The sequence below is a fragment of the Camellia sinensis genome, chromosome 14 (assembly GCF_055761805.1).
Source record: "Camellia sinensis isolate YWXY chromosome 14, ASM5576180v1, whole genome shotgun sequence".
Lineage (NCBI taxonomy): Eukaryota > Viridiplantae > Streptophyta > Magnoliopsida > Ericales > Theaceae > Camellia > Camellia sinensis.
In genome coordinates, this window is record NC_138974.1 from 73,442,589 (window position 1) to 73,514,677 (window position 72,089).

Below are 72,089 nucleotides of genomic sequence, written 5' to 3' on the forward strand. Positions count from 1 at the left end.
GTTGAGTGTTAAATTGTTTGTCCTACTCTACTAACTTACTAACATCCTATTATGTGGATTGCGTGTAGTAGTTCATCAATTCAATGCACTGACCTCAAACATGACTAAACCTACTTGTGTAGCTTATTTAAATTTGCAGTTTGCCACATTTTGTAGCTGCCTGTGGATGGCAATAGTGTCTTTTGATCACAAAAAAAGTATAGCAGACACATTTCTGAGAAGGGTGCCAGAAGTGTTAGGGCCTCTATTTGCACACCACATCTTCTCTCCGTTCATGCTATTTTTTTTTATAATTAATTAATTACAATTGTGTCCATTACATTGTGTTTGCTTGAAGATTTGAGAAAGGATTTGGAAAGGTAAAGAAAAAAAAGTATGTGAAACTAGGTAAAATATAAGTATATTTTATTCATATTTTACTTACATTTTCTTTTTCTCTTTTCAAATCACTTCTCAAATCTCCCAATCAAACACAGTGTTAAGCAAATTAATATTAATAACAAATGGCAAACCTTCCCTCCAAAGCCCATCACAGCCAGCCACCGCGACCTCTACTGCAAAACCTTAGTTGTGGCCATCACCACCAATTGTAGCCGTTGTTGCCCCAGCATCCCCCACTACAATGACACAGCCCCCCTCCCCCACTCTTGTAGTACCCCTCCCACCCTTTCCTTACTCCCTTAGCATCCCTTTCCGCCATCCTTCCATCACCTTAAAAACCCTAGTTGCCACCTTACCACCTTGATACCCTAGATATAAGAAGAATGAGGAATAGGAGGTAGGGGTACTGAAAAAGGTAGACATACAGAGTATGTGTGAAAACTGAGAGAACGTAGGATATACAATTAGAAGGCCCCAAGGACATGTTTGATTAGATGGATTAAAGTATGGGATTGAGATTATTAATTTGTGGGTTCAATTATTCTATGTTTGTTTTAACATTTTGGTTTAGGATTATTAATCTAATGGATAATTAATTCAACAAATTTGTAGGATTATTAGTAATGGAGTAAGGGTGGGATTATTAATCCAATTAATAATTTATCGTATTAATCCCGTTGGATAATGAATACCACACTAATTTGATAAGATTATTAGTATCTCACTATTAATCATGTGAATCAAACATGATCCAAAAGTACATGACTCAACAAAAATGATAAATTTGCTAGGTATATTTCATAGAGGCAATATCCTATCCTAATGGTAAAGTGTTTGTTGATGAATACTAATGCCATACTTTTTAAATTTAACTCTTTATTTGTAGTGTTTGAGATTTTCCTTTTAATGCGAGTCTACCTTTTTAAGGTTCCTCATCAGGAATAAAATAAAATAAAATAATCTTTGATAAAGGCATCACATGCAACATTGCCCACAAGTTGTATAATAAAGATATAAGTCTCTTGTCATGGCAATCGATTATTGCAGCAGCAGCAACAAAAAAAAAAATTTGTCGGTCAAAGGTAATAATGTGAAGGAAAATAAAAGAAAGAATGATTTTGATGAAAGCCACTAATGCATTGTCAATTGTATAGTTGGAAGCACTATATTTTGCTTTGCCAAAGCTACTTTTTACACTTGCAATAGCCATGTCCTTGGAATTTTAGTACATCGTACCTGCTTGGTGGGAAAAAAAAAAACAAAAAAACAAAAAACAAAACTAGCCTGGTTTGTTTTGTGTTTTGAAATATTGTTTCAAAAATAATTTTTTAGAAAAAATTTAAAATTTTATTTAATTATATATTTTAAAAATAGTTTTAGAATTTGAGATGATTTGATTTTTTTTGTAGTTAAATGGATGGGTATAAAAGAAAAAGTAATTGAGAATGAGATAGGGGAAAGAAAAGTAATTGATTAATACATAGTAGAGTGAAAAATGATTTAAAAATTTTTTTAAAAAAAATTTAATCAAACATATTTTTGAAATTTTTTCTCCAAACATATGGTTTGAGAGACAAACCAAAATATGTCTTGTTTTTTTTATTTTTTTGTATTAAAAGAAAAGAAAAAGTATGTGATGCCAGATTTGATCATTCAAAAAATTTTTAGTGAGAGTATGTATGGTGGAGATTTTGTATAGTATGACAACCATGTATAGAATAAATATAAATCATAAGATAATAATTTTAAATAATTTTTGAGTAATTAAATTTAAGTTTGTAGTATTATTTTATTATTATTATTATTATTATTATTATTTGAACATAGAATTGCTATTAAATAAATGATAAGGTCAAACGTATATTCGTCATTCATTAAAAAATATGAAAATAAGGACCCACTCAACTCTTTTTTTGTTCATAAAAAAAATAATTATTATTTTATGAACTTTTCAAATCCATCAATTATTGTAAACTTCACAAAAATTGAAAAGGTTTATGTGTTTGGATGAAAGCTCCGAAAGGGTTAAAAGTGTAATCTACTAGTTGATGTTGAAACTGTACCAAATACATTTAGCACTTATCAAAATTCTTTAGACCCTCTATTTTTTTGGACCCCAATCCTAAATCTTAAATTTTAATAATGTTTTTTTAGACACTCCACTTATTATCAAATCTACCCATATTCATAATATTTTCACAATGAAATGCACACCCACCTAAGTTTTCATCCCTCTCCTTCCCTGACTCACTCAATTTTCAGAGTTTGGAGCCTTGGTCCAGTATAGAATTCTTGGACCCCAATCCTCCATCTCTCTTGTCGCCGTCTCGGCCGTCAACGGAGCATTCCGACAACTCTCATCTTTTCTGAACGCTCTCCGTATTGCCGAATCAATAACCTCTCTCATCCTCTCATCATCATCTTCTTCGTTGCTTTTTGTATCTTCGTCATCGCTGAGATCGATCGAAGATATTCTAATTTCTACGGGATTTACATAACCGTTTGCAAGATAAGAAAAAACAGAATCATCGTCTGAATCGCCATCAGAATTCTGAATGTAGCCCAAAACAATTTGTTCACCACTGTTTAGCCGAAAAAATGTATTTTGTTTAGAACTGTTTTGTCGAACAATAATGATCCTATCAGCACTGTATGTCCGAACAAAATTTGTTCATCACTATGTAACTTGTATCCATTCCAATTCACAACTTAAAACAACATGAATTAAATCCATTTAAAACATATAACTTAAATCCATTCCAATTCACTGTTTTCCATTCTAAGTTAGTTTAACAAAGAAAATTACATAACTGACTATCTGCATTAATGTTCGGAACCTATGTATTGAACGAAAGGATTATGTTCAATACTGTATTACCGAACATAATTCTAACAGTCAGCAACCAGTACCGAACAGCTCGAACGAAACAAGAACCACCGAAAACGACCGAGAATGTTAATACAAGACAGATAAATGACCGAGAATGTTATCCTCGTCCTCCATTGCTCTACACAGTGAAATAAGTGACGAAGTATACGTTATACTTGAAGCAAAACTTTCAAATTCAATAGCATTGATGATGGTGATAAAGATGACACATTCAGGATTTAAGATGATTATGAAAAATAATAGATTTATGGTTTATGTTAGTTAGTTATGAAAAGTAATAGGTTTATGGTTTACAAACATGGAATACGTATAGTTGGAGTTGGAGTTGGAGTTGGAGTTGGAGTTGGAGGTGGGGGTGGGGGTGGGGGTGGGGGTCCAATATTATAGAGTATTAGTTCTTATTGATAGGTGGGTGTTCCATTTAATAATGTCTTTTAATGTAATTTTACTTTAGAGTATAATTGTAATTAAAAAAAATTATAAAATAGGGGGTCCAAAGAATTTTGGCAGGTGCTAATAGCAGCACTCTACATTTATGGAGTAATTCTATTTGCACGTACTATTTACACTCTGTGAACATTTTTCTTAATACACGCACTTGATGAATTTATTTATCTTTTGTTTTATTCATTCCACATACAAAATGTTTCAAATATGTCCATAATATATAATGCGTACAAAAATTTCAACACATTATATACACACACCACATAAAACATAAACTTCCACCACACTCCTAAACCTAAGTCAAAACCTAAACCGTACCCAACACACGACATTTTTTCAGCACACTAACAATTTTCTGACCATATACACTAAGGTACGCCAAAAAAAAAAAAAAAAAAAAAAAAAAAAAAATTAAATCAATAATTTTTTGTATTATTTTACTATTATTCTTCAAAAACTAATACTCTGCTTAGTTTTAAGTTTTCAAAAATGTTTTTGTTAATTTTAAAATATTTTTATTTTTATTTTTGTGTGTGTGTGTGTGTGTTTTTGGTAAACTTTTTACATATTTAATCAGCCTTTTACTTTTTAGAATCACTTAATTTAGATATATTTAAAAAATAAATTATTGGCAAAAATCTTTAAAAAAATAATAAATAGAAAAAAAATATGTGTTGAATTTTTATATTTTTGTATGCTTTTTGAGTGTATCTAAATTAAATGAATCCAAAAATAATGGTTAGAATATTAAAAATGTTCACTAAAACAAAAGAATACATATTGAAATTTCCAAAAATAATTTTTCAAAACTCAAAACCAAATTGAGTGTAAGTTATTTGTTATATTATTTTCATTATTCATTTCATATTGACTTGCAATAAGATGGAAATAAATTGGTACTGGTTATCGAAATAGATTAAACAAATTTGACAATCAACAATTGAATCAAACAATAGTTTTTGATTATGTACTTCCGAACCAAATATAAATTTTCGACATATAACTATTTTTTAAGTTGGTTTTCAAATATACGAAATGTTTTCAAAAGTTAATTTCCATATAGGTGCAACATTTTCAAAACTGATTTTTAGAATGATAAATAAGACAGTGAAAAAAAAATACTTCCGAACCAAAAAACTCACTTATTCGTTGCCTAATTTTTTATTAACAATCATTTTTTTTCTACATCAAAACATTCATTGTTTTGTAAATCCTTCATCATACAAATTAATAATAACGGTGAGATGTATTCGAATAATGTTATAAGCAACGGATAGGGAGTGAAAATTTGAGCAATATCGGTCAAATCTATAAGAAACAATGAAGGAATAATAAAATGAACAATGATCAATGGAGGGAGTGAGGAAGAAACAAAAAATTAAAGTGTAAGTCTGATATGTGTATTTTTTGAAACGAAAATGTATACTAAGAATTTCCATATAAAAGATGTGTAGTAAGAAAATTATTTTTAAGGATTGATGTGTGTATTGATATCCATATTGGTCATTTTGTTTAGTGGTAAAATCATAAGAAAAAATTAATTCATTAAGTGTGTGCACAGAGAGTAAATGATGTGTGGAAATAGAATTACCCACATTTATGCAAATGCTCAAAATAAAATTTTAAAAAATAATTCTTAAATATTGTACTAAACATACCCTTTATTGATATTTGAAATATTCTAATCAATCATCATGCTATGGTTATTCAAAGGGCATACCATAAGTAAGATATGGATATTATAATTTAAATTAGTATTGATTACGAACTAATATGATATTTAGTTATGAGTCAATTTAGTAAAGACATTCGGTCTAAAAGTTTAAATTATAATTTTATTTGGCTAAAAATTTAGGCAGAGAAACAATTTGTTCAAAAAGATAAATTCAAGTAAAATCACCAAAATATCCTCTATGTATATTGATACACACGAACACAATCAATAAAAATCGAAAGAAACTCTCTCTCTCTCTCCCTCTCTCTCTCCCTCTCTCTCTTTCCCTCTCTCTCCTCTCCAATCTTGCTACCCACCGCCTCACCTTGCTGTTGCTGCCAACAACCTTAGTAACACGACTGTTGCTCTCCATCGCTAGCATGGCTAAACAGCTATCGCGGAGATCTAGAAGACCCTTTGTCATCGTCAACTCTAACACCTTTGGTTCAATCTCATTGCAAACCACAGATTCGTCGATGAGCTAAACTCTAGAGGCGCTGTCATCTTTGATCTCCTCCGCCGATCTCCATCTCTGTTGACTAGATTTGCTCTGCCGACCAGATCTGCTTCGCCGAAAGATTTGAGGTCTTTCTTGCTTCTTCACATTTCTCTAATTTATTATTATTATTTTCTTTTTAATCACATGTGTATACTTATCATTAACACTTGTTATTTCAAGTCTTCTACACAAGAATTACTAGAGTGACTTCCCTAGGGTTTCACAACCGGTGGACAACGTGAACATCACCGAACGAGAGGTCTACAACTCACCAGATTTGATATATATAGAGAGGAGGGTTGAATCTGAGGGTGCTATTTGCCAGATCTATTCCGACGTCTCACAGCAACGCCGCCGTAGGAGGTGATGGGTTTGGTGTAAACTCAACTCGGTCAAACGAGTTTTCGCTCAAAGAAACTAGTTCTTATTCTTGCCTTGGAAACAAAGACAAAATGGGCTCAACCTATGTTCTCGTCGAGCAAATGCAATATATATATGTTAGATTTTGACATGGTGGTCGTCCATAGTGATCTTTGGATTTTTGTGTGTATGTGTGTGTGTTTTTGGGATCTCTAATCAATACATCTATTTGTCTGTGTGTGCGGTTGTTGATTTGTGTGAGATATTTGTGTTATTTGATTTATTTTTGTGTGTGTGTATGTGTGTGTATCCTTATTATTGTGCTTTTGGTTGATTGCAATAAATTTAAAAAAAAAAAAAAGAAAATATTTTAATAGATAGAAAAAGATATATAGAGTAGGTTCAACAGATAAAAAAGAAGTATGGAAAATTTTAATTTAGTTCACTTTTTGTATTTTTAAAAAGAGACAGATAGAGTAGGTTCAACTAGGGTTGGGCATAAGGTTATCCGACCTGCCCTACCCGACCCTACCCGCACACGTATGGGCATTTTCGCAAATACAATAGGGTAGGTGCAGTTTGGAATATTTCAAATTTTTGGTTTGCGAGCAGGTTGCAGGTTTGACCCGCACCCACCACAACTGCCCTAAATTTTATTTATTTTTTTTGGAAAAAACCTAGACCGTTCATGTATTCCATCTTTTATGTAGATATTTTTGCCGAAGCAAAACTAATTGAGAAACCCTAATCTCTCAAATCAAAACATCTGAGAGCCCTGCTCTTTTCTCATTTCACTTTCTTATCACACTCTCTCTCGTTTTTCATCTGCGCAACACTGAGAGCACCAATCGACCTTCGCAATCGACTCTCTCTCTTCTTCAACTCTCAGGTAAGGACTCTCGCTCTCTCTCTCTCTCTCTCTCTCTCTCTCTCTCTGTGCATCCTTATCATTAGATCTACAGATCCACGAGTTGACTACTCTACGTAAAGCCGATCAGAGGGAGCCGATGAAATTAGGGTTTAGGCGATGCTCATCGTCGCCAGTGAGAGTCAAGGAAATGTTCACATGGTGGTGAAATGTTCCGTTGCTTTTTGATTTATTTGCAGCTTCATTTTTTTTTTTTTTTGGTTCTTCGGGTTTGAAACGGATAGATCTGTGTGGTGTTTGTGATAGTGTTTGAACAAATCTGCTGGTGTTAACATTTGATTTATTTTTATTTTTTTTCTTTGGGTTCCTTGGGTTTGAAGATATGTGTCATATTTTTTTTAATGGTGCTGTTGTTGTTGATGAAACAGATAAAGTTTTTATTGTTGTTTTTGTATTGAACAGATAAGGATAAAAGAGAAGAAAGTTTTGAATAGAGAAAAAAAAATAGAACATATACGGTTTGGTTTGGATTGCGACAGATAGGTATTGGTGTATGTTTGTATATCTGTAAGTATATGGATGTATGAGACAGATCTGGAAAAAAAATTGATGTTGATGATGATGATTGAAATAGATGTACGGGATTTTAAATGATTTGTTTGTGTTAGGAATTGATTTTGTTGTGTTTTTAATTTTATAAGTTTTAATTCATTAAGTATTAATGTTTGAGTATTTTAGAAAATTGGAAGAAAATGACCCAAAATAAATATTTATAAAATGGAAAAAAAATTAAAAAATTAATTTTTAAAGGAAAAAATCCAAACTGCAAACCGCCCGCAATCGCTCACACATCCGTAAACCCTATCCGCACAAACTGCAAACCGCACTGTAAGCGGTTGCAGTTTGACTTTTTCCCAAACCGCATAGGTGCGGACGGGTCAAAATCGAACCACAAAAGCACAAATCCGATCCGCGAACACCCCTAGGTTCAACAAATAAAAAAGAAGTTTAGAATCGATTTTTGTATTTTTTAAACAGAAAGAGAAAGAACCCACAAACAGAATTCAAATAAAAAATTAAACAGATAATAAAATTTAAACAGATATTTGAACAGATAAGGGGAGAATTTTGAATAGATAGTTTAAAAAAATTAACAAATAGTTAAAAAAATTGAACAGATAAATAAAATTTTGAACAGATAGATAAAAAAAAATTAATCAAATAGAAAAAAAATTTGAATAGATAGATAAAAATTTTGAATAGATAGAAATAATTTGATCAGATAGTTAAAAAAAAGTCAAAGATGAAAAAAGTCAATAGATAAATTAAGAGATAAAATTAAAAATAAAATATCCTTCAAAACACGTAAAATGAACTCTCACCAAACTATTTCACAAAGATTGAACCTCTCACTAATAAAAAAAAGAATAATGCTTGGGACCCCCTTTTGGGTGTCACCCCCTTTTGCCACGTGGCGGGTGGTGATTGGAGGAGCAGGAAAAAAAAGAAAAAGAAAAAGAAAATGTAACCAATAAAAGAGAGAGGGGGTCAAAGGGGGTGGGGGAAAAAGGGGGGATGAATCATTATTGTAAAAAAAAATACACTAAACCTAATCTCTTAGACACCCTCTAAAAAATTAGATTTATTACTAATTTTCTCTTTTAGTAATAATCTTACAAATTGTTGAATAATTGTTGTGTTAGGACATATTGTGATAATTGATTATGTGACAAAGTGATATTAGTTATAAACTATTAGGTGATTTTAGTTAGACCAAAATGATGTTTGACTGTATCCAAAATGCAACTATGTGTAATGGCTTGAATTCAATTTTTTTAATTTCAAGAATAGGAAAGTGATAGTGCATATAATTTAGGAGAAATCACTACTGAGCTATACTCTCATAAAATTATTACAAATTCAGTATTGATATGTAATTTTTTTTTAGAACTTACATTGAATTAAAATTTCTCTTATAATTTACACAATTTTTAGGGCCTATATAACCCCAGGAACTATTAATAAAGGTAAATTAAAATTTTATCCTCAATTTTTATTCAATTTTGACCTTTCATCTTTGCAAACAATTAAATTCTTGAATTACAGAAAATAAATAAATTATATATATATATATATATATAAATAAATAAAAAGGTTTAAAGGGACTGAACTCCATTGAGCATGAGAGCTAAATAACTTATCTCAAACACCACCAAAAAAAAAAAAAAAACCTTATCTCCATTTTCATTGGAAGGATGTAAATTCATTGGAGAGGGAACTTACACGACAATCGAACAGTCATTTTCCAATTATAAATGAAAGGCAACAGTTGAATCTGATGTTACTGTTCATCGTCTCTTCTTGGTACCATCAAATGACTCTCAACTAACCCTCTCTCTCTCTCTGTCTCTCTCAACTGGCACTTGCCGGTTTCTGTCTCCATGTATACCATTGCCTTATTCCACAGGAAAGACAATCCGATAATAAACCGATCTAATTATTTTCAATTTGAAAAAATATATATAAAATAAAAAAAATCAAATTATATAAAATTTTAACTTAATAAATAAATAAATAAATCGGATTGAATTATCAGATCGGATATACAAAATTATCGAATTCATATTTGGATAATCTCTAATTGGATATGGGCTAAACAGATTCAAATCGGATTCAAATTTATCTTAATTAGGTCGAATTCAGATTTTAACAAATTCAATCCGAAACGAATCCACTTACAGATCTAGTACACAGCTTTACCTAACTTGTCCAACATGTTTCATGGTCCTCCGTCCCAGCTCATACAAAATGATTTAAAATTTTAGATAAAGGTTTAAAATTCAAGCCCGCTCATGAATAAATTCTGTCTGGCTATCCCACCAACCCTACTTAAATTATCCTGTTTAAAAAAAAAAATTAATATTATTTAAAAAAAACCAACACGTTTAAATTCAATTTTAAGTTATTAAAATCAATCGGTATGTTTAGTTTTAATTTTTTGAATTCAATGTTTTAGAAATTGAGTCTTTTGTTTTGTATTTTTTTTGTTTTTAATGAATATTTTTAAAATTTCAAGCATTTTAAACTTTTTTAAATACACCTTATTTAGATGTATATAAATACTAAAATATTTGTAAAAAATATTTTTAAAAATTAATATATATACAAAAATATGAAAAATGTACTAAATTTTCATTTTTTTAATTATATTTTTGGTGTTTAGTGAATTTTTTAAATATTTCTCACAAAAATTATACTTTTTAAGTGTATTTATGGTAGGCGTGTCTAAAAATTAAAAAAAAATGCATAAAATATTAAAAAAATCAATGAAAACAAAAAAATACTGAAAATGAAAAAATAGAATTTTCTAAAAAGTGAATTCCGAAAACTAAAATCAAACAGAGTAAATATTGTTTCATTTTAAAAAAAAAAACATTTGATAGCCCAATTATTGTTGTAAATTGTATTTTTTTACACAAAATACAATTTGTTAAAATTGAATTTGACAATGACGGGTAATGTCTTCCAAAATCTCAACTTTTTATATATAATATTGTCATTGTCATAATTTATTAATTTGGTGAATTTATATTTTAATTTGATTGTTTTAATAGTATTAATTAATTTGATCATATGAATTATTAGAAAAGAAAAAATAAAAAAATATATAGTCCGGTTCAGTTTGATTTTGACCCGTAAATTTGGGCTTACGGGTGGAACATGGTTTTAATTTTTTTAAATAAGCCCGGCTCATCCTAACCTGATGACTGGTTAAAATCTAAAAAACCCATTAATATATGGAACGTGGACACAGTAGCTGTGGGTTGGGGAAGCCCAGCCAATTCTATTGATGACCCTTACTCATATATGTAACTATAACTAAAAAAAAAAAATTGCATAACTTTATACTTTCTAAGTTATATATATATATATATATATAAAGTCATAACCAACATCACATGAGGTGTACACAAAAATCTCATAAATCATAACTAAAGAAGAAAATTCATCATAATTTAAAAAAATAATAATAATTAAAAATGAACATTATACACACTTTCAAAAGATGTATATAATAGAATTTCCTTTCTTTTCTTCAACTAGCTACACACTACACAGTCCAACATAGGACTGTAAAAAATGACATTTTTTCTTTGTATTGAAAGAAAGTTCTTGATAACACTTTGTTTAGTTTCAAAAAAGTGAGAACACTTTTTAAAAATTTTACTTTTTTTTTTATTTTTCGTGTTATTTTTTTTTATTCAAAAATTTTAATATTTAAAAAATAATAATTTTTAAATGTACCTAACCTAAATTTACTTAAAATGTATAATATTTATAAAAAAATTAAAAATTCATCAAATATTAAAATACAAAAATATATAAAAATTTAGTACATTTTCATATTCCTGTGTATTTATTAAATTTTAAAAATATGTTTTACAAATATTTTAATTTTTTGGTGCATCTAGAAAGTAAAAATTTTACTTCAAATATTTTTTAAAAATTCACTAAAAATAATATATATATATATATATATATATATATATATATGAAAAATAAAAAACTCAATTTTTAAAAAATTAATCAAAACCAAACAAGGTGATTGGGTGTAAAAAATTTAATAATCTAACGTGTATATATATATAGGAGTTGGTTTTATGTAACTAATCAATTTTTAGGCATTAATTTATTTTTATAAAGGAAAATGTTAAAAAAAAATTTTAGAGCTGTTATTAGTGTTGAGAAAACATGTAAAAAGTATATTACAATATATTAAAATTTGCAAAAATATTATAAAATATATAAAGAGTATATTAAAATAATAAATATTTTAATATTTTTTAATGTTTATTGACAACTCTTAAGACGTTTATTAGCAACACCCGTTTGTATCTAGGCAAATGCTAAACATGTTGTAAAATGTAACTCATATTTCAATGAATATACTTACATTTGTTGCACTTAAATAAACGAGTTTTTGCATAGAAGTAGAATTAATTTATTAACATTTTTCCATATTTTCAAGACATTTTTTTATATAATTTCTAATATTAAATAATACATAAGAAGCACTAGTTAGTATTTATCTTTATTTTATACTAATTTTTACGTATACGTTTTAACGAATTAAACCCTAATTATAACATAGCTTAACATAATAAATACTACCTTATTTAAATATATAATATTTTTATGTTTTTAGTACTTCTAAGAGCAACGATTGAGACTAGAAAAATTTTACTCTCACAACCCCGTATCATCTTACGTGAGAAAGAGAGGGAAAAAATAAATAAATAAAAATACACATAAATTAATCGCAGACATTTAAAAGTCATCACTCATGAAAGTCCCCAAATTAGGTCCCAAGCTTTTAAGATGCTATTAAACATTTGGGTTGCTCTTTTTCTTTGCTGCAATAATGTCTCAAAGGTGACTTTGTCATACATCTCTCCTCAAACAAGGTCTCTTTTTAACACACTTCGCCCTTCTAGTTAGTTCCTTTCTCCTCATTCTCTCTCTCCCCGCTCTCTTCTTCTCTCTCATATGATTGAATGGGATGAGGCAAAGGACGTATTAGACCTCACTAGGGTTTTGAAACACATGGTGGGTCCAAGATCTTTTGGATTTTTATGACCATTTTCATGTTTTTTTTAAGAATAAATTATAGATATATTTATAAAATTAACTTAAACAGTAATGTTACAGACTCTCAGTGACCCTTTTAGTGTCACGCGTCGGCCTGGAGTTGGCTGAAAATCAACAAAAAAAAAATTATTTTTTGGACCAATAGGAAGGGACCCCCAGCACCCCCACTTGGGGGTCCGAAGCTTTATTCTAATTTAAAATACAAATTATTTCATATTATTTGAAATCTTTTAAATATTTCTTTATCAGAATTTTTCATTTAACATAATTAATTAAAAAATAAAATTACTAACTGCTCTCTTATACAATAATAAAATTATTTGAATTAATAATTAAAACAAATTCATGACATCATTAAAAATTATCAATTAATTTGATTTTTAATAAATGAGACTATTTATTAGAAAATTATAACCTTGGTGAGATGTAATTTTCAAAATTATAGGAATAATTCATATTTTAAATAAATTTCAAGTAACGTATTTATAATTTACCCCACTTTTTTTTAATATTATTATTCATGGGAAATGCTAATCACAATGGTTGCTACTATTGATATTAAAATATATATAAATTAAATAAAGATACATGGAATTTTATAAAAATATGTAAAATATGTATTAGAATTCAAACTTATATTGGTGTTTGTTATAATTTATATGAGCTGTTTATAGCTAATTTTATTTGGGAGTTTGTATTAAACTATTTGATAGCTTAAATAAGTTGGAAAAAAAATTAATTATCTAAAAATTGTGAAAGAAATACTTTTGACTTCTACTATCTAGTTGCTAACTTGTAACATAAAATAAAATGTGCCAAATAAGCCAGATATTAGATCTTGGATTTGGTCTAATGATCTTGTAACCACACCCTAAGGTGTGGTAAAAAAAATGTTGAGGTTTGAATTGATAGAGCAGCAACTTTTTATTACTGCAAAAATAGCACTAAAATTATCTACAAATAGGGGACATTAAAAACTTGTGCCCACAAAATATTTCACCCTTTTATAATGAGAAATATTATATGTCATTAATTTTTTAAAATTATTTTATATCACTTTTATATGAATACTTCTCTTGTTTGGAAACAATTAATAAAAATAAATAATATTTTATCATATAAAGAATGGAAAATTGCTGATATATAATAATTTTCTTTTGTAATTTTGAGTCTCATTTTCCACTAATATGTTATTGGCAAATTGCAAATTGGTATGGTAATCATAAATTAATTACACTAGAAATAAGAACTTTTTTTATACAACTTTAATACATAGAAAGAACTTACACCTTGCACAAAGCTAAATTTACACTAGAGACTTGCACTACTATCAAAATGTAATTATTACTCAACAAGTTTTACAAAATAAACGATTCAGATTATAAAAATAAGTACATAATGCACTTCAAAATAAGGCACAACAGTCACTGGTGTGCCTTTGGCACAACAGTCACCTCAATTCCATTTATTTCTCGCTACACTTAAATATATTTTTCCCATATGTTAATCTCCTTTATTTATTCATAATGGAAATGGACCCCACCACCTGTTACAAATCTCATTGCGATTTGGCATTTTGTTAGGTTTTGGGTGCTGGCAAAGATGAACAACTTGGTGGTGGGTGGGGGCTCATTTTTAGATTAGATGTTTTGCTCTGTTGCAAAAACTTTTAAATAAAAAACACATTAAATGTGTGGCACTGAATCAGACACCCAATTGGTAGGGAAGTTTTTGGTGTTCCACACATCACATGTTTGTCTCTGCAGACTTTGTCTGTGTTCAAGCAATGTGGGCGAGAGAGATAGAGAAAACTTTTTAAAGGCTCAAACCAAACCAACCAATGATGCAAGCTGTTGGGAGGTAAAGAGAAAAGTGTGCCAGTGATCTCTTTTAAGGAGACCAAAAAGAATAACCCTAACAGGACAAGTTATGATAAAAAAAAAAGAAAAAAAAAAAAGAGAAAGTGGTAATACACTTGTCATGTTTCTATTGCTTACTAACAATCATAATTGTTATATGAAAATTTTTCATTCCGCATAAAATGAGGACAAAATACCCATTTTATTTCTAATCTTATGTGATTAAAATTGAGTACCACACCTCCTCTTAGAGGTCAAAATTGAATGCCTCAAATCGATTCACTATAAAATAGATGGTTTTAATGGTCTAAGGAGATGAAAACGAATGAAATTTTTTTAATCTGTTTAAGTTCAGATAGATAACGAATGAAATGCTATTTGATCCAATCCAATCCGCGAATATCCTACCTCCCCTCGGTAGAGAGGGTATTCCTAATCTCATGGGACTCATGGTCATTTCTTCAAACAAACATGTTTTTGTGAGACCAATTGAATTTGGTAATCCAATTTCAAGGTCTAAAAATTTGAAAAGGATTTGTAAATGAAAAAAAAAATTAAAAAAAAATTAATGAAACATAAATTAAATTTTATTTACCTTTTCTTTTCCTTTTTCCGTTTCTTCCCCAAATCCCTCCTAATATCATTGACATAAACAAAGTCCTAGAATATATGAATATAAATCAAGCTTGGGTGACGTAGTGATGATGCAAGACAAATTACTAACACTTATCTGCACATGCAACCCCACAGGCATTCAAATGTAGAGGTGATAGAGAGATATATTCAAGACATAGACTTACCTTGGACCCAGCTCTGATACCAGTGGCACATCAAACTACCCCTTGCCAACTGCTGGAGATAAGTTTGTGGCCATGGCAATATATCCAATTGCTTCTTGCATTTCATTTCATGCACAATATGAACACAAACTACCATGATACTTCTAACTCATTAATCATCTTTAAATACCATGATTTAATCACACACAAAATGGGCACATACTATCATATGCTTCTTTGGATTGGATCATTTAATCATTAACCAGGGAATATTTGAAAACAATAGGGTTGTGCATGGACTACATATTTAATCTGTGAACTTGTGACGACAAAATTATTGAAGTACCAGTCAAAAAATTTCTTCTCTTATTTTTCATCTTTTTCCTCAACAAATATATGATCCAAATGCAACCAAGTGAAACCTTTTTTTTTTTTTTTTTTTTTTTGTCAATTTAATCACACTATAAAATACGAATTTAAATGGTTCCGAACACTCAAGCTGTCCAAATTGACAGACAAATTATTTCAAATTTTATCTGTTCATATTGTTGACCTCTTCCTGATTAGTATCTCTCTCTTTAATTGGGAGCAAACCGCTCAACATCAGGAGAATAATCTGCCTGTCCAATCATATATATCACAAAACGCTCACCATCTTGATGATAATCTCTGCCCTCTGCAATCAACCATTTGTGGCAAATCTGGATCACACCTTCCTTCTGCAAAACAATACAAACAATAAGGAACAAAATATAAAACATCCATATGATGCATAAAAATGTAAAAATCATAATACCAAAAAAATACCATAAACAAAATCATACCTGCTGGTTTCTGGCAACCTCTGTTTCTGAGGTTTTGATCCTTCACCAATGTCCAAACAGCAGAGTCAGAACAATCCAGTGTCAGTTCCATCTTTCTCATGCAAGGCCTTTGATTTCCACCTGATCGCTATGTTTCTCCGATTACACCGCTGATTGCCAAAGCAAACTAGTAAATTAACGATGCATCAAATCCCATATGTCCTGTTGTATAGATCGCCTGAACCGGGCATCTGAAACTTCGAATCCTCATAACCATTATAGACTTTGTTATATCCGAGTCTCTCATTTCTTAAGAGCTCTGCCATACCCATATCGTTTCCGCTCTGAACTTCATTCCAAGCATCCCACTGACCATTTGACATCAGTGCAGTTCTAGGCTGTTGAAGAGCGAGTTGTGAAAAAGGGGATAGATTGTTGGGTAATGATTGCTCCATAATCCTTGAAGAAATTCTATAAGCATCATTAAGCTGAGCAAAACCAACCCCCATGTCGGCATATCTCTGGTTCTGTAGAGGAGAAAGAGATCTTTGCATCAACAACTGAAGTCTAGCCTCATTTTCGAAGGCACTTAACTGTGAAGAGAAGTTTGATCTCATGTCTAAGCTCGCAGCATTATTAAGCCCACCAGGAAGTCTACCCTTGCCAACTGCCAAAATTGCAGGATCCATGAACTCAATATCCGCAGGATTACCAATATTTCCAGCTGGCAGTGCCTGATATTGATTTCTATGCGAGGAAGCATCAAGCAAAGGATTCCCTGCAAAATGGGGGTAATAAGAAGTATATCCAAATTCAAAAATCTCTCTACACCCACAAATCTTGTTAGAAAATGAAGAAGGTAATGGTAGTAAACAACTAACAAGACATGGCATCAAAAGATGGTTCCATTCTCTCATGACAAGCAAAGCCTGGCGGTGGTGCTCTGTTGGGCATTGAAAATCCGGGAGGTGGAACTTGAGCTCTTGCGACTATAACAAGACATTGGAGAGGACAGAGATCAGTTAGTGTTTGAGCAAAAACCTGGTAAGTAGCAGAAAAGGAAGCACATGCAGAAAACAATCAAATAAACAAAGATACTGAAAGAGAAGTGACAGGCTAACTAAAATAATCTACATAAATCTTGCATCTAAGAAGAGCTCTGGTAGAATATGAGCAAAGAGGCTGGTTTTTGGTTTTCAAGGACAGAGACAAATTAATTGTAATCACACATGTGCATAGATTAACCAATGCTTGCAAGAAACAACTGAATGTGACCAAATGTTCATCCCAACTACACAAGGATCAGAAGGTGCCATAAGGATCCAAAAATAAAACGAAAACGACAAATAAACAAAAAATGTAAAAGAAAGCAGCGGCAGGAGAGAGAAAAAATCAGTAGCAAATATAGGCTGCTTAGTGTAAATATCAGAAATGGAAAAATAAGAATAATGCACACAAACACAACACAAAAATTGGAAGATGCCCAAACCAATTAAGCCTCCCAATCAACTAGAATCGGCTACTTAAAAAGATTTTCATCATTGAACTCAATCATGGGCTATATGCTTAGTTAAATTGGAAAATGCCAATCAAAGAATATATTATTTTAACCAGTATCTGTGAAGTGCACATGCACATACAATATACACAAAATGGGGGGAGGGAAAATAATCCCCAGGCCTTGCCCTTTAAACACAAGACAAAGCCCACATGAATGCTGCATAACAAATTACTCCCTAAAAAGAAAAACCAGATGAACATGATGTAAAACAAACATGGATACGAATGCATAAATGAAGTATGAGAATGAGTTGTTTAGTGGCCATCACAAGTTTACGAGCTCTAAGAGTAACATACCAAAAAAATAATACACAAAATTATAATCATTAACTCACCTGAAAGATTATTAGAGGATAAATGAGAATAGCTGCCAGCGAAATTATCAGATTCCTCAATGTTAAATGTAGAGAAACCATTACAATCACCAAGCCTATCAAAATTAAAATCTCTGTTTTCAGCAAAATCAAGTCTTGAAGGACGGTCCTTCAGCATTTGCCCTATATTACTCAAAGATGGTTCGACACCAGATAATTGATTTGTAGACTCCTGTCTTGCAAAAGAGAACCTGGATTGACTGCTATTTTGTCCTTTCCAGGAACTTGATGATTTATGAGATCCCTGCCGCCTATCAGTTTCACCCAACAACTTAGCCATATTCTGAGGTGAAGTCAATGACTCATCCCATGCATCAAAGTCCACTGACAGCATATTTGATATTATGCTGCTCTCTCCCACATTTGTAGCAACATTTTGGTCATCATTAATTGCTTCACCTTCATATCTCCCTACATGCATTCTTTTCACTTCACTTGGAAGTAAATAAGAATATTCACCTGTCCTGTCTGAATCAACAGAACTACTGATTCTATCCTCAGGGTATCTATTAGGTACCCTTGAAACACCAAACTGATGCAGTGCCGCGACTTTGTCAACTTTATTATCTAAAATTTGAGAATTTCGGTTGAAATTGGATGAACCATAGGGCCCATTCTGCTGAGAAGAATACACGCTAGAATGGCTAGAAAGATGAAAGGAATTAGATGGATTAGAGCAGTAGCTTGTGCGAGTAACAATTTCTGGATCCTTGAGTCTCTGATCTTCAAAATATCGCAAATCCTCTTCCACTTCAGAAATTGCAACTTGTGAATCTTTGTTTGCTACTTGAGTTTGGGAATCTGATTTCCAACCAGACTGTTCTCTTGGAAGAAAATCTGATCTCAGATCTGATTGTTCTCTTGTAATAAAACTATCATCAGTAGATGCCACAGATTTCCTGAGGGCAATTGACATCAAAGGTTCTCTAAATTGTGACCCCTGATTTCGAGGTGAATAAACCAAGATATTATCAGAAAGTGAACTATTAGGCCTGGCATCCCTAGAATGTTCATCCCCAAGACGTCCATCAATGTTCAATGACGCCATATCAGAACAAAAATTTTGAAAATTTTCATTAGCAGTAACATTCAGGTCTTTATCTGAACCATAAGACTGCCCAGAAAGGTCAAAAGCACTTGTAATATTAGGTGCAACACTGATGAATCTATCTTTGTCCTCCAATAATGGCGGAGAATGTAACTGACCATTCATTGATGTAACAGGAAGTCCTGAAGGGGCAGGAGCCTCAGAAGCAGTTGTTTGACGATCTGTCCCTTCATACTGTCTACCAGGTTCCAGAGGCTCCTGTTTACCTTTATGTATATTTGTTTGGCCCTCTTCATTGGAAATAAGTTCCTTTCCAATATCACCATGCAATAAAGAAACCTGAGTTGTGCCTGAAACTGCCGTTGAAAATGGCAATGAACCACTACATGTTTCAGGTTTCTGGTTTGAAGGTCCATTTGAACATGCTAAACTTGCAGATGGCGGCTGGATATTAGAGGTGCGTGTTCCCCTGGTATAAAAATAAATAAATACATAATTTAAGGACTTTTATCATAAACTAATAAAAGTTGCGCTAGTCAGTAATTGGCAAACCATGAGGCTGCTGCTGGAAGAACAACAGATTGACCAGAGCTACTATTTGGCGGAGAACCTCTAATACTGCTTGCCAAATTCTGCCAGTCAGATGCAGCCAAGAAAAATCAGAATGAAAGCGAATGCATCGTAACAATCACCATTAACAACACATTTGTGCAAAAACATCCACAACTAAAATGTAAGTGGCAAAATGCATCACAATTGTTCAACTTTATAGTTGAATATTCAGAATGCTCTCAATAACTTGCACAATGAAATTAATAATCCCTAAAAGCAAAACTCCTCTAGCTTCACATAATAAAACACGGGCCTAGCCAAAGGGAAATGCAATCATTTAAACACTATTCCAGGTGAATTGTTAATTCTCTTTCAAAAAAAAAAAAAAAAGCCCAAAGAAAAAAAATTGTAAACACTGAAAATCTTACATTTGAAGCACTTTTACTAATAGGTTTTCCAGAGGAAATGGAGCTGTTAATGTAGTACTCATCTGCTGCTGGTGGTAACACATTCCCTGAACGCCGTTGCATATTATTCGTAGCACCAGTAATTTGTTGGACTCTACTCCTTTAAAATCACTATGCAAGTTAATTAGCTATCCAAGAAACTGCCATAAAACATTTGACACAAGCAAAGCAAAGCATTCTTTCCTTCTGGGTATACACAAACATCTAACCATTTCAATTAAGATAAACTAAAACACAGAATTTAAAAAAGGACAAGGTAGGACGAAATCTTTTAAGTTTCTATAACAAGACTTTATTTTCATATCTACAAAGAAGTTCAATAGCTCCTCATCAAACATTTCTAGGTCTATGAACAATAATGTAAGAAATAATGTATAGAGAAAGAGAGAGAATAAATTGTATGTATTATTATTGATTGATATATTGATTTCTATTACAATGATTCATGATTCCTATATATAGAAGAGGGTGAGTGTGTAGTAGGTAAGGAGTAGGTGAAGTGGAGGTGGTAGTGGTGTAGTGGGTTAGGTTTAGTGGAGTAGGTGAGGTGGTAGTGGTGTAGTGGGTTAGGTTTAGTGGAGTAGGTGAGGTGGTAGTGGTGTAGTGGGTTAGGTTTAGTGGAGTAGGTTTAAGTGGGTGAAGTAGGTGGAGAGTAGGTGGATTTTAACAGCCCCCCGCAAACTCAAGGGGGATAGGAACTAACCAACTTGAGTTTGGAGAGAGTAACAAAACAAGAAAATACATAAAAATAAAAGAGGATAAGAGACACTGTATGGTCGTGTCAGACCATTGGTGAAGACACTGGATGGTGGTGTCATAGCATTGTAGAGGACACTGTATGGGGGTGTCATAACCATGTAGAGGACACTGTATGGTGGTGTCATAACGGTGTAGAGGACACTGGATGGCGGTGTCAGACCGATGTAGAAGACAGTTTATGGGGTCATGTCGGACCGTTGTAGCAGACAATGTGGTGACAGTTGTTGTGACAGTTTACGGAGTCTTGCTGGACCCTTGTAGAAACTAACCGGAATCAATGTCGGGACAGTTTACAGAGTCTTGTCGGACCCATAAAGGAGCTAACCAGAATCAATGTCGGGACAGTTTACAGAGTCTTGTCGGACCCTTGAAGGAGCTAACCGGAATCAATGTCGGCACAGTTTACAGAGTCTTGTCGGACCCATAAAGGAGCTAACCGGAATCAATGTCGGGACAGTTTATAGGGTCATGTCGGACCGTCGTAAAAGTTGCACCCTCAAAAGGTGTGCCCAATCTTTCAAAAGGCGTGCCATCAAAAGGCGTGCCCAATTCATCAAAAGGCGTGCCATCAAAAGACGTGCCATCAAAAGGCGCGCCCATATTGTCGGCGAGCGTCGAGCGGCGCATGATGCGTGTGTCTGCCGCTTCGTCAGGGTCTTTATAAATCGAAGCGGAGGCTGAGGTTGGGAAGCATAACAAACCAGTCTGAAACCTCTGAACCTTTGCAGTCTGAAACACTCTGTAACCAACCCTTCTCTGAAACACTCAGCAACCCATAACATGGCCTCTTCTTCCCGTCCAGCTAACCAGAACATGGCCTCCTCTTCCCGTGGGCTACTTACGCTCTTTCCAGAACTGAATGAGTCCACAAGAGAAATAACTGGTGCGGTGGCCAGTGAACCTCAACCAAACACCTCTGGTTTTGCTCCGTTGAACTTTCCGATGCGGTCGGTGGAGCAAAAAATGGCAGTGCAGTCGGATGTGGAGGCCAATCAGTATACCTTGAAGTCATGTGTGGAAACCATGACTGCGGTTACAAATTTGTCGAACCGGCTGCAGAGTAGGACAAATGAGGTGCAGCAGTTAAACGCCCAACTGGCTCTGCTCCAACGCATGTATAAGGATGCGCGAGCAGAGATAAGTGTGCTAAAGGCGGAAAACAAGGAGCTGAAGCGGAAGGCCAGTTTTATGTTCCGATTTGGAGGGCCGCCATATGCTGCAGTGGAGGAGCAGGGAGTAGTGATCATGCCCAGTGGAGTGGGAAACACGGAGGCAACACCGGCAAGGGCCGCCCAAGACGGTGGCAAGAAGAAAAGACCGGCGGAATAGGCGAGAAGAAAAATCCCACTGTTCCGATTTGTGTTGGTTGTGTTTTGTTTTGTTTTGTGTTTTTTTATTTTTATTTTTTTTTATTTTTTATTTTTTTATGGTGTAAAATGCTGATCGGGGTTGATCCCCGGCATGAAGAAATGACAAGTTTGTAAAATGTTGTTTTTTTTTTTTTTTGTTTTTTTGTTTTTTTTTTTTTTGTTTTGGGAGTGTTTTGTTGAAAAAATAAAAATAAAATGAAAGAAAACAAGGGAGAAAGAAAATAGATAAAAAATATTTATAGATGGATTATATGAAAAACATCAGTGCGATTGTTTCAAAATAAAGTGGGGTATTTAAAAAAGAGGAAAAGTGACTTGGAAAAAATAAATAAAAATAAGTGATTTTTGAAATCAAATGGAGGAGAGAGAGGGACAAACCCATGTGATGAAGTGGAGAGAGAGTCGGTGAGTGGGGTGCAAAAGGTGAAGGAGAAATGATGGATTGAAAATGGTTTGGGTCAAAAGTGGACACTGTTAGTGGGGAACATGAGTGCATTGATTATTTGATATAATAATAATAATAATAAAAAATAAAAAGTTAGAACAGTTGGAGAGAATGAGTGGAGTATGGTAAGGGTTTCATCCAAAGCCAAAATTCCTGCAGCGAATCACTTCGCAAATCCTAGCATGAGCTTTTTCTCTTTCCAGGCTTATTCATGAATTTCCTGGTGATTTCAAGAGCCTCTGGTGGCATTGTGGCAGAGAACACCCCAACCTGGATTTTGGGTGGCAGCAACTGAGAACACCCCAACCTGGATTTTGGGTGGCAGCAACTGGAAAATATCATAGATCTGATTTTTAAAAACCTCGTGACCGCATTTCATCAGCTTCATCCAAGACAAACATTTTGATGTAAACAGGGCGAAGTGATTGTCTCCGCAACATGTCAAACACACGACCAGGAGTACCAAGAACAACATGAACCCCACTGGAGAGAATGCGCTGATCTTCGCGCACACTAGTCCCTCCAACACAAGCATGAACCTTCACACTTTGCTGGGCAAGTTCAAGAGTGGGTGGAAGAACCAAAGCTTGGCACTCAACCAAGCTATAATCTAGCTGCTGCAGAATTCCAGAGCAGAATGTTGCAGTGTTTCCAGTTCCAGACTGTCTCGTCATATGAGGTGAAGAATTCTTCTCCATCAGCCTCACACATGACTACAGTTGCACAAATCTTTGTTGATTTTATCAGCGGAATAGGTTGAGGCCCGGCGGGCAGCTAAGGTGAGGTTGCCGCCCGCCGGGGAAGCGAAAATACTAGGTTTTAAACCAGCTCTGATACCATGTAAGAAATAATGTATAGAGAAAGAGAGAGAATAAATTGTATGTATTATTATTGATTGATATATTGATTTCTATTACAATGATTCATGATTCCTATATATAGAAGAGGGTGAGTGTGTAGTAGGTAAGGAGTAGGTGAAGTGGAGGTGGTAGTGGTGTAGTGGGTTAGGTTTAGTGGAGTAGGTGAGGTGGTAGTGGTGTAGTGGGTTAGGTTTAGTGGAGTAGGTGAGGTGGTAGTGGTGTAGTGGGTTAGGTTTAGTGGAGTAGGTTTAAGTGGGTGAAGTAGGTGGAGAGTAGGTGGATTTTAACAAATAAAATCTTCATACAATTTCGACAGTGTTCATAATATATCAGGACTTTAAAACAGTAGCAGTACCGAACATGGTATAAGTTTCCAAACTTCAACATTTGTGTGCACTTCAAAAACTCCTTACATTTACAAAAAAAAAAATAAAAAAAAATAAAAATAATAATAATAATAATAATTAAATTAAATTAAATTATAAAAAAATAAAATAAATAAAAAATATAAAAACTAAACATTTTACAAAAATAAATAAATGAAGTAATGACAATTTTATAGGATTTCAAATGTTGGTTTAGTCCCCTTTGCAATTTGAATTAAATCCAGCCCAAAAGACAAAAGTGAAACAGAAACCATGGTAGAGGGAAAGGAAGTTGTTTTGATTAGCTTGGAAACAGAAATATTTCAGAGAAACAAGGGAAATGAGGGAAAAAAATTGAAAATGTCTGGAAACAAAAAATGAAACATATATAAATGTCAATAGTTTCTCAATAATTAAATAATTGAGCAGGTCATTTGAATCTTATAAACAAAACGTTTAAAGGCTTAGTTCGAAAAAGGTTTTCTCCCTTTTAAAAAAAATATTTTTAAAACATGCAAAATTCTTCTCTCATGACTGATTTATCTTCTCTCTATCTCCCGTCCTTTCTAGTTTCTCAGATTCTCTACTAAATTTCATATTTTTTTTATTCTCAATTTTTTTTTTTTCTTTTGACAAAAAGGGGCAAATAGAAATATGTGCATGGTTAAATATTCTTAATAGGTGTCGACACAACTCATTGTTTAGGTATGTTTCATAATGTGTTTTGGTAAAGTTTCAGTAAAAGCATTGGAATTTCAATATTCCACTGATGTTTCGTTTCAATCTCCTAGGAAATGGAAATGTTTTGACCATTCAATGGGAAAGAAATAAAATTTTGTTCCTTGGCAGAGGGAAGAAAAATAAGAAAGCCCAATAATTCTATGCATAAAGATATTTCACATCAATTCAAAGCCATTTCAAAATCAAGATTTTCAACTTTCATAACATCTTGAACAGCATATCCCAACTATTCAAAGTAGCTAGAAAAAATTCAACACTCAATTCAGCAATCACAATCCCACTTATTCCGAGGCCCCGTTTGCTTCCAGAGATAGAATGAAGGGGATTGATTGTTTCCAGAGATAGAATAGAGAGAATTGATAGTGAGGGGATTAGTAAAATTGTGTTTATTGTGATGATAGTTGTTAGTGTCGGGATTGTTGAATTATTTTTATATACAATAATAAAATAAATAAAATTATGATTTTTACTGTTCAAAAAATACAAAAACATTAAACATTAATGTTAAAAAAAATGCCCAACAAGTAAAAAAAAAAATCACTTGACCGGTTGACCGGCCGGACGACCGATAACACCCTAAGCCGAACGGACTAATTTCTAATACCACTTCCTAGCCCAGACTCCTAATCCGTTGCCCAAGGCCTATCCTAAGCCGAAGGGACTACGAATCCGGAGTTCAATAACCAAAACAAACATAAGCTAATTTTACTGGTCATCACTAACAGTCCGGAGTGGACTGCTAGTGCAGAAAACAAACGGGGGGCCTGAAACTGTGACAAAAGGGAACAATGTTTCAACTTCAAAGACAAAAAACAAGAAATAGACATTTTATTCATTCCAACGCAAGCCTTTCAATATTTATAGAACTTTAAGCATTCCTCTAAAGAAAAGTTGAATATGAAGTTTTGAAAAAAAAAATGATTACACTTTTAAATTGTGGTCTCATTTAGGCCTGTGAATGAACAGTGGATCAAGGGTGATCCCAATCCAAACCAAAAAGTAAAACCACCGACACAATAATCCAACAGATCAGAAAATACTTAATCTGAACACAGAACTGTCAGTTATCAGACAACTAAGCTGATCTGACCTGACCTGACCTGACCTGACCTGACTCAATACAATTAAAACTGTTGGAAAGGGCTCAAAATGAAATAGAATATTTCTGCTATACAACTTCTTGATGGGCTAAGTGGAACAAAACAAGTTCACATAGAACTTTTTTTTTTTTTGTTTGAAATTCATACAAAGCTTTGATTCTTATTCCAATCAAAAAACCCTTTTTCCCAGTAAGTGAAGCCTTAGGGTTTTTGCCAGCAAAAGCATGGTTTCAACTTTTTTAAAAAATATGTTTAACATCACCATTATTTTCATATCTTGACAGCAGAAGATAAGCAAAATTGAAAATAGGGAATGGGTTGCGCAGATGCTTAGGGTGAACCGGACTAGGAAAGGAGATGAGATGAGTTTGGTGAGAGAGAGAAATGCAAAAATATGCATGCCCACGTGCATGAGAGAGAGAGAGAGAAGCTAAAAAACCAGGGGAAACCCTATAAAACAGGGGCAGGCAGAGCTCAATAGGAAATGGTAGAGAAAAAAACCCAAAATATTTTACATCGACAAAGAAGCCACAAAATAAAACCACAGCTTATTAGATCAGATTCGGATCAGAATCCGGTTCACTGGCAGGCTTGGTTTCAGGTTCGTATTCCTTCATTTTAATCCAAGACTTCCAAGGACTGGTATCTTTGCACCAACAATGATATTTTTAGTCAAATCAAATCATTAACAGATCAGATCAACTAACTCTGTACCTGATCTGTCAAGAATTGAACCTACAAGATTCCGATTGTAATCAGTTTATCAAGTTTGAACCACAAATACAGCTTATTGAATCAGATTCAGATCAAAATCCAGTCAATTGGCAGGCCTGGTCTCAGGTTCACATTCCTCTACATTTTAAGTTTTAACCCAAGACTTCAAAGGACTGGTAGTTGCCTCACCACTGCTAACAATGATTATAATTGTAGTCATAGCAGTAGCTGAATATGGTGCTTAAAAAAGGATGAAACAAATAAAAACCCTGGTCAGTATGTTCTTAGCTTGCTTTTAATATTGGCAACATCTTGCAAAATATCATGAGATGTAAGTTTCGGACTGAGGGGATGTTATCATTATCCTAATATTTTGCCCTAAAATATCTTGACTAATAATATTGTATCCATCCATTATATCTGGTAAATGCATTAGATTCAGTGAGATAATGTCAAACTAAATGGGCAACTGACTTTCCTAGGGTTAAAACCAGAGGGGCAGAAGAAATAAGGGAAAATGTGGGCTTTTCAATCACTGACTATTGTCCAAAACCCAGTACACCAGCAACATAAGTTTTCCGGTTGGATGGCCCAAAATCGCAGGAAAGAATGATATTAAAAACTCGGGTTCTTAAAGTAAAAACCTGAAGAAAAACAATCACAATTTTCTATGTTTAGTCAAAAAATTGTTCCCGAACAGTTCCAACACTACAATTCCAGTGTTAATTCACAAACATTCATGCATGACCTCACAATATTGAGCCATAGGGCCACATTTTAACTAAAGAAAAGGGAAATGAGAAAATAGTTGGACGAATCACAATATGAAGATACCTTGTGTATGCTGATATTATTTCATCTTTAGTGAAACTATCCTCTTGTGAACCAACCTCATGCAAATACAGACAATCAGGATTGCTGCAAGGCTGCACCAACAAGAGCTCAATACTCAATTAAACCAGATTACCTAAAATCAATTTTACCAAATGGTATATCCCATAGACCAATTTCTAATCAATAACTGAGGAGAACATACCACATTTCTCAGCCATGCATGACAATACTTTGTGGTTCCAAAACATGCCCTACAACATGAAATCCAAACACCTAAATAAAAGAAATACAGAATTAAACATTACTCTTGAATGTAAGCTGCACCAACCTCAAAGATCTACCATCCAAGAAAAACCCATGTACCGATTGAATACATCGAACTGCTTCCTCCTCCTTTGAGTAAGTAATATATCTAGGACAAATATGGAAGGCAGAACAGAACGATCATTAAGTCATAAAAACAAAAATATGTAAACAAGACAGAACCAACAACATGATGCCATGACTACTGCAGATAAAACACAAATGGAGAAACTGCACCTTCAGAATACTATTAATATGATTACAGCACATATTATCAAGTACCCATGAATTTTTCTATTTTCCATGTGCATATTATTGACTAACAGAATTCTGAACTGAACAACCAATGTTTGCAAGAACCATTTTTGAAGTAATTTGTAACTTAAAACAAATGTCACGTCCTTACGGATTAAATACTTACACACTACAAGTATTGTTTGCAAAATGTTGAATAGTACCAGCTGCTGTCCGAGATATAGACACCTTCAACACTTTTCCATACTGACCAAAATACTCTCTGTGCTGGAGAAGCTGCTTATAAAATGTTAAAGCCATTAATGTGCAGATCAGCACCCCTCAGTTATGAAGAATGAGGTGGTGAGAAAGGAGAAATGATGCATGTGTGTGTGTCACACACACACACACACAAGGTACACACCTCTTCATCTGCTAGATTTAGAGGTAACCCCACAATGTAGACGAGATTCCGTTGAATCACTCGCACGCTACTGAGTTGCTTTCTTCCTTCAGATGTCTTACTTTTTGCCTTCTGTGACTTCATTTTTCTCTCTATATTCATCTCAGCCACCAACCTGCCAGGTTGATCATGATGACCAGATGAAAATCTTAAAACTAAGATAATAATAACTTCACGAATGAGTCAGATATATGTTACAGAAGAGTTCATTGTTGACAAAATATTTTTCCAGATGTTAACCTTCCACAGTTTGCTGCCATCCCTACGATCTTTTCCTTGTTATAAGGGGTACGGCATGCGGGACATCGCCCTTCTGTCTCATCCTTCTCAGCCATGTTCATTATGTGATGCCAGCACCAAATGCAGATCTGCAAAAATGCTTACACAGTTTACTTTCAATAATTAGAACAAGATACCATCAACTATCACAACGGTTGGTAAAAAAAAGCATGCTTGTTATAGGACCTTTCATATATTTCTTCTATAGAGAAGCCGCATTAACTTCTGTCTATAAACACTTACCATATTAGGTACAATGACAACTTAGAGATTCATACTTCACTTTGGATTTAGTAGAACCAACAAAGATATATTGTCGCAGAAAGTGAGATAAACATTACCAGATTTATAACTTTAAGAATTTTCTTCTTTCATTTTGGTTTTGAACCTGGTAGATTAAAACATTCAACAAAGTTTAAAGAGGATGCTTTCCTCATTTCATGCCTATCCCATGCCAATAAATGTGGTGGTGAGGTTATTTGACGATTCAACAACCATATATACATGCGGTGATAACATACCAAGGACAATAAACATGACCAGTCTGGCAACTGTCTCCCAAAAACTACATTCTACAGTTTACAGAAGGTAGAATTCCGGAAATGAAACTAGTTAAGGAATGCTTTTAACTCGAATTCTCAAACACAAGTGGTTTGTCAAGCCCCCCTTCATCAAAGTTTACAGAGAAGGCCGTTCAGCCAAGGTACCTCTCTCTCTACGCACTCTGCTCCAGTCCTCTAATCAACATATAACACGTGCATAAAGGCATGCAACAATTGCATTTTACTAATAACTTCTTTTTAAGTACATAATAGCTCCTTAGGTGTAAATTTTGAGCTAGTTCCCACAAACCCAACAATATTGGAAATAAAATAGCTACCTTTCGTGACCTTTCCAATGGTGCTTTGTCAGGTGGTAAGTAAATGTGTTCACTAAAATCATCAAATTTAATGACCAAGCATGTATGAGTTAAAGGATTTGACAACCAGGACAAAAAGCATAAAAAAAATTAGACTAGAAGAATATGAAAAGAAAAAAAAATAAAAAATCAATCTGATGACTAGGATTACCAGCATTGGAAGTACACAAGCAAATGTCAAAACATACAAATAGGAAATTTTTGTCATTTTCCCTTTTCCTCTTTATTTTTTTAAAAATTATGGATATATTGTTTCATCTATGCATCTATCTTGATATTTGATTATTGTTGCCATATCTTTGTGGATTATTTGTTGTTTTGACAGTGCCATAGTTTGTGTCATTAAACATTGTAAGCTTTTGAGCAGCATTACGTGCGTTTTGTCAGCTATTTAGCATTTTGGCTGCTAGGTTCCCTTCTCTAATTTGTTTATTTGTATACGCCAGTGATCTCTCTAATCTGTTGCTTCACGTGAAATTTTCTTTTGAGCAGCCTTATGTGAGTTTTGTCAACTATTTAGCATTTTGGCTGCTAGGTTCCCTTCTCTAATTTGTTTGTTTGTATACGTCAGTGATCTCTCTAATCTGTTGCTTCAGGTGAAATTTTCTTTCATCTTTGTACTCCTTAATTTTTAAAAAAAAAATAAAAAGGAAAAGGGAAAATGACACAAACTATGGCGCTGTCAAAAAATAATAATGATCCACAAAGATATGGCAACAATAATCAAATATCAAGACAGACACAGATGAAACAATATATCCATAAAATACGGCAGTATTAACCAAACATTAAGGACATCACCAATAATTGTGAGGTTGTGTAAATGCAAAACAGTAGCTGGCGAGCTAGGAAGCACAGCCATGGGACAAAAGATGTGTGTCCATGAAGTGTCCCTATTGTGTCCAACAAAAAATAATAATTAAAAAAATTGACACACTTCATGGCGTGTCAGACAAGTGAATAAGCATGTCCCTGCCATGTTGGACATGGACACAATATCCATCTTGGAGTGTCAGTGCTTCTTCTGCTGGCCCCAGCAACAATTGATTTCATGCAACTTTCATGTTGAAACAATTGAATAAATCAAGACCTGTTATAAGCCTTATAATAGAAACTAATTTTAGTGGTTGATTTTTTTCATAAAACCATCATACTAGACAATCATTTAACAGACAGATCACTGAATTTGCCAACACACAGAAAAGAAATTCTTCTATTCTACCACAAATTCTTGTCACAGGACGCACAGTCATTTAGGCTAAACTTAGTTTGCATTCATGCTGTTTAGATATATAGTTTTACACAATTCACCATAATGCTGATTTTATTATAGGGTCTTGTTAACATGCGCCCTAAAGGCATATGTCAAAAGGTTTTAAAAGTATATTCAATATTGCATGAACTTTTATGTATAATATACAATCTTTTTACACTTCTTAGGACACACATTAACAAAATCCTTTATTACATCCCCGGACAGTTGCTCATGAAAAAGCCTCCGAAGAAAGCTCTCCATTATATTATTTAATCAATGCCACTATATACTCCATATGTTGGTACTTCCAACACTTAAAGACCTACTCAAAGGAGTTGGGAAAGAAAAGGCTCTCAAACCTCATAACCACATTTGCAAGGCTTCAGTTGCCGATCTGTCAAATCCATCTCTTCCGCGCAGAGAGGACAATTCCTTTCTCCTTCATCGCTCATGATTGCCTTTAAAATAAAAACAGTTAACACACAATAAGAATCTATAAAATATAAAAATAAAAAAATCAACCCCACCATCAATTTAATAAATGTACATAAATACAAGAGAATACATGCCCACAAAACACCAATAACCATTTTTTTCAGTTGTATAACCCAACCCTAATAATTATTCTATAAGTTTATACCCAAGGTGACAGATGATAACTTCAAAAGAGGAACAATATTCTAGGTGTTGCATCCAATGGTAAACTAGTAACCAAATTCGTTAAACCCCTCACATTCTTATTTGTTTGAAGATATGTTCCACATTCACATTATCAAGAATAACAAATCATCTACAAGATTAGAAGATAATTTTGGTTTTCCTATTGATAACGAACTCTACTAACTAACAAAACCCTAAAAAATAAATAAACTGACTTTGAGCTGAAAATCAGAGTGTCTGGAAATCTCAAATCAAGCCCTAATCCAAATTAAATTCAGGAAATTCACGATTATGAATAATTTTTCAGATTGATAACATACACCGAGCCCACATAAAAACAATCAAGACAAAAAATTTAATAAAAAAAATATAATTCAGCTGAATAACCAAAATAAAAAATCGACAAGAATCAAATTAAATTGTTTGCATGCAGCTAATAAACTAACAATCATCAGAAATCAAAATTAATTAAACAAAATAAGCCAGAAATAATGAATCAAACAGACAGGAAATTAGGATTTAAATCTAAAAAAAAAAAAAAAGATCTAGAAAGAAGGACGGAAGAGACAATTAGGGTTTGAGATTGGAGCTCGAAGACAGACTTACAGTGGTGGTTGTGGGTGGTGGATCGATAAGAGGAATCGGAGAAGATAGGTTGAGAGAGACGCAGATGAGAGAGAGAGAGAGATGTGGCTTTTTTTCTTCTTTTTTTTAATGATGGTTGTGTTGTGAATTTCCTCTCTGTGCGTCGCTGTCAATGAATATATTTGAGTGTTTTAAAGAGTACCCTTTGATTTTACGCGAAACTACGGAAATACGCGTTTGCTGTCCTCCGTTTTTGTCGAGCTTGGGAGCTGGATGTGAACGTTGTTTCTCTATGTGGCACGGCTCCAATTTGTTTCGATTGATATGCATGGCGCAATTTTTAAGGTTAGTTTGGGAATTCGGTTTTTTTTTTTTTATAGTAATTTTTTAATTTTTTATGATATATAAAAAGAATATTATTTTTAATTATTTTAATTAAAAAAAATCAAGTTGTCAAGTTTTTTAGATCTCGTTTAGGAATGTGTTATTTTAATAATTTTTTTATTTTTTATAAAAATATGTACAGAAAAATAGAAAGACTGATATCATAACTAAGGCTGAGCAAGAAATCCGTAAAATCCGTAATCCAATCCAGTCCAGTCCAATCCGATAGGTTTGGATTGGTTGTTTGAATCCGTGGTTCGGTTCCGGATTGAAGAATTAAAAATCCGTAGTCCATGGATTGGTTCCGGATTAAACCCCACGGTTCCGGATTGGAACCGATCCGAACCGTATACAAATAATCTATATTTTTATTATGCATCCTCCCTCATAGTATCTTCTTTTATTTTATATAAAATCTAAACTTAAACTTAAACCTCGTATAATATCTTCTTTTATTACTTTTGTTTGTTAGTTTTTAGTGTTAATTTGTAATGGTCAAAATACTTATGGTGAAACCAGTTTTTTTTATGATTGTTTAAATTCCAGAATATTATGTCGCTATTATAGAAAAACTTGTTGCTATTATAGAAGTAATATAGCGCTATGTTTATATTTTTATAAAATTAAAGTGTTATATATATATATTTTTGTTATTTAATTATGTGAATCCGTGGTCCCAAACCGATCCAATCCGTGTTTAAATGGATTGGTTCGGATTGGTTCCAAGATTTAAACGGATTGGATTGGTTCCGATTTTTTAGGAACCGTAGATAACGGATTGGTCCTGGTTTTATCCCAATCCGGTCCAATCCGGACCATGCTCACCCCTAATCATAACTTATAATTTCTTCTTGATTTTTTAGGTAAAATACTAAAATCTTCAAACAAAGTCTTAATTTGAATTAAACTTTATTTTTACTCTTATAGTTGCATTTTTATGCTAACCCTTTCATCAATTGTTGTTATCTTAAAGAAAAAGAAAAATCGGCGTGTGCAAGCCTAAGAATTTAGCAATTCTCACACAAAAATGAAACTTCTATAATTTGTTTTAAAAAAAAAATTAATCTATATAATTTCTCATATTTTGTTTTACAGTCTAAAATGTTAATGAAATTGAAATTACAAGAACAAAAGTAAAAGTTCACTTAAATTAAATGGATAATTCACCCTAACATTTTTTTAACTTATTACTACTATTTGAACATTCTAATTACAAATGTAATTTAATTCATTGAAAAAATTTTATATAATTCCAAAATGAATGTCTAAGAATGAGGGATTTGAGCACTTCTATCTTCAATTTTTTTGTCTTTTCACTGCATTATTAACCACTAGATTAATTGATATTTCAAAACTTGTGATCTAACTGTTTAAGCACATTATGATATGAAATAAAAAAATGAATTTGGTAACATGTGATCTTATATATTGAAGTGATGGTTATCATTTGTCCTAAACAACCATAGTCCGCACCCAAGTTGAATGAGGTTTTGGTTGGGCCTGAGCCTCTGGTTTGAAACTTGATCTAGCCTAACCTGCTTGGGAAACATGAAATTAATCTTAAAAATTCAAAAAAATATGCCTTAAATCTTAGCTCCATAGCTAAGTCTGTCTCTCAATCTGGCCCGCAAATCCATCTAGTTCAAGTTCATTGGGCAAGGTTGGAAAAAGTTTGGGACTCTCAATTTAGGAACCCCATGACCTTCAAATGTGTATGATTGGTCCATGTGTGTTTTGTTTTTTTTTCCCTCTCTCTCTCTCTCATAGAATGATGTGAGGATTGTGGGGATAGAGTTTTGTGGAGGTCTCAATTATTGCTCAACAAGATTTAGACATAAGGTTTTAGCCTTCCGCCCATCCAACTCGAGACTGTCAAGAAAAAACCCGCTTGAGCACCATTTGCGACCCAACCCAAATCCTAATACAGCTCAAGAATTCTAAAACATGAGGACTTATTCATTAAACAATATTTAAATCAATATAACATCTTAATATGACTAATCATAAAATTATAATTTTAGAATGTTCATAATAAATTTAATATTTTCATTTGAAATATCAACTTTTAATAATTGATTTAATATCGATGTATTATTTTTGTTCAATCAAAACTCTAAATACAATTCAAAATAATATATTAAATTTATTTTATTTTTTATATAAATTTTTGTACTCTCTTCGTGCATAGCACGGATTTATTACTAGTAACAGTAAAATTCACAAATCCATGTGTTTGATATTATTATTATTTTCAATTTTTTTGTCCTTTGAAATTGAAAAGTGAAAATTGATTCATAAAATGTTTTGACAATCGTTATCCAAATATATTTTTTACAACAGTCATATTTAAAAGTGTTAAATTTTTAATAAGAATTTTTTTTATATATAAATTTTCAAAAAGTATTTATGCAACAGAAACGAAATAATATAAAAATAATGTTTTTTTGATTAACTTTAATAAATTAAAAGGAAGATGAATAGCCAAGAAAACAACGTATTTTGGCAAGGGAGAAGCTTTTCTGTAGTCCTCATCTGGATTGTAAAGGCAATGTCCAGGCCCATGAGACTCACTACGGCCCCATTATCTTCACCATTCATTGTTTAGGACTTTTGGTATGTGTCATCCACACACCAAAAATAAATAAATAAATAAATAAATATATTTGTTTGATCTAATAATTATAACATTTCATTTTATCGCATTTGTCACTTAAAAAAACAAACAGCAAGTGTGTTTTTAAAAATAAACCATTCATTTTTTTAAGATAAATGTAATAAAATAAAAATGTTACGATTATCAAATCGATTTTTTATTTTTTTATTTTTTGTAGAAATGATGTACACGAAGAGTCCTAAAAACTGAACAACAAGTGTATTTTAAAAAATAGACCATTCATTTTTTTAAATAAAAATGTGATAAAATGAAAATGTTATGATTATCGGATCGAGTTAATTTGTTTTTGTAATGATATACATGAAGAGTCCTAAAAATTAAAAAGTTCAAATTATCAAAATAAGATCTGTAATGGGTCTCACAGGTCCGAATAATGCTTCTCCAATCCAAATGAGGATTGTCTCTCCCTTGTTTAAACAAGGGGTTTTTTTTTTAAGCTCCCTAATAATAACAATTTTCTGCATAAAGGACATTAAAAAATGTAATACTGCCTCAGGTCCCTAACCAAAATACCCACGCATTTTATCAATTTCTTGGACCAAAATACCCTACGTCTGTTCATCTTCAAATGAGTTGAATGTTGACAAGATCAGCAGAGATGAGCTTTACGAGTATTGGTCTCAAGTCATTGATCAGAGCTTCGATTCTCGACTCCAGATCTTCTTCGACATGTATGCATTATTATTTTTTCTTTTCAAAAAAATTTAATAGATGTATATATATATGATACATACATATATATATATATATATATATACAATTTGTTGCTTACTGTCTTGACTAGTATATATATGATAATTAATCAATTAAGACCATTTGCAACCATAATCAAACAGTCACTCTTGGTTATCTTATCTATGGTTGCAAACATATATATATATATATGATACATACATATATATATACAATGTCAGCACATATATATATATATATATATCCAGTGTTGAATATAACATCTTCAGGTTCAAAATTTCTCTGAGTGTTGAATATAACGTCTTTTGATTTTTTGGGTTTAGTAGAATTGGAGTTTTTTCTGGAAAAGCAATATTTGGACCCCTACTTGAAGAATATTGGAAAAAGAAGCTTGAGGAAGAGGCAGCAGTAGAGGAAGGCTTAAAGTAATCCAGAGAAATTTGAATTTTCTCTGGATTCAACCCAGAGAAATTTGAATTTTCTCTGGATTCAACCCAGAGAAATTCATACCATTAAGTTTAAAGAAAATCTATCACAAACTCATAGAAGAACTATTAATTTGTTTGTGCAGGAAATTGTGATTGAATCAGCAGCAGCAAAACCAATGACAAATTGATAAAATCAGAGTTTTATCGTTCCAGAGAAATTCTGGACCAGAGAAATTTGAAATTTCTCTGGGTTGAATCCAGAGAAATTCCTGGGAAGTCCAGAATTTCTTTGCTTCCAACTGATGATGGGTTGCTTTCCTTCCAACTGTCAAAATTGAACTGCTTTCTGTACATTTGGGGCTTCTTATTGAAGCTTCTTGTGTTCTTGTTTTTGTAAATTTCTCTGGCTTGCTACTACTCTATTGGTGTGGCTAATTTTCTCTGGCATTTATAATTTTCTCTGGCCAAATTACTTTTCTTACTTGTGTGTCTAATTTTCTTTGGCAGCATTTATAATTTTCTCTGGCCACATTATGTTTATGTCTTGTGTCTAATTTTCTATGGCATATTTATTTTGTTCAATGCTACCTTGTAATTTTCTCTGGGATTACAAGGTAATTTTCTCTGTCAAGGTAATTTTCTCTGTAATTTTCTCTGTTGCTACCTTGAAGAACCAATAAGCATCAAGATCAAGACACCAACTTCAAGGGTGATTTTCACTCAACTACAAGCTTAACATTTTCTCTGTCATTTTCATTGGATTATAATAACAAACCTATGATTTTCTCTATACTACAAAGAAAAGTCCAGAAACATGAATAGTGCAAAAAAAAAAAAAAATGAAAAGTGCAAAGAAAACATATCAGAAAACTTTGAAAAGTGCAAACATATAAAAACACAACATATAAGTCCAGAGAAATTTGTAATACTTATCATTTGTAATACAATCATATGATTTTCTCTGGACTACAAAGAAAAGTCCAGAGAAATTTGTGAACTTATGTTTATGTCTTGTGTCTAATTTTCTATGGCATATTTATTTTGTTCAATGCACCATTTCCTCAAAATTTCTCTGTCGTGTAATTTTCTCTGTCATGTTTATGTTGCTACCTTGTAATTTTCTCTGTTGTGTAATCATTACTACCTTGTAATTTTCTCTGGGATTACAAGGTAATTTTCTCTATCAAGGTAATTTTCTCTGTTGCTACCTTGAAGAACCAATAAGCATCAAGATCAAGACACCAACTTCAAGGGTGATTTTCACTCAACTACAAGCTTAACATTTTCTCTGTCATTTTCATTGGATTATAATAACAAACCTATGATTTTCTCTATACTACAAAGAAAAGTCCAGAAACATGAATAGTGCAAAAAAAAAAAAAAAATGAAAAGTGCAAAGAAAACATATCAGAAAACTTTGAAAAGTGCAAACATATAAAAACACAACATATAAGTCCAGAGAAATTTGTAATACTTATCATTTGTAATACAATCATATGATTTTCTCTGGACTACAAAGAAAAGTCCAGAGAAATTTGTGAACTTATATTCACTTTCAATATAACAAAAACAAAAACACATTAACATCAAGAGACAAAAATATATTAAACACAAGCACATAAAAAAATCACAGAGAAAATCTGTTATGTTCACAAAACACTTAATTCAAAAAAAATTTAAAAAAAAAACAAAACATTTACTGCTCTATTGCTACGTCTGTAAATTTCTCTGCCTACTTACAATTTTCTCTGTGATTTTCACTGCACTACAAGTTTACAATTTTCTCTGTGATTTGAGTTCAATTATAGTAACAAACCTGCAATTTTCTCTGCACTACACAAAAAATGCAAAGTGAACAAAAAACAGAGCACAAAACGCAGAAAAACAGAGCACCAAAAAGGAACTCATAACCATGTTGACAGAGAATGAAAAAGCAACTCCAAAAATCAAAATCAACTCCATCGAAAATTCATCAATAATAGATAATAAAAAATTAACTTCAAAAATCAAAAAGAACAACACTGAGTTCGTCTCTCTCACATTGATCAAAACTAAAAACAAAAACCTAATTCAACACCTACACGATCAAATCAAATCAAAAATTGAAAACTTATCTATTTCAACTCCACATGAAATCAAATCAAACACAATGAACCAGATTTCAACTCCTACACGATCAATCAACACCTACAAACAACGAACATGATTTCAACTCGTACAGGATTTCAACACCTACAAACAACGAACAGGATTTCAACACCTACAAAACCCTAGAAAATCTCCACAAAAATCTGAATCGTCAAATTCATCCTCACGTAATCTCCCACAAAATATCAATATGATCTTTAGCTGCCAAATTGAAAACAACGTATATTATAAACAAGGGTAAGACAGGTATTTTACACTCTAAAATAACATTGAGGGACCTTAGGCTACAAAAGAACACATTGTGGACCTAATCCATTACTAAAAGTTGGATAGGGACCTTAAACCGATTTTCCCTTTAAACAATGGCAAACATAGTTGTTTGTATTTGATATTTATTTATAGTAATATAACAAATCATGTTTTAACATGACAAGGTTTGGAGGCCCTTGTTGCCTAACTGATAATACTATATATGTGTACGGGGAGGAAATGTTCTCTTGCTTCTGTACTCCTCATTGTCCAAGCTCTTCGTTGCTCCGAATGACGCCATTCAACTTGAGAACACAACGACGGTGAGCTACCCAGTGAGTGGTTGCAGGAAAACTCCTCCGACAATCAAGTTAGCACCTTTGTAGAGAAAGAAAGAGAGAGAAGACAAAAAACGGATAGAGCTCTGGGTAGCCAAAACTTCAAACCTATTGTATGGAGGTGCCGCTCAATCTATATAGACTCTGCGCTATTCTGCTCGTCCTTTCCTAGACGCGTGGCTGTACTGTCCTCTCTATTCTTTACACGTGTACCCGTCAATTCCGCCAAACAACATTGGTCAAACTGCCAAACAGTATTGACGCACACCATTGGCGGGTTTCTCTTCTCACACACCAATTGGACCACCTGGCAATTTCCACCAAGCTAGGCATAGCCCAGTCAGTTCTAGCCTCAGTTCCGGCCGACCTTCAGGGTCAAGCTCAATAACTAGCTCGGTTTGCCCAACTCCGTTCGTTCCCGCTGACCTTGCTCGGCCTTGGACCATCGCTTTATCTAGCTCGGCTTAGCCCTGGCTAACTTCCAGACCTTGGGCTAACTCAATCACATGATCTAGAATCTCATCCAAATTGTCCTCAGCTATGCCAACTCGATCGCATATCCAACAGCAAGGCCCAAGTCATAACTAGCTTGACCCGTTTACTTGGCGCAAACTCCCCTCTTAATTGCCCCTTAATTTCGTCCGCATTGGCGTGACCAGAATTACATTACTAGTCCGGGCTAGACTCTTTGCTCGGTGGTTCTCTTTGTTCGGTCGTTAGCCTTAAATCCCTTATGTTGTAACATGAATGAGATTACTCAACTTCAGCTCGGTTTAGGAACTTCAAAGTTCACGAGCAAAGTTAGCTGCGACAACTTGCTTCTTGGTGAGTATAATCAACCTAACAACTTCCTTGGCAAGCAAAATCAGCTTGGCAAAGACCTTCAAAGTTGGCGAGTAAGGTCAGCTTGGCAATTTGTTTCTTGGCGAGCAAAGTCAGTTCGCCAAGGAACTCCAAAGTTGGAGAGTAAGGTCAGCTCGGCAACTTGCTTCTTGGCGAGCAAAATCAGCTCGGCAAAGAACTTCAAAGTTGGCAAGCAAGGTCAACTCGGCAAGGAATTTCAACATTGGCAAGCAAAGTCAGCTTAGCAAATTGTATCTTGGCGAGCAAAATCAGCTCGACAAGGAACTCCAAAGTTGGCGAGCAAGATCAACTTGGCAACTTGCTTCTTAGCAAGTAAAATCAGCTCGGCATGGAATTCCAAAGCTTGCGAGTAAGATCAGCTCGACAACTTGTTTCTTAGCGAGTAAAGTCTGCTCGCCAAGGAACTCCAAAGTTGGCGAGCAAGGTTAGCTTGTTAACTGACTTCTTGGCAAGCAAAATCAACTCAGCAAAGAACTTCAAGGTTAGCGAACAAAGGTTTGCTCAGTAACTTGCTTCTTGGCGAGCAAAATCAGCTCGGTAAGGAACTCCAAAGTTGGTGAGCAAAGGTCAGCTCGGCCACTTGCTTCTTAGCGAGCAAAAATCAGCTCGACAAGGAACTCCAAAGTGGATGAGCAAGGTCAGCTTGACGACTTGCTCCTTGGTAAGCAAAACCAACTCGGCAAAGAACTTCAAGGTCAACGAGCAAGGTTAGCTCGGACAGTTGCTTCTTGGCGAGAAAAAATATGCTCAGTAAGGAACTCCAAAATAAGTGAGCAATGTCAGCTCGCCAACTTGCTTCTTGGCAAGCAAAATTAGCTTGGCAAAGAACTCCAAGGTAGGCGAGCAAGGTCAGCTCAGTACTTGTTTCTTGGCTAGCAAAATCAGCTCAGCAAGGAACTCCAAAGTTGGCAAACAATGTCAGTTCGGCACCTTGCTTCTTGACGAGCAAAATCAGCTCGGCAAAGAATTCCAAAGTTGGCGAGCAAAGTCAGCTCGGTAACTTGCTTTTTGGCAAGCAAAGTTAGCTCACCAAGGAACTCCAAAGTTTGTGAGCAAGCTTAGCTCGACAACTTACTTCTTCACGAGGAAAATGAGCTCGACAAGGAACTTTAAGGTCAGCAAGCAAAAGTCAGCTCAGCAACTTGTTTCTTAGCGAGCAAAAATCAGCTCGACAAGGAACTCCAAAATAGGCAAGCAAGGTCATCTTGGCAACTTGCTTCTTTGCAAGCAAAATCAGCTCGGCAAGGAACTTTAAGGTCGGTGAGCAAAGGTTAACTTGGCGACTTACTTCTTGGTGAGCAAAATCAGCTTGGCAAGGAACTCCAAAGTCAGCGAGCAAAGGTCAGCTCAGTTATTTGCTTCTTAGCGAGCAAAAATTTTCTTGGTAAAGAACTCTAAAGTGGGCATGCAAAGTCAGTTCGGCAACTTGCTCCTTGGCGAGCAAAACCAGCTCGGCAAGGAACTTCAAGGTTGGCGAGCAAGGTCAGCTCGGCCGCTTGCTTCTTGGTAAGCAAAAATCTGCTCGGCAAGAAACTCCAAGGTCGATGAGCAAGGTCAGCTCGGCAACTTGCTTCTTGGCCAGCAAAATTAGCTCGGCAAAGAACTCCAAGGTTAGCGAGCAAGGTTAGCTCGACACTTCCTTCTTAGCGAGCAAAATCAGCTTGGTAAGGAACTCCAATGTTGGCGAGCAAAGTCAGCTTAGCAACTTGCTTCTTGGAGGCAAAATCAACTCGATAAGGAATTCCAAAGTTGGCGAGTAAAGTCAGCTCAACAACTTACTTTCTTGGCAAACAACATCATCCGAGCAAGGAACTCTAAGATTGGTGAGCAAGGTCAGCTCGGCAACTTGCTTCTTGGTGAGCAAAATCAGCTTGGCAAGGAACTTTATGATCGGCGAGCAAAGGTCAACTCAGTGACTTGCTTTTTGGCGAGCAAAATCAACTCAGTAAGGAACTTCAAAGTTAGCGAGTAAGGTCAGCTCGACCACTTGTTTTTTGGTGAGCAAAAATTAGCTTGGCAAGGAACTCTAAGGTTGGCGAGTAAGATCAGCTCGGCGACTTACTTCTTGGTGAGCAAAATCAGCTCGGCAAGGAACTTCAAGGTCGGCGAGCAAAGGTCAGGTCGGTGACTTGCTTCTTGGCGAGAAAAATCAGCTCGACAAAGAACTCCAAAGTCGGCGAGCAAAGGTCAGCTCGGCTACTTGTTTCTTGGCGAACAAAATCAGCTCGGCAAGGAACTTCAAAATGGGCGAGCAGAGTCAGCTCGACAACTTGCTTCTTGACGAGCAAAATCAGCTCAGCAAGGAATTTCAAAGTCGGCGAGTTACGTCAGCTCGACAACTTACTTTTTGGCGAACAAAATCAGCCCGGTAAAGAATTCCAACGTTGGCGAGCAAAGTCAGCTTGGCAACTTGTTTCTTGGCAAGCAAAATCAGCTCGGTAAGGAACTCCAAAGTTGGCGAGCAAGGTCAGCTCAGCAACTTGCTTCTTGGCGAGCAAAATCAGCTCAGCAATGAATTCTGAAGTTGATCAAAATCATCAACAACCCTTTTGCCGAGTAAAATCCATCCGACAAGGAATTCCAAAGTTGATCAAAACCATCAACAAACCTCTTACCGAGCAAACTCTGCCCAGCAAAGAATTCCAAAGTTGATCAAAACCATCAACAAACCTCTTGCCGAGCAAAATCCGCCCGGCAAGAAATTCTAAAGTTGAGCAAAACCATCAACAAACCTCTCGCCGAACAAAATCCACCCTATAAGGAATTTTGATCTTTCTGTCAAAATGATCGTTAGTTGTCCCTTGGACCGCGCTAAATCTGCTTAGTGGGACAAAAATACAACACTTCTCAAAAAACGATCTACTTGTTTCATTGCGTCAATAGTAGAAAGGTTTACAAAAGTAAAACTAAGAATAAAACTTCATATTGGCAGTATTCGGCGTTTCGAAAATTAATTGACCATTTATATTTTGCGAGCTTTATTTCCCTTTTCCTCGGCCTTCTTACTGACGTCTTCCAAAACAAAACTCCCTAGATCTCTTCCATGGTTGTTTGCACGACCATCATCTTGTCCGACTGCTTGAATCTTTCCCATTACTCTTTTGTCCTCTACTACCAGACTTGCCTTCACGGTAGTTACGGCTGCATCATCTTCAACTCGAATATGCTCATTAATGTGTTGCATGAGTCATTCAATGACCAACAGTTGATTCATTGTGAGCGTATAAGAACTTGAATTTTTGGATAACTAATTAGTTTGTTAATCGCAATATTAAGTCAATTCATAGTGATTATTAAATTATTATGTTAATAGCATCATGATTAATACCAATATTAAATTCCTTTAAATAAAATTATTTATCTTTCTGTGATTAAATTTTTGTATCTAAACACAGTTGTGGACACTAAATAAGTTAAATAAATAATAACCAAGTTGGTTAAAGGATAGGAAAATAATATATAAAAAAAATTTAAAAAAAAGGTTAGATTTGTTGTTTGGGCAGAACATATTTCGGCTGCCCTTCTTCCCTATAAAGCTACTGTCAAGGCATGTCATGGCATGCAAGCATACTCTAAGCCTATTCTTGTAGATGATAGTTCCCAAGCCAAGAGAAAATAAATAAAATAAAAATAAAGATTGCCTCCAAGCTCCTATATATAGTGCATTATTCACTCCTTTTCATCTCCACGGCTGAGGAAAGAAAAAGAGAGGAAGAGTAGAAAAGAAAAGAAAAAGAGAGGAAGAAGAAAGGGTCCTTGGTGGTTACCAATTCAAAACAAGTTTTGAGAATTGTTTGTAAAAGCTCTTGAGGTAAGAATACTCAACATCTATCCTCCCTTGGATATGTTTTTTTTTACTAAATCTATATATCAAAAATATGCAAGAGTATGCATTGTTAATACACAATAACTCAATGCATGTTGATAGAATAATGATCTTATGAGTATATGATTTCTATCATTCTTGCAAATATAGATTATAGGGTCTAGTCACTGATTTTTCTACTTATATGCTCAAATATTCTCCATTGTTTGAATTAATCTTGCATGCTTATGAATTTGTGTTTACTCTTCATAAATTTTATAGTCTTGCGTATAATTCATGGTGAATGCAAAGTGTGTTTTTCACAAAATAATGAATTTCCAGCAAAACAGATTTTTAATCCGTTTTGAATAAATCCAAACAAACTCATGGGAACACTTTCATAAAATCTGAAACTATTGGAGTTAGTTTAACATGTTTTCATGGTGCTAGAATATCAAAAAAAATAAAATAAAATTTGACAACGTTTCGTGGTCGAAACATATTTTTAACTTCATTGATGTCTGGAGGGAGCAGCAGCAATGCTAAATTTACCAGGTCACCGTTTATTCTACAGAATGAGTTTTCAAGTGATTCAAATTGAAAAAGTTAGATTTTTAAGTTATCTTTCAAATGCCTCTGGTTTCATAATTTTTTTTTAAGCATTGAGAGAGAAATGTCAATTTTTTCAAAATGTGACAGAATCTGTCCAATTTTCTTAGAAAAATTATTTGACCATCTTCCATTGGGTTTCAGTCTTCAAACTCTTCTGGAAATATGCTCTAAACTCAAATATCTAGTAAACCGTTCTGACCATACCTTGTTTTGACACTGTTTGAGGCCCCTTTTTACTTTTCAAACATAGATCACCTGTGCTGAAAGTTAATGTAACTCACTGTCTCATAAAAACCAGTTTTCTCCAAATTTTATTTCTCCATTTTAAAATCGTTTTTAGCCCTGGCGTTTTATGCCAGGTACCGAAGAAACCAAAGGGAACACCGAGGCCTTGCAAGGCAACATTCAACCTTGGTTAGCTTGAAGAATGCCCAAATTCCATGAACTATTTTCTAAATTTTCTAGTTTTCCTCTAGTTTTCTTTTTATATTTGTGTTTTTTTTTTTTAATGTACTAAGACCAAGTTGTAATTTAAGAACTTTAAAATTTTTGGATTGTTAATTAATGGATGTTAGTGATATTGGTGGCAATATTGATTTTAAGTTCTAAATCTTATTATGATGTCCTTAAATTTTGGGGCGTCACAACATGGTATCAAAGTTGACCCATGCACACAACCATATGGGCCACTTATTCTGGGCTGGCCACGAGCTTGTTGTGGTATTTTGATTGATTATAGACCCTTGTGAGGACGCGAGGATTTATAAGTGGGGAAGTTTAAAACACCCTGTCCCACATCGGAAGTTTGCATGAGTGATCTTGAGCATATAAAGCACCACTACCTTGCTACTAAGTAACTTGGACTTAAGCTTTTGGGTATTGTTGGTCGACTCACAAGTTATTTGGGCCAACAAGTAGTGGAACGTTACAAATGATATCAGAGCTTAGGTCTAGACACCCTTGAGACCATGGGTAGACTTAAACAGATGTCTCTTACTACTCTTCAATTAAAAACAGTTTATGATCTAAAGCCTTACCAAAAGTATAACAGTGTCGTATTTCCTCTATAGGATGTCAAGCCCACCCCACAACGATGAATGGCTCTCGGATCCAGAATCCAAACCAGAAGAGGAGCCATTGCTAAGTGATCCAGAAATATGGGCGAAGGTTTCCGAGTCTGAACCAGAGGAAGAGGATCCGGAAGAATAAGTGATAGAAGAGGTGAACGAGGAGGTTGACGTGGAAATAAACTTTGTGGAACCCTTAGCCGTCCTTCCCCCTGAAAAGTTTGAAGGAGAAGAGAGCGAGATGGAGTCGAACCCCATCTCCTCCATAGAATATGCCTTCAAAGAAGACGAGCGCGGACTCTGGAAATGTGGCGCAGAAAGTGGCATTCCCAATTGGACTTAGGGTGTATGTCAGGCTAAAACCAATAATACCTTGCAAGTGGAAGCATCGAAGGGAGGATAACAAATACATGGGACCTGTAAAAGTTGTCCAGGAATTTGCTGGGGCCATGTACGAGGTCGATTCTTTACCACCAGCCTTGGCCGACAATTACATAAACCTGTTCCACTAGCGGAACATTTTCTTAGTAACCCCACCGGCCGGAAAGATTATTCCTACGGATGGAACGGTGGACTTTCGCGACCCACTCACTTACAAAGAGGTCCCCGCGAGGATTCTGAGCCAGAGCGTGGGATTGGAAGGACCTAGGTTGTTAGTTCGTTAGAGGTGCTACGGACTTTACGATGAGAGCTAGAAGTATGTCTGGAAAGTGCATCAACACTATCCGTGGCTCTTCAATTAAGAGGAATTAAAGAGGGGTAGGCTGGGTTGCTTAACAATTTTGTTGCAATTTCATTGTAAAGGCCTAGTCTTACAAATATTAGTAATAGGGTAAGAGAGTCCCCTCGGTTATGTAGTAGAATGATTTTTTTTTCTCCTTATTTCCCTTCTTTTATCAATGTACTAATCTTTTGTTATCATTAATGAAATCTAGTATTTAAAAGTTTGTGTGTTGGACTATTTTACTTGCAATTTATCTTTAAATAGATAATATATATAATAAATAAATAAACACTACTAAAAAATCATAAATAGATCACGCTTTTTATGTGTGATGTACATTATTTAATTACACGTTTTATGTTTTGTCAAAGTGTGATTTTTGGGAGTGTGATTAAAGAGGGTCATTTTTAATCACACATTTTGAGTGTCATTAAAAGATGATTCCGTCACACATTTTGCGTGTGATAATAAATATTTAGATCACATTTTTTTAAGTGTAATTAGTAAATAAAACATGTGATAATAAACATTTAGATCATAGATTTTAAGTGTGATTAATATCTAATAAAACCTATGATTAATAATGAGATAAGATCACATGTTATATGCATTTCTCATCAAAGTTAATGCGTGTGATAAAAAAAAGGGTTTGACATATTTGAAGAATAATCAATATTATTTTTGTACGCACGAAGAATATAATACACACTATATACTATCCTTTGAATCACATCCACATATTGAATGAAATAACGTCGTATATTTCATAAATGAAAGTTGAATGTTCAAAAGTATATACAAAGGAATTGATAAAAAGTTTTTAATTATGATTACCTATATTAAAAAATGAAAAAACTTGAAGCACAAAGTTCTTAAATTCTTTGACCCTATTTTATATCTCTCCAAGCAATTTCTGACTTGAAAAATGAAAACACAAATTAATTCAGAGACCACTAGAAGCATATGAATAAACTTACTATTTGTAGAGACTGTTCTAGTCTTAGAAATGATAATGTTAGACCTTTTCTCATCACACTGACTCTTCATCTCCTGCATCAACAGAAAAGGAAGAACCACTTTGACTATTACTAGTACAAAATGTTTGGATTACCATATAGACATGACATATACATAGAATCAACAAATCCAAAATGAAAATCTTCAATGCATGGCCGGATATTTTAAAGTCATAAAACTAGTGGCTGTGATGTGATCAATTTGGAAACTTAGGAATGTAGTGTTAGACAATCTTCACTGTATTTAAATAAATTAAATTCTGTTGTGTACTAAACAACAATCAGAATATAAAGAAATAAAAGAAATGAGAGAATTTTGTTTGATTACAAAAATCAAACTTGAAATAAAAATAATAATAATAATAACAGATTTTATTTTGTTACAAAAACAAAATTAAAATCTGATTAAATAAACAAATAAAAACAAAATAATAAATTAAACAACTTACTTGATTAATTTCTTTGAATAATTATCTGATCAAGTCCAGTGTTTGACACTGTGTCCTTAAGACAGATTCGTCATCTCCATGGTGCTTTCAGAATATGGACGTCTATCTCCCAAGATAAAATGATCTACTACAAACAATAGCAGCACTACAAATTGTTTGCCTAACGAACACACTAAGTGTTTATACTCTCTCACAGAAGAAAATAATGCAGCAATATGAAGAGAATGTTTGCAGAATTATGAAGGACGAAAATTAGAGTTCCAAAATCCAAATGAGGGCTGTCCTATTTATAAATGGATTGGTGGCTGCAGATTTTGAATTTACACAGATTTGAATCTGTATTCAAACAGATAAAAACGGGAAGGGCCCTGTTTGGATGTACAGTAAAACCAAACCAGCTTATTTCCAGGAAGGGCTTTGTTTGGATGTACAGTAAAACCAAACCAATTTATTTTCAGTTTAATTTGAATTCTGGATTTTATTTTACCAAAAAAATAAAATTAAATTCAAATGTTTTTGGCCCAAAAAGATTAGTATTGGGCCGAACAAGTCCAACCTAACCTCACACCACGCACCCGCGCCTAAGCCCACCCGCCCGATCGGACGGATGGACGGCGGCGGCGGCGCGCGCGCGCGTATGGTGATTTTTGGGTCCAATGAGTCTAGCCCATTTTTCCCACAACCTCTCCCTCTAAAACACTTGGGTACCCCTTGGGGCACACCCTAAGTACCAAACCCATGCCTTATAAACCCATTCAAAACTTCTCACCAAATCAATGTGGGACAAGACTCATTCAAAACTTTAAGGATTTTCCACCAAAGCTCTATTTCCATGGAGCATACTTTGGCTTCAATTTCCCATTCACTCGGTAATGGTTTTGAGCAACCAAATATACCATGTGAATCACAACGCGGCATAGAACGTGTTACCACTTTGACCCGTGAAAATCGACGCACGGGGCCCACATAAAAAATAGACCAAACTTAGGAAAAAATTCTGGTTTTACCCAGAATTTTATAACCATTTCCAACAATCCCGCACATGAATGGAATTTGATAACAACGGAAATGTAACAATATGCAGACTATATCGAAAGAGTATAAGTCGAAAATATCTTACATCAGGATAGGTAGCTTTCGGCCTTGAACCTTCCCTGGTGATAACCTATCGGACTTACTGGCTAACCAATGGACGCGATGCCTTGAATTGTTCAGCCGTTTGTGTAAGCCAAGACAATAGATTTCACACAAAATATCTTCTAACACATTGTGGTTCTCACTGTTGTGTTCATTTTGGCCTTGAACGCTCCTGGTTTTCATGAGTGTTTCTAGAGAATTTAGCCTTTTTCATTCTCGTAGAACCAGCCCCAGTTCGACACTCATATAGGTGATTCTTATTGTGAATATCTCCTTATACTCGTCTTGATTTTCATGCCTAAATCAAGATATAAGTAATCATTAAAAGCAAAGCTTATCCTTATACCCCTGCAGACAACATATGTTGCAGATATCACTCTCACTATAGGAATGAGTAAGGAATTTTAATCCTTTGGTGATTTCTGGCGAGCCATACATAACTTAGTTGTCCCTTTGGACTTAGTTCTTGGGATCTCCAATCATATAAGTAGGGTTACCATTATGACGACTCTTATGTAATAGGCTTTAATCCTATCCCCTTCGATGAACTATACACTAGCTCTTTTGTCAAACTTTTTGTTAACGGATCCGCAATATTCTCTTTAGATTTTATATAATCTATTGAGATTATTCCATTTGACAACAACTGTCTAACGGTATTATGTCGACGATGAATATGTCGTGACTTACCGTTATACATATGATTCTGTGCCCTGCCTATTGCAGATTGACTATCACAATGAATGCAAATAGCTGGCACTGGTTTTGGCCACATTGGAATGTCTTCTAAGAAGTGACGAAGCCATTCTGCTTCTTCTCCTACTTTGTCTAAAGCAATGAACTCGGATTCTATTGTCGGTCATGCGATGCATGTTTGTTTCGTGGACTTCCAAGAAACAGGAGTGCCTCCCAGAGTAAAGACATATCCACTAGTGGATTTTGAATCTTTTGTATCCGATATCCAATTTGCATCACAATAACCTTCAAGTACTGCTGGATATCGAGTAAAGTTCAAACCATGATCATGAGTGAATCTTAGATATCTAAGAACACGAATGATCGCTTTCCAATGGTCTTCTCCGGGGTTACTAGTGTACCTACTCAATTTACTGATAACATAAGCTATATCAGGACGAGTATAATTCATTAGGTGCATTAGGCTTCCAATGATTTGAGAGTATTTTAACTAAGACACTGCATCACCTTTATTTTTTGATAAATAAAGACTGATGTCTACAGGTGTTCTAGTTAAATTCAAATCATCCTTGATAAATTTATTAAGAATTTTCTCAATATAATGAGATTGAGATAATGCATATACGTCAGATGTTTTAGTAATTTTCATTCCTAATATAACATCTGCGACCCCCATATCTTTCATATCAAATCTTTTGGTAAGCATTTGCTTAGTTGATTTGATCATGTTTTGACTGCTTCCAATGATAAGCATATCATCCACATAAAGACAAACGATGACATATCCTTGGTCAGTGTTTTTAACATAGACGCATTTGTCACATTCGTTTATCTTAAACCCATTAGTAAGCATTGCATGATCAAATTTTTCATGCCATTGCTTAGGTGCTTGTTTTAATCCATAAAGGGATTTTACAAGTCGACAAACTTTCTTTCCTTGCCCCGACACTACAAACCCTTCGGGTTGCTCCATATAGATCTCTTCATTTAGATCACCGTTTAAGAAAGTTGTTTTAACATCCATTTGATGTATTTCTGAATTAAACAACGCTGCTATAGAAATAAGCATGCGAATGGATGTTATTCTTGTCACAGGGGAATATATGTCAAAATAGTCCAGACCTTCCTTTTGTCTGTAACCTTTAACAACAAGTCTTGTCTATTGAACCATCTGTTTTCATTTTTCTCTTGAATATCTATTTATATCCAAGAGGTTTAGAACCTGGTAGAAGATCCACCAATTCCCAAGTATGATTTTGCATAATGAATTCAATTTCATTATTAACAGCCTCTTTCCACAAGGGTGCTTCAGGACCTATCATTGTTGCCTTAAAGCTTTAAGGTTCATTTTCTAACAGGTATGTCAGAAAATCTGGACCAAAGGATTTTGATGTTCTCGCTCTCTTACTTCGTCTTGGTTCATCATCAGTTAAATCACGTTGGTCGAGACCATTACTAGTCTCTTATGTTTGATTGTCATTAATCTCTTGACTTTGTGTACAATCATAAGTTCTTTTCTGTGAATTTAATTCCTATCCTTTCTTGTAAGAAACGACATGTTCAAAAAACACAGCATTCCTTGACTTTATAATAGTGTTCACATTTATATCAGGTATTTCTAATTTATAAGTTAGAAACCGATATGCACTACTATTCTGAGCATAACCAATAAACACACAATCTACTGTTTTTGGTCCAATCTTAGTCTTTTTAGGAATAGGAACTTCAACTTTTGCCAAACACCCCACACTTTTAAGTATTTGTAGGAAAGCGGTCGACCTTTCCACAATTCATAAGGAGTGCTGTTGGTTTTCTTATGGGGTATTCTGTTAAGAACATAATTAGCAGACAATATTGCTTTCCCCCACAAGTTCTGTGGTAAACCTAAACTTAGTAACATGGCATTCATTACTTCTTTTAGGGTTCTATTCTTTCTTACAGCAATTCCATTTTACTGTAGAGAATAAGGGGCTGTAGTTTGGTGAATAATGCCATGTTGTGCACAACATTTATTTAATGGTGCATCATATTCACCACCCTTATTACTTCAAATATAAATCAACATATAACATCCATCACTTGTTGTCTATTATGTGCTTGATTCATAAATTTCAAATCATGATTCATAAATTTCAAATGAAAAATCCACAATAATTATGACTACACAAATCAGAATTAATATTTTGACAAAATCATATCCTCATCAAAATTTTGCCTAAGAAACGAACAAATCAAAAATCTTATTTGATTGTATAACTTCTTGCAACTCATTAACGAATAAGTAACACTATCACAAAAAATATTTGTGATAAAAAAAAAACTAAATTATCTTTTCTAATGCAAGAGATACATTTCCATATTAAAAGAATGTTTTATGGTTTAACAAATTCTACAACGCAAGTAAAATAATAATTAATGGCAGCTCATGTCACAAATTTAAAACAAACTAATAATAAAATATTTCTTAAATTTACTTCTAATTAAATGGAACGATATAACTACATACTTCTCCATGTTTAAAATCCTCTGGTGTTTAAACACCCATTCAAAATTGATTAGAAATATTCAAATTAATCTGCTTATGTCCAAAGTCAACATAACAATTTATCATTCCAACTCACATGACATTATTTTTAAAGAAATAACTTGAGTTGATATCAATACATGCATATCAAACGCATCAACTAAAAAATAACGAATTAACAAAATAAATTAATCATACATGATCCCTTAACTTTCATCATGAGATGAAAAACTCATAAATAAAATTCAACGCGTTTTAAATTTTAAACTTTTAAAACAAATGACAAAAGATATCTTCATTTAATCAGTTTGATTAGTCCATAAATAAACTAATTAAATATACATTGAGATGTTCTTGTGAATATATATATATTTTCCCACTCATGTGCAGAAACTATTCACAGATTTAAAGAATAAATCAGTAAACCAATAAAGAAAATAAACTTGCCATAAAGGTTTTTTCATAATAAAAATGAAATTAGTTTGTAAAACTAATATTTAACTCCAAAATCAAATACTTCCAAGTCCTAACACCTTTTCACAAAGGGTTTAAGTGACCTTTCAAACGAAAACCGTAAGTCACGTACAAAATTTACAGATTGTAACCGAAACACAAAGTTACATGATTGATTAACAAAATTAATTTTTTAATTACTAAAATCAGAAAATAAATTATAACACAAAATAATTTTATTTTTCTTGTTACTAAAACTAGAAAATAATATAATTTTATTTTCTTTGTTACTAAAACTAGAAAATAAAATGCCACAATAATATCTGATTACAAAAATCAGAAAAACACACCACAAATTAATTTTCTAGTTACCAAAACCAGAAAATAAATTAAAATACAAAATAATTTTATTTTTCTTGTTACTAAAACTAGAAAAATAAAATACCACAATAATTTTCTGTAACACAAATTAATATTCTGCAATTGTTAATGACACCAGTATATTACTACTAGTTATCAAAGAAAAGAGACAATATATTACTACTATCTGTCAAATAGCATAAATCACTATTTGTTTTTCCAACTAGAATATGTCTTTATGAAATCACAGAAAATTAAATACAAGAAAGATACCAAAAAGGACGAATCTGTCTTAAGATTGTTGGACAATCTTCACTGTATTTAAATAAATTAAATTCTGTTGTGTACTAAACAACAATCAAAATATAAAGAAATAAAAGAAATGAGAGAATTTTGTTTGATTACAAAAATCAAACTCGAAATAAAAAAAAATAATAATAAAAATAAATTTTATTTTGTTACAAAAACAAAATTAAAATCTGATTATATAAACAAATAAAAACAAAATAATAAATTAAACAACTTACTTGATTAATTTCTTTGAATAATTATCTAATCAAGTACAGTGTTTGACACTGTGTCCTTAAGACAGATTCGTCCTCTCCATGGTGCTTTCAGAATATGGACATCTATCTCCCAGGATAAAATGACCTACTACAAACAATAGCAGTACTACAAATTGTTTGCCTAACGAACACACTAAGTGTTTATACTCTCTCACAGAAGAAAATAATGCAACAATATGAAGAGAATGTTTGCAGAATTATGAATGACGAAAATTAGAGTTCCAAAATCCAAATGAGGGCTGTCCTATTTATAGATGGATTGGTGGCTGCAGATTTTGAATTAAATAGGTGCAAACCTATTTGAACAGGTATGGTTTTGAATTTAAACAGATTTGAATCTGTATTCAAACAGATAAAAACGGGAAGGGCCCTGTTTGGATGTACAGTAAAACTAGACCAATTTATTTCTGGCGCCGGTTTAATTTGAATTCTGGATTTTATGAAATATTTTTGGCCCAAAAAGATTAGTATTGGGCTGAACAAGCCCAACCCAACCTCACACCACGCGCAGGGTGATTTTTGAGTCCAATGGGTCTAGCCCATTTTGCCCATAACCTCTCCCTCTAAAACACTTGGGTACCCCTTGGGGCACACCCCAAGTACCAAACCCATACCTTATAAACCCATTCAAACTTCCCACCAAATCAATGTGGGACAAGCCTTATTCAAAACTTTAAGGATTTTCCACCAAAACTCCATTTCCATGGAGCATACTTTGGCTTCAATTTTCCATTCACTCGGTAATGGTTTTGAGCAACCAAATATACCATGTGAATCACAACGCGGCATAGAACGCGTTACCACTTTGACCCGTGAAAATCAACGCATGGGGCCCACCTAAAAAATAGACCAAACTTAGGAAAAAATTCTGGTTTTACCCAGAATTTTATAACCATTTCCAACATGTAGTAGTGTTCAATGAATCTTGAAGTGATTGTGTATCCCTCACCAACTAAAGAAATTATTTATTAGTAATTTAAAGAACGAAAGTTATATGATACTTACATGTTGGATTTCAACTCATATTCCTTAGGACGAAATTAATCCATTCAACTCACACTTCATCAAATTCAGTTTCCGTGTAAGTCTTTTTTCCTTTAAATTGCAAGAGGTTATTTAGAAACAATAAGATAATGAAAATGATGTACAAGTATCATGAATATAATATAGTAATAAAAGTTAAAATTTATTTCACACTTTATTTTCTTAGGAGGCTTTTATCTCTAATGAGGTCATTCATATACCTCATTACATAAAACTCACATTCCACGTTTGTGGGTTGTTACGGGGACTACATGAAAGCATTTTCGTTATTATTAGAAACGACATATAAAGTGTTATGATCAAGTTGAACAACCATTGACATAAATATAAGTATGATAAAATTAGAGAAAATGATATTGATTACCTAAACGACTTTCCAAACTGGATTGGTCCTCCTCAGCAGCTTTGTGCATTAGAGTTGATGGAAAGTATGTGAAGGTTCTAATCTGATCTCTGGTTTGGTACTTGTAAGTGAAGCTTGAGTTTGGAGGGATAGGGCAATTAGTGCCCAACACTCCATCTTGCCAAAAATTCTTCCTCTCCTTAATTCCATTCCTAGAAGTGAAAAATTAGTGCTATTAGACCATGTTCTATTGCAGATGCCATGTAAATTAACAAAAATTGCACAAAAAGAACATTAAATTAGGTATGTATGCAATGTTAACAACACTCTTTGCTCAAAATTTAACATTTTTTGCATTCAAAAAAGAAAAGCAACATATATAACAACTTAATGGTATCCTCAAACCAAATCCATTTTGGCTCGAGGGAAAATATTGATGAAGGTCATATTCATTTGAAAAAATTTAGGATCATGAACCACTGTAATGAACCTATTGATATTCTTGTTTTATTTTATTATGTCGAATATTGTAGCTTGGGAGAGGGGGGACGACATGAACCCTTGACCTCCTAATGAGGTACAGAGCTTAATGGGCTAACCCAATTGATTAGTGGGCTATTTCTATGCTCTTATACACATTTCCAAATCATGCTACCCTTCATTATCCATTGAACATGATACACATTGGATGAAGCATAACTTGTAAGCTTGCCAAATTAATAAGCACCGGGATAGAAATGTTCAGGCAATTTATTCAATTAGCCAAAATGTTTAAAAAAAACAAATATTTAAGGTTAGGCAAGGAATCATGTTGACTTCCCCTAAAGTTTGAAGATCAAATATGTCCAAATCAAGGAATTTAAAATTTCAGTAATACATAAACTTATGCCAAAAACAAGTTTGAAACTAAAAGATGGTCCAAGATAGTGAACGAGAGAGAGAGAGAGAGAGAGAGAGAGAGACTTGCCATGTCAAGAGAAAAGGGTTGTCGAGTTAAAAAAATTGACCATTGATAAGGATAACCTTCAAAATCAAACATTAAAAAATTTAAGAAATCTAAAAACTAAACTGCAATTCATCATCAGTTATTGAAAAAACCAAAAATGCATGCAGTATATATAACTAAACCTGTTGAGCGACACCGAGAGGAGAAGCTGTTCCATAAGTGACAGTCCATGTGAAGTATCTATAAGCATTCTCTGCTTTCACAACAAAAACACTTAACAAAGCCTCAGCAACAAAAATTGAAAGGAGTAACACTGATCACCCCATTGTAGAAGAAAATCAAAAAAACCCACAGCTCTCTTGTCTACAAATCAAACGAGAGGCCACAAATCAAAACCCATAACACAAACATATACGCAAACATAATGCATATATTATACACAAACAAACAAAGACATTGATAGATAGAACGTACCAAGTGAAAAGTGAATACTCTACGCACCACAAAAAAAAAAGAAAAAAAAAAAGAAGAGAAGATGTGTCTATCTATGCATGAAGGGATCAAGCAGAGTCTGGAATGAAGTGGACAAACAGGGTTATATTATATATATATATATATAGTGGTTGGCACACATAATGCTTGTGCAAGTTAAATAAATAAACAAAAAATTTGATATATGTTGTATGCAATTCAAATGGTAAGAGCCTTGTTTATCAAATTTGTGGTCTTAAGTTCAAGTCACACCCTCTTTTCTATTTGTTTTGTATTTTTTTTTTTTTCCTTTTTGTGAATAGAAAATTTGACACTTGGCATAAAGAGAAAGAAAATTTCAAGACACCAAAGTAGGTGCTTAATAGATCAATGACTAACAATATCCAATGGTACCTACAATTGAACAAGTCACAAGTATAAGCTTAATAGAAATTCCTTACAAACCAAGTATAATCCAACCTAAAAAATATAGTGTCTCATAATACTATCTTGACAGGTCATAATAAGTACAGACAATTGTTCATTTCCAAACTCAGTAATTATACTCTTAACGATTGCTGTGAAATCCTGCCAAATAAAAATGAATTAATATGGAAGGTTTTCTAATTCAGAGTACATGAATTATTTTGCTTGAGCAACCTTTTCTCAAGGATCTCAAATAAGGAACTCTACCAAATAAAAATAAGTAGCCAAAATCCTATTTCAATCACACCGAAAAAAATATTACAGTTCCAATGTAATACATTATAATTCTATTAATTGCATTATATATTATAATTCTATCAGTTGAATTATTCATGGTTATGTTACCTTCCCTGGTGTTATAAGGCCTCTCTGCTCAGCATCGATTATCATACTGTGTCCAATCCTGAAACCAAAAAAGAATTGAATACTAAACAAATGCATCCAAGTCTTAAACCAACTCTTTTTTGTTTTTTGCACAGCATTCAAAATCAAACATCAAGATCTGCTCCACACTAGAGAAGCATTATGCAGAACCTAAAAGCAAGAAAGCAAACACAAAGCAACAGGGAAAATGTACAATTCTATGATTATGTACCTCTACCCAAGAAGCATTATGATTTTGAGACTTAGTTCATTATATGGTTTTATAATTTTTCTTGTGGGTAGGATTTAAAATTGTACTAGACTGGCAGTAATGTTAAAAACAACCATGATCAGATGATAATGACCCAAATAACATAATGCCTTCTCTGGTATATATAACAAATTCAAAATTGGGGTCCAAATCACTGATTACATGGCTATTTTCAATAAAGATCTTTTATAGAAGCATACAAGATATGAAGACAAGCTTTTAAACTTTCATAGATGTTTGGAACACAAACCAAAAATTTGTATGTCATACCTGTCCTTGACACTGCAACATGGCTTCATGATCTCAAGCTTGGCAGCTATGTTTGCAACAGACCCCTTTACAGTATTATTCAAATACACCATTGGAGTTTTCCCAATAAGCTGTCACCTAGCAACCAATCAAAGAAAAATAATTCACTGCAATAGTAATTATAAACATAACATCCATAAATCTCTTACTGAAAAAAAAAAAAAAAAAAAAGAGGAAAAAACTACATGCAGTATCCCAATGCAAGTTGATACAACATTCAAAAAGAACATTCGCAAGCTTTGTATCATAAAGCTTTAATATTAGCCCAATTACGATGGGATTTTGCACTATAAACCTATGTCATGCTTCCCATGAGTCATTCTAAACAAAAGTTGATTTTATAAAATTCTTGTAAACATAAACTCAGTACAAAACAATCACAATTCCTTGAAGCACAATAATAGCCATGAGCATAAAAGATGACCTTATCCAGGAATGTACAAAATTCATCGAATCATTAAATTCCATTAATCTCTTCTTCCAAGAAAAGAAGATATATATTTTGCTCATCAGTTCAGATTTGCAACTGGTATCCTAATTCATATTTTCATTTATTAATTGAACCTCAAACATTGCCATGATAAATGAGATTACTGTTGAACTTATGAAGACAATAAAGCAAAATACCCAAATTTTATACATCAGAAGACAGTTCTTTGCTTTCTAGCAAACTATAGATTTCTAGACCATAGATTTCATCATCATTATTGGCATAGTTCACCTTATCTAAAATTAAGAAGTACCCACAATAGTTGCAGAATCATAAAACATCCATCAAATTTTTTCATCGAAGCAGTACAGTTTTTCAAACCCACACTTTTAAATTGAAATTTCAAAAGAAATTTTTTTTTTTAACCAAACTCCCAATTTCCATAATATATTCTAAACAATGCTAACTTTTTTTACCTGACTAGCATATCAACAGTACTGAAACCATTCAAAACAATCTAAAATTTGATAAGATAGCCAATTCACAATCACAATCATTTTTCCAAGTAAAAATAAAAAAATAAATGAAAGCAAACCCCTATTCTGATTTCCATTAATTTTTCAATAAAACACCAAAATCTAAAGTAAAACACTATTCTAACTTCTAAGCAATTACAAAAAAAATTCAAAACTAGTCCTTTCACAATCAAAATTCCAAAATAGAAAATAAAAGCAATCCACATCATAATTCCCATTAATTCTTCAATGGCTTTATTGAATTTAAATTAACACATCATCAATTTGAAAAACTTGCCGGTTCAAAGTCAAAACTCTAAGGAATAACAAGTACCCACTTCACAACTCTTGCGAATTTCAGCAAAAAAGAATTGATTGACTCACCTAAGAGACATCATCGGCAATGTTGAGGCCTTCAATGTCAGTTTGGGGCTTCACAGACACAACTTTGCAGACTACTGAAGAAGCGACCTTCCCGAAATTGATGAGGCTCAGAGAAATGAACCCAATGTGAAACGGACTCGAAAATTGAGTTTCGATGCACATCGTTGATTTGGAGTTGTAAATAAAAGTCAAAGACCTATTGATCAAAGAAGCCATTGTCGTTTCGTCTTCTGCTCTCTGCTAGCAATACTCTTTCTCTCTCTGTCCTCTCTGTTTCTTTCTCTTTATCCAAATAGCAACATTATCGAAAACCCTAGAGGATGAAATTAAGGGAAGAGAGACAAATAGAGGGCAAACTAGAGAGGACATACATGGAGTAATGCTCTAACGGTGGATCAACCGTGGTACTCATGTGCGACGGTGGTGCTTATGTGCGATGGCTACGATGCTCCAGTACCCGAAGGCGATGGAGACAAAACGAGAGAGATGGCACGAAAGGAGGAGAGTAGAGGTAAGAGAGAGAAAGAGAGAGAGAGGGAAAGAGAGAGAGAGAGAGAGAGAGAGAGAGAGTCACACGAAGAGACAGGCAAGCGTGAGAGAGTTAGATAATCAGTACGTGAGAGAGTTAGATACAAAAAAAAATTTAAAATATATATATAATCATACGTTAATTAAAAGGTGTGATGAAAAAAAAAGAGATATAATCACATTTAATTGAAAAGTGATATAAAAAATAAATACTATCACACTCAATTAAGTTAGGTGTGATTAAAATATTAATTTGATTTTGTTAATCACACTTTCATTAAATTTGTCATGTATTAATTTTCTTAAGTGTGATCTTTAAGCATTTTTGCAGTAGTGAAAGGGTGTAACAACAATATCCTTCGGACAAAAAATAACAAAAAGAACTATGGCAAATGGATCCAATGACAACAATAACAATGACAACAACAACAACAACAGTGACATCATGAATTTCGTTCGAGCAATTACTAATGAACTAAGAAACCAACCCAGGCGTGAAAACAACAAAGTAGAATTAATAGCAAAATTTCAAAAACTCAGGCCCCAAAATTTTTTTGGAGAACCCAATCCCTACATGGCTGAGGCATGGATAAGGCAAGTGAAGAAAATATTGGAGACGCTAGAGATTCAGAACGAGCAGGACCAAGTATCTCTTGTTTCATGTCTCTTCGATGAGAAGGCCGATTTCTGGTGGACAATGATTAAGGAAAACCATAAAGTGGCAGAACTATCTTGGAGACAGTTCGAGGAGTTGTTTATGGAAAAGTACTTCCCAAACTCAATGAGGCAAGAAATGATCCAATAATTTCTCCAACTGAAACAAGGAGGCATGACTGTGACACAGAATGCCAATCGATTTGAGGCCCTTTCTCGCCATGCCACAACTATAATGGGAAACGAAACAGACAAAGTAAGACGCTTTGAGTGGGGACGTAATTCAGGAATCAGAGACAAGTTGGTTGCAATGCAGCTACCTACTTATGCACAGGTAGTAGATAGGGCTCTTACTCTAGAAAGAGAGAAGATTGACACTGCAAGGACCCAAGGTCAGCAGTCTAGACCCAACCAGCAAAGAAGCGGAGGACCCTCAAGGAACAATAGGACCCCTACCGCTTCGGTACCTTACTTTGGGGGGCCACAACAACAGCAAGGGTACAATCTTGAGCAGCATAATAGGGAAGGGGCTAAAAGGTACTATGAGTGTGGCCAAGAAGGGCAATTCAGGAACAACTGTCCTCAAAGGTCAGGCTACTACATCAATCAAGGAGGAGCCACTCAATGAAACAAATGTGCGCTAACTCAAGGAACACGAGCTGTGCAAAATTCCCAATCCGACAGAGGTCAGCCGCCAGCTAATCAGAATGTGGGACAATCGAGGACTTAATAACTAGGAGATGTCAATGCAAGGAAACCTTGGGTGCCAAATCAGGGTGCCACCGGGAGAGTCTTTGCACTCCAAGAAGGAGAAGACAATGGAAATCCTTCAGTGATTCAAGATATACTCATCCTTATGAACTCCTACAAGTCTTATTTGATTCTGGAGCATCACACTCTTTCATATCTGCTACATGTGTTACAACTTTGGGATTAGAGCCTGAACGATTAGAAACACATATGAGTGTAGCTTTACCGCTAGGAGGTCAAACTCGAGTAGATCTCGTATGCAAATCATGTGAACTAGAAGTCTCTAATTTGCGTTTAACTTACGACCTACGAGTCATGAAAATGTCAAACTTTAACGTTATCCTAGGAATGGTCTGGTTATCAGCCCATAGAGCCACCATTGATTGTTATGAAAAGACGGTAACTGCTTACTCTTAAGATGGAATACGATTCCAATTTAAGGGAGATAGACAAGATTCTTTATCATCGACACTTCGAAAATCAAAGTGGCACGATCACCTGGCTGGGTGGCTAGCCAGCTTAGTTCTGGAAGATAAAGATCGTATGGAACTAGGGTTACCTAGTGTAGTGTGCGAGTATACTGATGTATTCCTAGAGGAATTACCAGGACTACTCCCAAAGCGAGAAATAGACTTTATCATTGAACTACAACCTGATACATCACCGATCTCAATGGCACCACATCGTATAGCACCAGCTGAATTGAGAAAGCTTGAGACACATTTGCAAGAATTATTAGACAAGGAATTTATAAGGCCAAGCACGTCCCCGTGTGGAGCACCAGCCTTATTTGCTAAAAAGAAAAATGGGACACTTAAGTTGTGCATTGATTACTGACAACCAATTTTGGAAGCCCACTGTAAGTAACATTTCTGTAAAGATATGTTGATATAAATTATGTTTTAACTGTTATTGATAAGCTATGTTTTCTCGAAGTGCTATCTTGATTATGTGAACGAATATCCTATTTGCGAATCTAATATGGCATCCACGGATAGTCTCAAGTCATGAGGGACGGCACATTAGTGCGGGTCCATGACATATATGTGATACGAGATCTCGTTAGCCACTTCATTGTGGTGATATGTGTTTAATCGGTATCCGGAACCAATTGCTCTAGTCGGAAAACGATATGTGATATGTTCTGTGAGATGTACCATTACATTATGTTCTGATATGAGACTGATATGATTGATTGTGATATGATTTATTTTACAGATATTGTATTTGGAATTCGTTCACTAACCCCTTTACGTTAATGTTATTCACTGGGCTTTAGCTTACTGTTTTTATTTATATATATAGGTGAGCGTTTTGGAAGTCAAGCCTAGGCGGAGTCTTAACCCGAGCCACTATTTTGAAGCCTACCAAGTGTTTTGGGTGCCTCCGAGTTGGGGCTAGGCCTGGAAGGCCGTTAGTAAGCTTTGTTTTTGTTGTACACATTTGACCCGTGCACATGTTTTGTATAAGATATTTTGTTGTATGTTATGTAATGTAAGTGGGTAAATTAACGTTTTTGCATGTAATTATTTGTTCATATAGATGCACAGCTCATTGGACTTATGGTATTTTGTCTTTGCTTCCATTAGCCCCGATTATTTATGTTTTGTACAAGAAGGCCTTTGGCAATCTTGGATTACTGGCCGGTTACGATACCAAACTTTTAGGGGTGGGTTTGGGTCGTGACACATGTTCATGAGCTTAATGAACAAAATATTCACGCCTTACTTAGATCAATTTGTGGTAGTTTTCATAGATAATATTTTGGTAAATTCAAAATCTGAAAAAGACCATGAGCAATACTTGAGAATTGTACTTCAAACTTTGAGAGAGAACCAACTGTATGCTAAGGCTAGTAAATGTGAGTTCTGGATAGAAGAAGTAAAGTTTTTGGGTCACGTGGTGTCTGAAAAAGGAATATCAATAGACCCAACTAAAGTAGAAGCAGTGACAGAATGGAAACAACCTAAGAACACATTTGAGATTCGTAGTTTCTTAGGATTGGCCGGTTACTATTGAAGGTTCATTTAAGACTTCTCAAAATTGGCCAAACCAATAACACAATTGACTCAAAAGGGGGTAAAGTTTGCATGGAACGAGTCTTGTGAAAATTCATTCCAAGAACTCAAGAAAAGATTGACGAGTTCCCCTATTCTCATAGTACCAGAACATGACGTTGGGTACAATGTGCATTGTGATGCTTCCAAAGAAGGTCTGGGGTGCGTATTGATGCAAAATGGCAAGGTGGTGGCATATGGATCAAGGCAATTAAAGAACCATGAGAAGAAATATCCCACTCATGACTTGGAGTTAGCAGCTATAGTTCACGCACTAAAAATTTAGAGACATTACCTGTATGGCAAAAAGTTTGAGATATTCACCGATCACAAAAGCTTGAAGTATTTATTCACCCAAAGGGACCTGAACATGCGTCAGAGACGTTTGATGGAGTATCTAGAAGATTATCAATTTACCTTTTCCTATCATCCCGGCAAGGCTAACGTGGTGGCAGATACGCTAAATCGCAAGAATAGAGAGATTGTTGCTAGTTTAGCACTTAGGGAATAGAGTATAGTTGGAACACTCAATGAATTTGGGGTACAAATGGAGGTTCAAGATGAAAAGGCTTATATTGGTGCTCAGATTGCTACACCTAAAATTTTGAGGACGATATTAGAATCACAAAAGTATGATCAAGAGGTAGCATTCATCAAGAACAAATGGAATCTAATGAAACCATGCCTGGTTGGGGAATTCACACAGATGGGAGTTTGAGCTATCAAGGTCGAATGTTCGTGCCAAGCGACAACTTACTAAGGGAAAAGGTATTTAAAAAATTCCATCATTCAGTATTTACAATACATCCAGGAGGTACTAAGATGTACCAAGACTTAAAACGCCAATATTGGTGGGGCAGAATGAAAAGGGACGTAGCAAAGTTTGTCTCAGTGCCTAACATGTCAACAAGTAAAGGCCGAACACCAAAGGCCGGCAGGGACATTTCAACCCTTACCAATCCTGGGGTGGAAATGGGAACACATAACCATGGATTTTGTAACGAGTTTGCCTCGATCACCACAGGGACATGATGACGTGTGTGTAGTGGTGGATCGACTAACTAAGATAGCCCGATTCTTACCTGTCGGGTCATCAGATATGTTAGACTCACTTAGTAGATTGTTCATCAAAGAAGTGATCAGATTACACAGAGTACCAGTTAGCATCGTGTCTGATCGTGATCCTCGATTCACTTCGCAATTTTGGCAGAGCTTGTAGAAAGCGATGGGAACGAACCTATGCTTTAGTATGGCATTTCACCCACAAACAGATGGGCAGTCTGAAAGGACAATACAAACCTTAGAGGATATGCTTCAAGTTTGCGTTATGGATTTTAATGGAAGTTGGGAGAAACAGCACCTCTAGCTGAGTTTACTTGTAACAATAGTTTCCAAGCCAGTATTGGAATGGCACCGTATGAAGCACTTTATGGGCGACCTTGTCGATCACCAGTCTGTTGAACTGAAGCAGGAGAAACAACCTTGTTAGGACCAGACTTGGTTCAAGAGACCATTGAGAAGATAAGACTGATCAGACAACGATTAATCACAGCCCAAAGTTGACAAAAGAGCTATGAAGATCAATGGAGACGACTCTTAACGTTTGAGGTAAGGGATCATGTTTTTCTCAAAGTTCGACCTCGTCAAGGTACTATACGATTTGGGAAGAAATGAAAACTTGCACCTTGTTATGTGGGACCCTTTGAAATTCTAAGCAAGGTAGGAGAGGTGGTATACCGTTTAGCACTACCATCACAGCTTGCAGTGGTGCACAATGTTTTTTACATCTCAATGTTACGAAAATATGAGCCACACCCTTCCCATGTTATCAACTGGGAAGAGGCTGATCTCAGTGAAGATGCAAGCTTTGAGGAAAGGCCTAGAAAGATTATGGATCGACGAGAAAAGAATTTAATAGGCAAAGCCATCCACTTGGTGCAAGTGTTGTGGTAGCATCAAGGAGTGGAGGAGTCTACTTGGGAAAGAAATGATGCAATATGAGCCAACTACCCTCAGTTGTTTGAAGATAAAGGTACACATTAACAAAAAAAAAAAAAAAAAATTCAGGACGAAATTATTTAAAGGGTATAGGCTGTAAGAACCTGAATTTTTAGACAACTAATTAGTTTGTTAACCATAATATTAAATCAATTCATAGTGATTATTAAATTATTATGTTAATAGCATCATGATTAATACCAATATTAAATTCCTTTAAATAAAATTATTTATCTTTTTGTGATTAAATTTTTGTATCTAAACACAGTTGTGAACACTATATGAGTTAAATAAATAATAACCAAGTTGGTTAGAGGATAGGGAAAAAAAATTATAAAAAAAAAAGAAAGTCAAATTTGTTGTTTTGGGCAAGACATATTTCGGCTGCCTTTCTTCCCTATAAAGCTGCTGTCAAGGCATGCCATGGCATGCAAGCATACTCTAAGCCTATTCTTGTAGATGATAGTTCCCAAGCTAAGAGAAGAAATAAATAAATAAAATAAAATAAAATAAAAATAAAGATTTCCTCAAAACTCCTATATAGCGTACTATTCACCCCTATTTCATGTCCACGATTGAGGAAAAAAAAAGAGAGGAACAGTAGAAAAGAAAAGAAAAAGAGAGGAAAAAGAGAGGGTCTTTGGTGGTTACCAATTCAAAACAAGTTTTGAGAATTGTTTGTAAAAGCTCTGGAGGAAGGAATACTCAACCTCTATCCTCCATTGGATATGTTTTTTTTTAAAACTAAATTTATGTATCAAAAATATGCAAGAGTATGCATTGTTAATACACAATAACTCAAAAACTCAATGCATGTTGATAGAATGATGATCTTATGATTATATGATTTCTACCATTCTTGCAAGTATAGATTAGAGGGTCTAATTACTGCTTTTTCTTCTTATGTGCTCAAATATTCTCCATTGTTTGAATTAATCTTGCATGCTTATAAATTTGTGTTTACTCTTCATAAATATTATTTTAATCTATTCCCTGTCACCACTAATGAAGGTAAATATGAAGGATTAAAGTTTCACATGGGAATAGTAGCAAGAAATAATTTTTAATTTTATAGTCTTGTATATGATTCATGGTGAATACAAAGTGTCTTTTTCACAAAATAATGAACTTCTAGCAAAACAGATTTTTAATCCGTTTTGAATAAACCCAAACAAACTCATGGGAACACTTTCATAAAATCTGAAACTATTGGAGTCAATTTAACATGTTTTCATGGTGCTAGAATATCACCCAAAAAAAAAAAACAATTATTTGACAACGTTTCGTGGTCGAAACATATTTTTAACTTCATTGCTGTCTGGAGGTAGCATCAATACTGACTTTACCAAGTCCCCGTTTATTCTACAAAATGAGTTTTCAAGTGATTCAAATTGGAAAAGTTAGATTTTGAAGTTACCTTTCAAATGCCTCTTGTTTCATAAATTTTTTTAAGCATTGAGAGAGAAATGTCAATTTTTCCAAAATGTGATAGAATCTGTCCAGTTTTCTTAGAAAAATTATTTGACCATCTTCCATTGGATTTCAGTCTTCAAACTCTTCTGGAAATATGTTATAAACTCAAATATCTAGCAAACCGTTCTGACCATACCTCGTTTTGACACCGTTTGAGGCCCCTTTTTACTTTTCAAACATAGATCACCTGTGTGTAACTCACTGTCCCAGAAAAACCAGTTTTCTCCAAATTTTATTTCTCCATTTTAAAATTGTTTTTATCCCTGGCGTTTTATGTCAGGTACTGAAGAAAGCGAAGGGAACACTGAGGCCTTGCAAGGCGACATTCAACCTTGGTTAGCTTGAAGAGTGCCCAAATTCCATGAACTATTTTCTAAATTTTCTAGTTTTCTTTGTATATTTGTGTTATTTTTTTTTATGTACTAATACTAAGTTGTAACTGAAGAACTTTAAATTTCTGAGTTGTTAATTAATGGATGTTAGTAATATTGGTGGCAATATTGATTTTAAGTTCTAAATCTTATTATGATGTCCTTAAATTTTGGGGCGTCACAGAGCGAGTCTCTCAGTCTATGTCCGACTGGAAGACCGCGCTTATACTGAGTGATTGCTAGGTTCATTAGACAATCAAGAATCTTATTAAATGTCTCACAATACTTGGCATTGTACGCCTTCAAGAAGTCGCATGTTTCCATCTTGATTTCCAAAAGGTGGTCGACTTGTTTGGGTGTTTTGGTGTTGGTCTTGAATCGTGTCACCAATGCCTCCGCCAATTGCTGCCACCTTTCGATACTTTCCTCCGGCAGCCTCTCAAACCATTTCAGACCCAACTTGCCCAAACTCAATGGAAAAATAAGGCACATGACTGCATCGTTTCGCCTGTACCCAGCCATAACCTGCTGAAAGTGGCTTATGTGCATGTGCGGATCGGTCTTTTTATCATAGAGCGTGAACGTTGGTTGATGAAACCTAGGGGAAGTGGTGCGTTCACGATCTCTATGGAAAAAGAGGTGGCCCTCAGCCTTGCTAACTCTCTGTCTAATGGGGCGTGTGCCGCCAAGCATGGTGGTGGCATGGCGACCTCTACATTAGCTCGCCCTCTAAGGGCCAGCCGTTGCAGTGCAGGCATCCTTTGCACTTCCTGTCGGCAAGAGCGTTCCTCTAATATATTTCTCAGGTCTTTCGAACAGTCGGAGCGTGAATATCTCGACGCCGTTGTCGGACAGGAGGGGTGGTAACTGTTGTCCTGCGTACGAGATGTCGCCGCCAACGCGACGTAGTCTCCAGCTCTAAAGCTTCTCGTAACAGAGAGTGAAGGGGTGTGGCGTCTATTTTGACTGCCAGAACGGCGAGAATGGACGTGCTTACTGTGGTTCCCCACTCTAGTGACGTATTTTCCTTTCATCTGGCATTTTATAGCCTCCATCTCCATCGTTATCTTCTTGATGATGATATCTTGGTCTTTTAGCTTCTCTTTCATATGCTGAGTCTGTGAGTCTTGCTGTCTGCGACGCTCTTCTGGCCTGACAGAATGCCCAGAACTTCTTGCGTGCTTGTATTGTGTATCTCTAGGAAGCCTCACGCGGAGGTCTCTAAACCAGCCATCGTTGAAATGACGGGCAGGCCATCTATACGCTGAACGAACTCTGGCATGATGTCGTCGATGGCGGACAGTGGAATGTCGTTGTTGTTTGCCATAAAAGATTATCGAAAAAGCTTGGAGGACAAGGTTTTGTCTGTCGGATTCCTATATATGGCACCAATTGTACGGGGAGGAAATATTTTCTTGCTTCCATACTCCTCATTGTCCAAGCTCTTTGTTGCTCTGAATGACGCCGTTCAACCTGAGAATAGAACGACAATGATCTACCCAGTGAGTGGTTGCCGGAAAACCCCTCCGACGGTCAAGTTAGCACCCTTGTAAACAAAGAAAGAGAGAGAAGACAAAAGAGAGATAGAGCTCTAGGTAGCCAAAAATTCAGACCTGTTGTATAGAGGCGCCGCTTAGTCTATATAACCTCTGTGCGCCCTACTCTGCTCGTCTTTTCCTGGACGCGTAGCTGTACTACCCTCTCTATTCTTTACACGTGTACAACGTTTTAAAAAGCGGCCGCAACCGTTATGTAACGCCGTTACGTAACGGTTGTGGTGGTAACCGCCACCCATTACGGCCGCTTTTGCAGTGTAATTGAGATTTACAAGTGTGTCGGCCGTAACGGTGCCGTAACGACCGTAACAGCCTGTTACGCACCGTTATGTAACGGTTCCGAACTGCTTCTTTAAAAAAAAAACAAAAAAAAAAACTGAAAATGGAAGAGGAGGGATAGAGAGAGAAGAGGGAAAATGAAGATGGAGGAGGAGGAGGAGCAAGAGATAGAGAGAGAGATAAGAGGGAAGATGAAGAACATGTTATTGATTTGTTGAAACTGTAATAAGACCTATGTTACTCTATTCAGCTGCTATCACTCGACCATTTTGTTTGTATGTGTCTATCTATATTTGGCTTGATTAAAAACATATATATATATATATGTTTAGACTCTTATTTATTCTCTTACTTTTGTCATTGTTTATCTTATATATAATAGTTAGTGATTAATTTTTTGTATAATATAAAGTCATTAATTATTAAAATAAAATGTAAAAAACTCAGTTTATAGTGATTTAAAAATATGAAATATATTGGATCATACTTAAAAATTTATAAAAATTGATCAATATTTATTCAAAACCCAATAAATATGATCATGGAAAAAAAATATGCATATCGGTAAGTTTTTTTCAAATTATGCGAAAAATAAAAAAATTCATAGTTCCGGTTACCGCAACCATTACGCTATGGCCTTTACACCCCGCAACTACAACCACGCCTCCGCCACCGTTACGGCAATCGCAACCGCTTTGCAGAACCTTGCATGTACCTGTCAATACCGCCAAACAACACTGGCCAAACTGCCAAACGGTATTGACACACACTATTGGCGAGTTTCTCTTCTCGCACTCCAATTGGACCACCTGGCAATTTCCACCGAGCTAGGCACAGCCCGGTCAGTTCTAGCCTCAATTTCGGCCGACCTTCAAGGTCAAGCTCAATAACTAGCACAGTTTGCGCAACTCCGTTCGATCCCACTAACCTTGCTCAGCCTTGGACCATCGCTTCACCTAGCTCGACTTAGCCCGGTCTAACTTCCGAACCTTGGGCTAACTCAGCCACATGATCTAGAACCTCGGTCAAACTGCCCTTGGCTATGCCAACTCGGTTGCGTAATCTAATGGCAAGGCCCAAGTCACAACTAGCTTGGCTCGTTTGCTTGGCGTAAACCTCCTTTCAATTGCCTCTTAATTCCGTCCGCATTCACAGGTCCGAATAATGCTTCTCCAATCCAGATGAAGATCGTCTCTCCCTTGTTTAAACATTGGCAAACATAGTTGTTTGTATTTGATATTTATTTATAGTAATATAACAAATCATGTTTTAACATGACAAGGTCTGGAGGCCCTTGTTGCCTAACTGATAAGACTATATATGTAAAAAAAGAAAGAAAACAAAAATTACAAGAAAGGGAAATTTGGATTAAGATGAGGCCAATTAATTGTATGTTTGGAATAGTAAAGAGAAATGAGAGAAGGAATGGGAAAAGAGAATAAGATAGCACCTGTGTTAGGTAAGATTGATAAAAATGAAGGAAACATCTCCCTTTTGGACCCACAAAAAGCCTTATGTGGATAAGCAAAAAGAATAAGGGAGCTTTACATGTTTCTACCCCTCTCTCCCCATAAATAATAAATAATAAATGATTAGAAAGTACTTCATAAAATTAAATAAGTCTGTTACAAATAATTTTGTTGATATTTAGTGTTAATTGATTGAAAATATAAGAAGGTGATAAGCTAAAAAAAATGAAAGAAAAAAAAAAAAAAAGAAGCCATTGTTCAAATAGAAGATTGTGCATTTGCACTAGTCCTTATCTCCTATGAATTTTGTCTGTAACTTTAAGGCTATGTCATTCTCCGGTGAAACTATTTAGCTTGCTTAATTCTGCACCCTTTCTACCCAAAATATATATATAAATATATATATTTAGTTTGTAAAGATATTTTATACCATTTACGTTTGGAAAAATTAGTCTTAGGTCCCTTTCCCATTTTTAGTAATGTATAAGATCCACAATATTATTTTATGATGTCTAAGGTCCCTCAATCTTATACCCATATATCACAGAGAAATTTGACTAAGAGAGAGAAAAGATGTGCGAGAGAAAGAGAAACCCTAGATCACTCAGTCACTCTCTGCCGCTCCTCACTTCGTCGTTGTCACAGAGTTCTTCGATCTGCTCTCTCTTCTTTTTTTCTCTCCCCTCTTCATCTTCTCCGATCTGAACCGCCACCAACTTTTTTGAATCTTCTAGCGAGAAAAACGTAAGACGTGTTTATGAGACAAGGTGGAGAGTTCCCTGTGCAACCAGAGCGAACCAAAGTGTTTGCTGGTCTTGCCCTCCACCTGTTTGACAAAATGCCCCAGTGAACTCTACTACTAAGAAGTCATAAGATAATTAAGGAGAACTCTACTACTAAGAAGTCATAATGGACCTTTGGATATTGAATGCTCTGTAATGGAGAATGCGATCCTTGAATGTGATATGTTCATCGATTACTTCTAGCCTTTCTTTAAACTTGGACATCCACAACCAATTCAAGGCTTCATTGGTCTACACATTGCACAGGCCATTATCACAGTTGAAGGGGGTAAATTTACTATCATTACTATTTTATTCAAGTTAGTTGATAATTTGTTTGGTTTCCAAGAAACCAAACAAAAGCAAAGATTGAAAATTATGATGGATATATATTTGGGTTCAACTAAACATGAATTGTAAAGGTTTGTTTTTCATGTTTTATTTATTTATTTATAATGTTTTCATATTCTATCTCTCTGCTTGGTTTGCACAAGCTTAGGAAGTTAAATTCCAAAATGGATTCAAATTTTATGGTTTAAATTTTCAATTTTCTTGGAAAATCTATTCCCAATAGGGAAATTTTTTTTATCTTTCTTAGATATAACACTGATCAAAACATTTTATGATGGTGATAGTACTGAGAAATTCTCTAGTTTGCACACCAAAGAATTTTGGAAAGGACAAAGCAAATTTGGAGAGAAATTTGCACTCTACAGAGAAATTTCATGAGCAAATTTCTCACACCAAAGAAATTTCTCTTCTGCAAACCAGAGAATTTCTCTACAGAGTGGGAAATCTAGAGAAATTTAGAGAGAATTTCTCTGGACAGTAGGTAGTCCAGAGAAATTTAGAGAGAATTTCTTTGGATAAAATTTCTCTGGGAAGTCTAGAGAGATTCTCTAAATTGAAATTTCTCTAGATCGAAGTATGAAGGATCTTATACATTATGAAAATATTGGATGTCCTTTATGCTATAAAATCTTAATACCAAGGACCTTGAAAAAAAATCCCCTTTACTTTTTATATTTGAGAATCACTTTTATATCATCTTTTATGTCAAAGCACTATACTTCACTTAAAAGGGTTTTTGTTCGTGCATACACTACAACAAAATATTTTATGAATTAATTACACTTAGTATTTTTGTATTATTATTATTTTATTTTATTTTTAAAATTTCCCTTTAATTCTTTCAACTTTGATTAAAGTAATTCAAACTCTCAACGTTCATTAAAATCTTTTTATTATTATTTAACTACGATGTATAAATAGGATCTCATACCTAAC

At 34.4% G+C, this 72,089-nt stretch overlaps 2 protein-coding genes and 1 long non-coding RNA gene across 4 annotated transcripts; 1 reads left to right on the forward strand and 2 right to left on the reverse strand.

Annotated features, from left to right (window-relative positions):
- Nucleotides 1–15,843: 15,843 nt before the first annotated feature.
- On the reverse strand, nt 15,844–32,420 carry LOC114265309 (RNA binding (RRM/RBD/RNP motifs) family protein). The gene is made up of 14 exons (XM_028206078.2): nt 32,158–32,420; nt 31,251–31,349; nt 28,679–28,806; nt 28,400–28,553; nt 28,163–28,272; nt 27,767–27,850; nt 27,641–27,689; nt 27,439–27,530; nt 20,212–20,350; nt 19,784–19,863; nt 18,145–19,700; nt 17,131–17,238; nt 16,271–17,027; nt 15,844–16,165 (listed from the first exon to the last, which is right to left on the reverse strand). Exons 2-13 carry the CDS (start codon nt 31,341–31,343, stop codon nt 16,456–16,458), a joined length of 3,165 nt encoding a protein of 1,054 aa, XP_028061879.2. The 5' UTR covers nt 31,344–31,349; nt 32,158–32,420; the 3' UTR covers nt 15,844–16,165; nt 16,271–16,455.
- Nucleotides 32,421–35,631: 3,211 nt separating this feature from the next.
- Nucleotides 35,632–36,762, forward strand: LOC145807390 (uncharacterized). The gene is made up of 2 exons (XR_014350450.1): nt 35,632–35,865; nt 36,459–36,762. It is a non-coding gene; the product is annotated as an uncharacterized LOC145807390 (long non-coding RNA).
- A 10,100-nt stretch (nt 36,763–46,862) lies between these two features.
- LOC114265310 (cysteine synthase, chloroplastic/chromoplastic-like) lies at nt 46,863–59,503 on the reverse strand. 2 transcript variants are annotated; one of them, XM_082906386.1, is made up of 7 exons: nt 58,886–59,503; nt 57,518–57,634; nt 56,959–57,016; nt 55,839–56,019; nt 55,678–55,733; nt 54,732–54,922; nt 46,863–47,172 (listed from the first exon to the last, which is right to left on the reverse strand). In XM_082906386.1, the coding sequence occupies exons 2-4, from the start codon at nt 57,607–57,609 to the stop codon at nt 55,942–55,944; spliced, it is 228 nt and encodes a 75-aa protein (XP_082762512.1). In that variant the 5' UTR covers nt 57,610–57,634; nt 58,886–59,503; the 3' UTR covers nt 46,863–47,172; nt 54,732–54,922; nt 55,678–55,733; nt 55,839–55,941. The 2 variants fall into 2 exon arrangements, with proteins under 2 accessions (XP_082762512.1, XP_082762511.1); XM_082906385.1 differs by having other exon boundaries at nt 55,839–55,909; nt 58,886–59,484.
- Between the last annotated feature and the right edge of the window lie 12,586 nt (nt 59,504–72,089).

Coding starts and splice junctions, on each gene's coding strand:
- LOC114265309 (XM_028206078.2), bottom strand. CDS start 31,343: ATGAGCGATGAAGGAGAAAGGAATTGTCCTCTCTGCGCGGAAGAGATG. Junction 27,690..27,766: donor TTGGATGGTAGATCTTTGAG/GTTGGTGCAGCT, acceptor TTCATGTTGTAG/GGCATGTTTTGGAACCACAA. Junction 20,351..27,438: donor ATAATATCAGCATACACAAG/GTATCTTCATAT, acceptor GTGATTTTAAAG/GAGTAGAGTCCAACAAATTA.
- LOC114265310 (XM_082906385.1), bottom strand. CDS start 57,609: ATGGTGTATTTGAATAATACTGTAAAGGGGTCTGTTGCAAACATAGCT. Junction 55,910..56,958: donor GCCTTATAACACCAGGGAAG/GTAACATAACCA, acceptor TTGTGAAAGCAG/AGAATGCTTATAGATACTTC. Junction 55,734..55,838: donor CTCTCGGTGTCGCTCAACAG/GTTTAGTTATAT, acceptor TTGATTTTGAAG/GTTATCCTTATCAATGGTCA.